Below are 72,089 nucleotides of genomic sequence, written 5' to 3'. Positions count from 1 at the left end.
CTCATCATATTCCCCTTAGATACCACCTCGTCCGAAAACATCCCTTGTGTGGATATATGATGGTCAACCCGATTTCAAACCAAAATAAAACATACTTTGCAAAACTTTCCGAATTAAACGGGAGTAGAATTTTATTTCATCATTAAATAAGTTTCCTTTACATGCAATTGGAACTGTGAAAAATTGTAGAGATTATAATTATCAGCTCACCGTGTTTTCTCGCGTTTGAAGCATTATTTTAAACAAATACATGTTCAGTAGACAGGAATATCCGCAATGGAGACTGCTACGAATGACGTGGCGGACAGAATTGAAAGAAGAATCGGTACAATACATCGTTAGGTTAAAATCAACTGTCGAGATCGCATAATATTTGTTTACTTACCGATTTGGGCTTATCTTGAAGCCATCTTCAGAATTCTTGGCCCTCTATGGCTACTGCTGGCGGATACTGGGTTTTCTCGTCATGCCACGATCGTACACAATCTACGATCGTACGTAGTGTACGATCGTGGTATCATGAGAAAACCCAGGATTCGCCAGCACCAGTTATAGGAGGCCAAAAATTCTGAATATGTCTTAACATAAGTCGAAACCGGTAAACAAACAAATGCGATCTCGAGGTTGATTTTAACCTAAACGCAGGACCAGATCGCTGCGATCGATAGACAATGTTGTCTTATTTTATGAATACATAGATGAAAAACAGAGATAGTGTTTCGTTTGATTTGTGCTTCGTTTCGTTTCTTATGTACTTCGTTTCGTTTCTTATTTGGCGCATTTCCTCCTCACATAGTTCCTTGAAGCAATTAAGTATGACTACCCTCCGAAGATGCGCCACTTCACCTATACCTTTCCAATGAGTACGTAGTTTCGCAGTCTGCCTTTGGCGGGCAGCGGCTCGGACGTCCTGTCGACGTCCGTGCCGCGTTAGCTCGCGCACTGTCTTGTGACTTAACAGGTGTATCCATGCAGCTCACTTCCTTCGAAGCACCATGACATTTTCACAACGAAAGTCGACACTGAAGTTCAGTTTTACGACCGAATACGCGACCAAAGGCATTAAATATTGAACAGCTTTTAAAAAAGGCCTTTACGTAGATTATCACGAACTAAAAGGGATTCACCTCTCCATTGTGAGCAGCGTGGTCTATGTGAAACTGGTGGACGACCCAGCTTGTTAAAGGATTCTGAAAAAGTCAAGCGATCTTCAATTCAGACATTTAGCTGGACACATTGGCCTGTGAAAGTGGAACATGCACGTCTCGGCCAGTGGACGGTCCGTGTGTGCGAGTTACCGTTTGAGGTGGTACAGGAGACGGTAATGACAGCGTTGCGACCCTATGGCACTGTGATAACCCATAAGGGGGAAAATAGGCACTCTTCTCCACGTACTCAGTCCTGAATGAGATGCGCTAGTTGCGCATAGACCTATTTCAACTTCGGTGGATACCGTGACATCGTAATTAACAACAGCCAGCCAGAGACCGAGCTGTGGGTAACAGGGACCTCAGGCAATGTGCAACGTGACATCACGCAGCTGCCGACGGGGGGAGGAAAGATGTCACCTGATTTGACAGTGGCGCTGCAATGTGTTCCTCCTGATCATCGACTGTCTACAGAAGCATCTCCTTGAGTCGACACTGAACAGCCTCTGAGGCGGCCGCAGGGCACTACTGCAGCGGGTTGGGGTTTAGTGACGGTAGATGTTGAGCGTCAGTGACAGAAGTGAGGAAAGGTTATTATTTTGTCAGGGGTGGCAGGAGAGAAAGCGACACTTTTTGGGCGGTGAATAGGTTATTTACTTGGCTCAATGGATGAGGTGTGAAACATTGGTGGTGCCGCTAACAGCCATTCATTGAGACATAAGACCCTTTAAACAAACAGTAATGTGTTTTGAGTCACTCAGGTCTTCGCGGAAGCCTTGCGGCGAGGAGTCACACTGTGCAGATTCCAATGACCGTTGATATGGCAACGGCTCGTATTGCAGTGGATCTCCAGGCGTCGTACTCTTTCCTCAGTACCGGGCCTGTGCCCTTATGCGGCGGCAGCACCGTCTTCTTCTCAAATGTTCAAATGTGTGTACTTTCCAAAGGGACCAAACTGCTAAGGTGCTCGATCCCTAGACATAAACTAATTTAAACTAACTTATGCTAAGACCAACACACACACCCATGCCCGAGAGAGGCCTCCAACGGCCGGAGGGAGGGGCCGCGCAGTCCGTGACATGGCCCCGAGACCGCGCAGCTACTCCGTGCGGTCGTCTTCTCCTCGTCGATTCGTTATTTACAAGCGGCTACAGCTGCCGCTTCCGAATATTGTCAGTTAACGTGACAAAGTCTCAGAAATGTTCACTTAATCCGTAACGAGTCTTTACATACTTCTCTGCCGGATCTCTATAACACTTAATTATTATACACAACCATAAATGACACATAATTATTATACCCTACACTACGGAGGAACGCTCTGCACTGCCACAGCAACCCATAGCACTGGTTTTGCAATGTGAAGGGGGAACGGTCCTGCAGGAGGGGTTGGCCACAGCAGATTTGGTGGTCAGAACCAACGCTTTTGGTCCTGATGGCAACGACCGCAAGGCGTTGTGGGATACAGACACTCATGTCTGAAAACAACTGGCTCCAAAGCTACGGAAAAAATGTCGGCTACCTCTATCCAATGCCTGCAGGACGATGTCAATGGATGATGAAGATCTCGACGGTGACGTCCACATAAAGCAGGAAAGAATGGTTGTCGGTTCCTCTGACGGAACTGGATCACCAGTGGATTCGGAGGAGACTTCTCACAGTGTCTCGCTTCTGGATGATGGACAGCGAATGCATACAGTATCTGACCCCATCACGGCCGTGCTTCAAGCTTCAGCCACCCTGTTGTTCGAGGGATGATCGCAGCATAAGCCTGACAGCGTGGGCTGAAGACGTCAAGGATGTGACGTCTGCTGCAGTAGTTAAAGCGGTTGCAATTACTTAACACTACGACAATTAAATGCTAGTGGACATGGAAGGTAGCCAGTTGTTGACAGAGGGGCCTTCTTTGGGTCTCCCACATCCACTCCTCCCAAAAGGCACCAACAACACCGCCTCCCAGTGTCATGCCTACCGGATTTACACCATAAGCCTCAACACTATCAGTTCCAACGTAAAGCTGGAGATGTTTCGTGACACGTTGTGGGCATCAGATCACGACGTAGCAGTCCTGCAGGAAGCGCACCTCGATCGGTTTCCGTCTGTTTGTGGATACGACATTTACCAGGTGCTTTACACGGATAATGACAGCGATGCAGCTATTCTTGTGAAGGAAGGTATTGTGTTCAAAGTTTTGACCTACCTCCGATCAGCACAGTGGTTTGCTGTCACATATCAGGATATCAGGATTGTGAATGTGTGCTCCCCCTCTGGTATGGACAAGAGAACAGACCGTTCGAGGTTTTATGTCAGGGAGGTGGCGCCCTTATTCGAGGGACGGTTGACTCTTTCCGGTCATTTCATTTTACAGAACACTGTATGTCAGCAACCACTCCATGATGAAAAAATCGGCGTTTGATGTGGTGTAAGAGGAACGCGCATCATTAGACAGATAATTTTTCACATTACCATCAACATGTTTCCATAAACGGAAATTATTGACACTTTTATGCTCAACTCACTGAATGTGAAAGACAATACTGATTCTTTCAGCAAGATAGGGCAAAATGTCATACGTCTAAGGTATGCCTGTAGCCGACTGCAGCTGGCTCATGGCAGTCGGCAGAGAATGGTTCAAAATGACTCTAAGCACTACGGGCATCTGAGGTCATCAGTCCCCTAGAACTTAGAACTAGCTAACCCTAACTAACCTAATTCATCACACATACCCATTCCCGAGGCAGGATTCGAACCTGCGACCGTAGCGGTTACGCGGTTCCAGACTGAAGCGCGTAGAACCGAGTCGGCAGAGAGCGACACCTTAGTGGCGCTGGTCACACCACACCGTAGTACTGGCGCGGGAAGGTTGCGCGTGGCATTCAAAGGCGTCGGACATGTGGGGGTGAACCCACCGGCAACATAGTCATTCTCTCAAAGTTCGCACTATGTCCTTACGAGAGTCAAATGGGTCTCACTTAGTTGTCCAGTTTGAATATTCACATAAAATAGTAATTGTACGCACACACAGTTTAGTCACGTGACACAATGTGTACAATCCATTGCTCTGTCTTGACAAAATAATACTTGTTAATTTCCTATCGGTTTACACTTCCTCCACCTGTACGTCTTTCTACAACTTCCTTAAACTGTTATACTTAAAAATGGTTTACATGGCTCTGAGCACTATGGGACTCGACTGCTGAGGTCATAAGTTCCCTGGAACTTAGAAGTACTTAAACCTAACTATGCCCGAGGCAGGATTCGAACCTGCGACCGTAGCGGTCACGCGGTTCCAGACTGTAGCGCCCAGAACCGCTCGGCCACTCCGGCCGGCTGCTATACTTTTAAAATTTAAGGCAGATGCTATCCGCCAAGAACGTTTCCTGAGTTCCTTCTCTCTTGTCTCGCAAAAACTTCCATAGGAAATGATTCTGTCCTTGCTTGTATTTTCAGTCCACATTCGATCTTTTGGATATACTTCCACAGTCCTTGAATCATTTTACATACGTGGCAGCTCAACGTGAAGCTCAACAACACGTATTACCACGAATTCTTTATACAGTTCACGACATTACTGTTCTCCAAACTGCCATATATTTTAAAGGACTGCACTTTATGTCGTTCTAGCTGAGAGCCATCCCTTATTCCTTGTCTCCAAAAATTACAGTTTGAAGTCTACTCCAAATAATTGCTCCTAAGTGATATGACATAGGTTCACTGTCCGCCCACTATCGTACTTCCAATACGCAGTTCTCACAGTCAGCTATCATGTCAGTGAATTCCTCCTCTCTTAAAATCCCTGATTATACTATAGTACTATAATATGTAAGAACTAATTTACTGTGGTTTCTACCTTTTTAAAAATTTTCAGAACAAGAACATTTTGACAAACAATTATTTTACATAACAAAGTTCACTAATAAGTAATTCACATCTCTACGAACAGAACTAGGCCAACAAATATGAAATAACTGAAACCTACGGCATGTTAAAAGATGTTTCGCCTTCAGGGCAAAGTGCCTAGCTTTTGAAACATTAGAGATGTGTTTTCAATTACCGTCGTGAAACGAAGTCCTGTCACAGATTCTTGGAGAGCGCGGACAGAATATAAGCGCGCGCAGACACAGCTGAAACTGGCATCGGAACAATTAACCGCTGTCCCCCGCAGCACTATGTCGCAATTGAGAGGTCAGGCAAATTGAATTTACAATCCTCTCTGTGATTCCGTTTCGCAAAAAATGTCCCTGCATTCACCAGGGTTACTAACGTTTGTACTTGCCATTTGTCAAGCTATGTATGTACGAACCGTGACCACAGCGGCGCTCTCGTCTGCCATTGGCTATGACACGTTAACAATGTCGCTCTATCAGGACATTTTCTCCCGCCGCTAGAGGAAAACGTGAGTTACAAAGGTATTTTCCACGTACTGTTACCTGCGCTAAACTGCAATCATTTCATAACTAACGATTCAGTTATGATTTTACGAGAAACTGCATTTTATTAGTAATTCAGTAAGTTATTCACGATGTTTTCGCGCTGAGGCAACCAACTGGGGATCTAAAGTTTCATTGAACTTAGAGAGAATGAAAATCTGGAATTTGCAAATAAAAGTATTGTGGTTTAATCTCGTAAACGTTTCACTAACTCTCAATTAATGCTGTAACTTGCGCGTATTTGGAAAAGGCTTCAGGGCACCCACACAAGGAACGCTTTGTTCAGACATTTCGGATTAGCGCCGCCAACATCTGGCAGCTGATATTCTGATATTGAACTGACTTATTCTGTTGTTCAGCTTGTACATTGGGCAAACTGTAGAGGAAACAAAAGAGAAATTTGTAAAGGCAATTAAAATTCAGGGAGAAATAAACTTCATTGTTTTCCGGTGGCGTTGTAATTCGGTCAGAGGTGGCGAAGGACTTGCAAGATCAGTTGCGTGTGCATACTGTCTTTGAAAGACGTTTTGATGTGAACCTCTATAAAAGTAAACAAGAGTAATGGAAGCAGTCGAACTAAATCATTTTATGCTGAGGGAAATCGATTTCGATATGTGACACTCAGCGTAGTAAGTGAGCTGTATTATTTCGGAGGCGAAAAAATTGTCGATGACTGCAGTACAGAGGAAAAAATGCAGACTGACAATAGCACAATAAGTATTTCAGAAAAAGAAGAATTTGTTATCAGCGAGTATAAATTTAAGTGTACGGATTTCTCTACTGAACTCGTATACGGAAGTGAAACATAGACGATAAACGGTACCGCCAGTAAGAGAGTAGAAGCTTTCGAAATGTGTGGCAGCAAATGCAGAAGATTAATTGGGTAGATCTGATATGTAGTGGAAAGGTGTTGACTCAAATCGGAGAGGGATGGAATTTAGATCACAGTTTGAGTAAAGAAGAGATCGGCTAGTAGGACACATCATGAGGTGTCCATCAACCCTTTTTTAGTAAAGGAGGGACGTGTGGAAGGATAAAATTAGTGGGAGAGAAGACTTCATTACAGAAGGCAGGTTCAAATAAATGTAGGATGCAGTAGTTACGATGGAATGAAAGGGCTTGCATATGGGTAAACTAATGTAAAAGTTTCATCTAAGCAATCTTCTGGTTAAATACCGTAAAATCACAAGACGATCTTTTAGATTTCGGGTGCTTATCCGTAGAAATTACTCTGCTTGCATGTAATGAAAATATCTTGACAAATTAAAATTTGTGTCAAACGGGGACTCAATTTAATTGGTGCATTTCATTCATCTCTTCCATTACTCCCATTGATATGTCAGCTGTGTACCGAATCCATTACTCCCATTGACATGTCACCTGTGTAGCTTGCATCTATCTTTATTGTAAGCCCCAAAAAATCTAAGTGTACAATGTCATCCTGCAAATTGTACTTGTCACAACTGTAAGGAAGCTTAGACTCCTGAATTGTGCTTGAAGTTATAAATCCTGTGTGCCCTTAGGTGTCACAGGTCGCGATGAACCAAAACATAGAAGAATGTTAAACTGAAAATTTTCACAATGAACTTAGATGGCTTCAAATCCATCTAATTAATACTCGTTTTGGTGCCACATGAGAAAAATATTATCAAAATGTGTCCAGATCTAAAAGTTGGCGGACACAGTTTTCTGCTGGTGTACAAAATGCGTCTGTAAGAAATCATTACATACCATGTATATGGGTTTACTAGTTTTATTATTAGTATTTGTGACTTTTTTATTGTTCATGTAAGAAGATCTGATAAATCTGTTCTGTAGCAGTCACTGAATGCTGTCAGTGTCTTAAACTGTCAATGAAAAGAATTTGCATGCTTTTAACACTAGTCATGATATACCCCGACTGAGTAACCTGTGGTTTCTAAAGAGCTGCAGCAGCCTTTTCAGAGTTAGCAGAGCATCAATCTGGGTGTACTTGCTATGTTGGTACTACGAACCACTGGAAACGAGGGGAAATCGCTGCTGATATTTTTTTCCCGACAGCTTGGAGCTCTGCTATATGAATTATGGACGACGGGAGGCTAATAGGTAAAATATTATGCTGGCAAAATAGTCTCCCTTTCGGATCTGTGGGTGGAGACTACTCAATTTTCAGCAGATGGGAACATGGAATGTTAGACCCCTTAACAGAGTGGGTAAGTTAGAGAATTTACAAAGGAATGAGTATCGACTGAAGCTATAGTGGAAATGAGTCGAGCTCAATGACAGAAAGAAGAAGACTTCTGGTTAGGTCATTACAGAGTTATCAATATAAAAGCAATTGGGGAAATGCAGGAATAGGTCTAATTATGTGATAACCAAAATAGGTTAGAAATCAACAGTATCCACAGTAATACCATTTTAGAAGCCAGCTAGCTCTGTCACTGATGAACCGATTGATACCCTGGAGGATGGAAAAAGAGAAATTATTTTGTTAGTTAAGCTAGACGAAAATTTAAATTTTGGTGGATGAGTGAAGCTGAGCAGTAGGAAAAAGGAAGATAAGCAAAAATAGTGGGACTAGGGCGTGAAAGAGTAAATAATCTGAAAGAATTTTGTGGAGATGGAATAAAACTAAAGTCTGCCTCTCCACAGTAATACTGTCATAGACGACAAAACAATGAAGACCAGTTGAATGGAATGGATAGGGTCTTGGAAAGAGATTAAAAGACGAATAACAAGAAAAGTAAAACAAGACTAAGAGAATGTGGTCAAATTAAATTAGGTGATGCTGAAAGAATTAGATAAGAAAATGATACACAAAAATTTTGAGATAGATTATATAATGGTAAGACAGAGATTTAGGAACCAGGTTTTAAATTGTAAGACATTTCCAGGGGCAGATGTGGACTCTGACCACAATCTATTGGTTATGAACTGTAGATCAAAACTGAAGAAACTGCAAAAAGGTGGAAATTTAAGGAGATGAGACCTGGATAAACTGACTAAACCAGAGGTTGTACAGCGTTTCAGGGAGAGCATAAGAAAACAATTAACAAGAATGGGGGAAAGAAATACAGTAGAAGAAGAATGGGTAGCTTTGTGGGATGATGTAGTGAAGGCAGCAGAGGATCAAGTAGGTAAAAAGACGAGGGCTAGTAGAAATCCTTGGGTGACAGAAGAAATATTGAATTTAATTGACGAAAGGAGGATATATAAAAATGCAGTTAATGAAGCAGGCAAAAAGGAATACAAACGTCTCAAAAATGAGATCGACAGGAAGTGCAAAATGGCTATGCAGGCATGGCTAGAGGACAAATATAAGGATGTAGAGGCTTATCTCACTAGGGGTAAGATAGATACTGTCTACAGGAAAATGAAAGAGACCCTTGGAGAAAAGAGAAAGAACCACCTGTATGAATATCGAGAGCTCAGATGGAAACCCAGTTCTAAGCAAAGAAGGGAAAGCAGAAAGGTGGAATGAGTATATAGAGGGGCTATACAAGGGCGATGTACTTCAGGGCAATGTTATATAAATGGAAGAGTATGTAGATGAAGATGAAATGGGAGATATGATATTGCAAGGGTGTATGATAGAGCACTGAAAGACCTAAGTTGAAACAAGACCCTGGGAGTAGACAACATTCCATTATAACTACTGTAACCTCCCCGCAAAAATATGAAAGTCAGTGGTAAGTAAAAATGTAAATGAGCCAAATGTTGTCTTCCCACAAAATTACGGAATGAAGATTGCTCATTAAACACACAATAATATTGTTAATTAAATAATGAACCATGAACTGAATGTAACATCTGAACAACAATAATTAAACCTGACAAATTTTATAGGCACAGCAGCGCTGACCTACGGCCCTGAGAAATCATTAAACCTGATAAATTCTTACCTCAGTAAAACTGCCTATATGTCTGCTCTTATTTTTTGGCACAGCTTCGTGCAATGCTTGCGTATATTTAATTCTGATTCTTGGAGGAAATGCATAGGAAATATTCTTTGAATTAAAAATGAATGCTTTTTCTTCAAAAGAGTGGAAAAATTCTTTAAATTGAAATGATTACTTTTCTTTAAAAGATTTACTTTATAAAAAAATTATTATTGAGGCATTTCTTGCACAAATTAATTACAATTACCATACATTATTAGCTGAGCGCAATGCTGCTTCATTACCTTGTATAACAAAATACCTCGTCCCGAACCGTGACCAGAGATGGAGGGAGAACACGCCGCCGACGCATGGCGACGCCCGCTCAGTACAACCGTCCACTCGCTACAACTACTGCCGACAGAGTGCAACTCGCAACTGCTCTTGCCGACTCGCAACACGCTACTACTGTCGTCTCGCGCGCTCTACTACTGTACAACTGAACTCTCGTGCGATCAAGCGCAGACTAGCAACGATAAATAACTCTCTGGTCAGAGATTCTGTCATGCCTCGCCATGGCTGGTAATGAATACATATGAAACGTACGCGTTTCATAACCCTCCACTGGGGGGGGGGGCAAAAATTTGGCAGCGATGGTGAGTCATTTGGACTTGCCATGATGTATGTAGGCTGTTTATGTTTTCTTATTGGCAACGTTAAGTAGCGCTCTGTGCGAAAATCACTGGCTGTGCTGTGTGCGGTCTGTGGCTAGTTTGCATTGTTGTCTGCCATTGTAGTGTTGGGCAGCTGGATGTGAACAGCGTGTGGCGTTGCGCGGTTGGAGGTGAGCCGCCGGAGGTGGTGGATGTGGGGAGAGAAATGGTGGAGTTTTGAAATTTGTAAAAATGGATGTCATGAACTGCTGTATATATTATGACTTTTGATGACTATTAAGGTAAATACATTGTTTATTCTCTATTAAAATCTTTCATTTGCTAACTATGCCTACTAGTGGTTGGTGCCTTCCATAGTTTGAATCTTTTGTTTGGCTGGCAGTAGTGGCGCTCGCTGTATTGCGGTGGTTCGAGTGATGAAGATTTTTGTGAGGTGAGTGATTTGTGAAAGGTATAGTTTAATGTTAGTCATGGCCATTCTTTTGTAGGGATTTTTGAAAGTCGGATTGCGTTGCGCTGAAGGTATTATGTGTCAGTTTAAGCACAGTCGTGTATAATTGTTGAAAGGGGACGTTTCAATGAGCAACAAATTTTTCATAATTAATTGACTTTACACTTACAGAATATATACAGATATAGTAAATATAGTGCACATGCACTGAGTACAGAACATATCAAGCAAAGACAAATGTATATATACAATGAGTACAAAACATATTGAGAAATGATAAAAGTGCACAGCCACTGAAGTTCAGTACAAAACATATTAACTGTAGTTCAGAACATATCAGCAAATCAAAAAAATGTATAGACAATGGATACAAATCATATTAACAAAATGACACAAGTGCACATGCACTGTAGTTTAGAACACATCAGCAAATCAAAAAAAAAATGTATACATAATGAGTACAAACGGCATAAAGTGCACACGCACTGTAAAATTCTCTAATATTTTTACAACAAATAAACCTAATGAGTACAAATCATATTCACAAATGACAAAAGAACACACGCACTGAGGTAGTGAACATATCAGGAAATCACAAAAATGTAATGGCAATGAATACAAAACATACTAACAAATGACACAAATGTACATGCACTGTATATACTTTTTTTACTATTTTACAAGAACTAGGATAGGAAAGGGAAGGATTGCATCATGGTTGTAGCACTTTAGGTTGCACGCAGCTGCACTGAAAGTCCATATCTTTCTACAGAAGCACAACACCAAGTGAGACAATCTGAAGTTCTTTTCCTTGAAGTATTAATCAGTGTAGCCAAAACACTGAAATGTCGTAGTAATATTCCACATTATCATTTTGGCAGTACTTTAGGTACACCAAACAGTGGGACCATTATAACATCTCCATCGCTCAAGGTGGTGGACAGCATGTCGTGTCAATACCACATTCTTGTAAAGTACACCAATGTAGAATTAGTGCAAGAACCAAATATAGTGCTCCATGAGCATGAGGATATACAGGACAAACGGATATTGCAGTAATTTGGGGTAGTTAGGCCAGAAGGTGAAGGACATTAAGTCACATACTAGTTTTCACTGAGAATTACATTAGTAGTTTGCGGCATTCATTGCCCAGTTATTGAACATTTCTGTACCATGTATGTAGTATTACAGAATAATGTTCATAGATTGGCGTTTTATAGAGAACATTGGCACTCATTGCCTAATTAAATTACATAATACACTCCTGGAAATGGAAAAAAGAACACATTGACACCGGTGTGTCAGACCCACCATACTTGCTACGGACACTGCGAGAGGGCTGTACAAGCAATGATCACACGCACGGCACAGCGGACACACCAGGAACCGCGGTGTTGGCCGTCGAATGGCGCTAGCTGCGCAGCATTTGTGCACCGCCGCCGTCAGTGTCAGCCAGTTTGCCGTGGCATACGGAGCTCCATCGCAGTCTTTAACACTGGTAGCATGCCGCGACAGCGTGGACGTGAACCGTATGTGCAGTTGACGGACTTTGAGCGAGGCCGTATAGTGGGCATGCGGGAGGCCGGGTGGACGTATCGCCGAATTGTTCAACACGTGGGGCGTGAGGTCTCCACAGTACATCGATGTTGTCGCCAGTGGTCGGCGGAAGGTGCACGTGCCCGTCGACCTGGGACCGGACCGCAGCGACGCACGGATGCACGCCAAGACCGTAGGATCCTACGCAGTTCCGTAGGGGACCGCACCGCCACTTCCCAGCAAATTAGGGACACTGTTGCTTCTGGGGTATCGGCGAGGACCATTCGCAACCGTCTCCATGAAGCTGGGCTACGGTCCCGCACACCGTTAGGCCGTCTTCCGCTCACGCCCCAACATCGTGTAGCCCGCCTCCAGTGGTGTCGCGACAGGCGTGAATGGAGGGACGAATGGAGACGTGTCGTCTTCAGCGATGAGAGTCGCTTCTGCCTTGGTGCCAATGATGGTCGTATGCGTGTTTGGCGCCGTGCAGGTGAGCGCCACAATCAGGATTGCATACGACCGAGGCACACAGGGCCAACACCCGGCATCATGGTGTGGGGAGCGATCTCCTACACTGGCCGTACACCACTGGTGATCGTCGAGGGGACACTGAATAGTGCACGGTACATCCAAACCGTCATCGAACCCATCGTTCTACCATTCCTAGACCGGCAAGGGAACTTGCTGTTCCAACAGGACAATGCACGTCCGCATGTATCCCGTGCCACCCAACGTGCTCTAGAAGGTGTAAGTCAACTACCCTGGCCAGCAAGATCTCCGGATCTGTCCCCCATTGAGCATGTTTGGGACTGGATGAAGCATCGTCTCACGCGGTCTGCACGTCCAGCACGAACGCTGGTCCAACTGAGGCGCCAGGTGGAAATGGCATGGCAAGCCGTTCCACAGGACTACATCCAGCATGTCTACGATCGTCTCCATGGGAGAATAGCAGCCTGCATTGCTGCGAAAGGTGGATATACATTGTACTAGTGCCGACATTGTGCATGCTCTGTTGCCTGTGTCTATGTGCCTGTGGTTCTGTCAGTGTGATCATGTGATGCATCTGACCCCAGGAATGTGTCAATAAAGTTTACCCTTCCTGGGACAATGAATTCACGGTGTTCTTATTTCAATTTCCAGGAGTGTAATATTCATGTGGCGTATTACAGAGAACATTGGCACTCATTCCCTAATTGCAAATCATCAGAAGATATTACATAATTATATTCATGTGGTGTTTTACAGAGAACATTGGCACTCATTACCTAATTATAAATCATCAGAAGTCATTACATAAAACAGGACGTAGTCAATAACATAGTATTACAGAATAATGTGCATAATTAATCATTGGTCATCTCAATACAGTAATCAGTGGCATTCATTTCCCAGTTACAAAGCATAAAACAGGAGGTAGTCAATAACATAGTATTACAGAATAATGTGCATAATTAATCATTGGTCATCTCAATACAGTAATCAATAGCATTCATTTCCCAGTTACATAGCATTATTATTATACTGTAACTATTACTCAAAGTCTGTGATAGCAAAACATCATTACTCATAACTCTTCTAAATTGGTAGCATTTCTTTTTTTTTTTTGTACTAGCAATGCATTGCGTTGGGTAATTACAGGGGATAGAAAAAAAATTGCTTTTGGGTTGTTGCTGTAAATGAAAATGTGTAACGTCATTCGTCATGAGTCAGCTGTAGCAAGATTATGAGATAAGTAGAGTATATGTAATCACATTCAAAAATGACATAGACTTAATGAACAACTGCTTATAGCACATTAATTTCATAAATAATTTCTCCTGCAAAAATACACAAAAATGGAATATTAAGCTGAAAGAAGAAACGCATTTTATGCTGAAAAGTAGTGAACTTCGAATTAACAGGTAGTGAAATGTGTATAAAAAATGTGTTCCATAGCTGTCCTTTCCAAAACATTCAGTCTTCATACTATGCAATATAACACATACTGTCAGAACGAACTGCAACAAATACTTAAATAACTATATAGCATAAATACATAAACGTCAACATCATCCTCATCTGTAAAGAAAAAACTTCATTATCCATATTATCATAATTCCATTATTATCATCACCTGTAAAGAAAAACTTCATTATCCATAGTAGCATATTCTTCATCATTATTCATCAGCATTCATTATCATCTGCAAAAAATCACTTCATTATTCATTATACAATTATTCCTTATTTCTATCATATTTCATCACTAAAACTAAGATGTGAAGTTCTGTCTGACAGCCTGCATCAATCGCTTCGTATTCTGAAAGAAAAAATTAGTTACGACTGCTATTCTACGACGTGTATAGTATATTCTTGTTAATGCTTGTTAATTCTGGTCCATTTACTCTTCCTCATAAGGTTTTTGCATCTTGTTTCGTCTATTCCGTAGGTGAAATTCCCATTTCTGTTTAAATTATTTCCTTTACACGTTATTTCTTTCTGAAAATGATGAACAAACATTAATATCTTGCATTAAATTCATATACCCGTTAGATAAAAACTGGTTTATAGTAACATAATTGAGCATACAGCCTAGCATGACAGAAAACGTAATATGTCAAAAACATCGACAGTGTTCAAAAGCAAAAATGTATACAGAATATCATAATGCAGCAGCAAAAAATGTAAAAATAGTCACGATGTTGAGAAATCATAGGGCAAAAATGTCAGAGTCAACTGGTATTTGCTATATCTTAACTATTTTATAATACATACAAACAAACAGGAAACAATCATACATACATAAAAAAAATGGAAAATGTGCACGGTCTGATGTGTAACGACAAGAAAAGCGACCTGCTAACCTTACCTTGCCGAGCACTTGCCAAGAAAAAATACGATAATCATCAGTAAGTAGTCACATAAATATAATTGCATAAGTGGTCAAAAAATGTGTAAGTTCATCTGGAAAAATATGCACGGTCTGACGTGTAAAGACAAGAAGAGCGACCTGCTAACCTGACCTTGCCGGGCACTTGCCAAGAAAAAATACGATAATCATCAGTAAGTAGTCACATAAATATAATTGCATAAGTGGTCAAAAAATGTGTAAGTTCATCTGGAAAAATATGCACGGTCTGACGTGTAACGACAAGAAGAGCGACCTGCTAACCTGACCTTGCCGGGCACTTGCCAAGAAAAATACAATCATCAGTAAGTATTCATGTGAGTATAATTGCATACGTGATCATAAATATTAACAAATGGCATTACAGCATGTCAAATCATAAAGTATCTTCAATCAATAAAGGGTTTAATGTTGGATAAGTCGTGGTTCCCTTTCGATTTTCTGGTTCTCAAAGTTTCGACGTGTACAACATTGGGGTGAGGAATGCTGCGAATCCGATATGGACCTGCGTATAGAAGTTCAAATTTACTGCACCTACCTTTTATTTTGTTGGATAAATAATGTGTACGTACTAATATCTTCTGTCCAACGTGAAAGTCACGGCGTATACAAACCTGTTTTTGTTGTCTTCTCCGGCGCTCTGCACGTTTGATGTTGTTCAGCGCAATGTCAATTATTTCATGGTGTCGTAGTCGACGAGATGTAGGAAAGGTTACTAATTCTTTAATTTTGTTATGTGGTTCAACATTTTTCAGTATAACAGACGGAGATAGCATAGTAGATTCGTTTGGTATGGAATTAATTACATCCTGGAATGAGTGTATGTGTGTGTCCCAATCAATATGTTTTTTATGGCAGTAAAGTCTACACAGTTTACCAATTTCTTTCATTAATCGTTCACAAGGGTTCGAAGAAGCGTGGTACCTTGATATGTAGATCGGAGAAATGTTTCTAGCTCGTAACATACGTGTCCATATAGCAGATCGAAATTGTGATCCATTGTCGGAAATTACTTTCAACACATGCCCTACATGAAATAGAAAATGTTTTACAAATGCTTTCGAAACAGTTTTAGCAGTAGCTTTGCGTAACGGAGTGAAGGTAACAAATTTTGAAGTGAGTTCAACAGCGACAAAGATGTAGCAATAACCTCTATTAGTTCTGGGAATCGGACCAAAAATGTCTACAGCGGCCATATGTCTTAATTTAACAGGTACAATGGGATATAATGGAGGAATATGTGAAGTTGTGTCTGACTTAGCTTTCTGGCAGATTTTACATGACGCTAAAACTCGTCGTATACGTTTCTCCATGTTGGCAAAATAACAGTTCTGTCTCAGTATAAGAAAACATTTTCTGGCTCCGTAATGTGCGTAACTTAAATGAGTATACCAGATTAAGTTGTTAACCAGTTCGTCAGGAATGCATAATAACCAATTGTTGCTGTCAGGATGAGAGCGGCGAAACAGAATGTCATTGCGTACAGTGTAATGGTTTCTAATGGTAACATTATTCCTATCTTGCCAAAGGTGTTTAATCTCTTTCCACACGTTGTCTTTACTTTGTTCTTGTGCTATGTCCTGTAATGACGACGAAATAAAATGTTCAAATGCAACTTGTTGAATGTACATGACCCTGAAATTTGCTTTGCAGAAGTTGGTTGCGATGTCTTGCTGATTGTTGCTGAGAGAACGAGATAGTGCGTCTGCTACAACATTTTGTGTGCCGGGAATATGAACAATTGTAAAATTAAATTCCTGTAGATAAAGTTTCCATCTACTTAGTCTGTCGTGGGTAAATTTAGCCGAAAGTAAAAATTGTATCGCTGTGTGGTCTGTGTAGACGGTGGTGTGTCTTCCATAAAGAAAGTGCCGAAATCTCGTGAAAGCCCAAACAACACATAATGTTTCCATTTCTGTGACAGAATAATTTCGTTCAGCAGGTGACAGAATGCGACTTGCAAATGCGATATTTTTAATTACTGTTGACCCATCTTCTTCAATTTCCTGGAAAATATGTGCGCCTAAAGCGTTGTTAGAACTGTCCGTAGCAATGGAAAAATTTCTGGTAAGATCTGGGTGCGATAAAAGTGGTGCATTCAACAAGGCTTCTTTCAAGTTCACAAATTCAGAATGTGCTTGCTTATCCCAGGACCAAATAGTGTTTTTTCCTGTCAGTTGACATAATCTAGGTGTGTCTAAAGCAGAGTAATGAATAAATTTACGAAAAAAGTTAATTAAGCCCAAAAAGCTGCGTAGTTGTCTTTTCGTCGGAGGAACAGTAATGTCACGTAAAGCTTGAAGTTTTTCTGGGTCAGGCGCAATGCCTTCTGCTGAAATTACATGTCCAAGAAATTTAATAGAAGTTTTGCCAAAGTGCGATTTACTGAGATTAACTGTGAGTCCTTGTGCACGAAAAGTTTGCAACAGTTGTTCAAGGATCAGATTGTGTTCAGACCAGTTAGCTTCTGCAATGAGAATGTCGTCTACGTACGTTGTGATTCCGTCTTTAAGTTCTGTCGGAAGTATTGTATTCAAACCGCGAATAAAAGCTGCTGAAGAAATAGTTAAGCCGAACGGTAATTTACAAAATTGATAACAGTCACCAAAACAGAGAAAAGTTGTGTACTTTCTGCAATTCGGATGGAGCTGAATTTGCCAAAATCCCGATTTCAGATCTAATGTAGAATAAATAGCAGTACCATGAAATTTCTGTAGTAGTTCTTCTAATGTCTGAGGTCGATCTGTTTCATTAATAATTATGTCATTGATGTGACGTGAATCAAGCACGAGGCGAAGTGAGCCATCCTTTTTCTTAACAATATGGAGCGGGTTTATGTACGGACTAACTGCTGGTTCAATAATTCCTTGGTGAAGCATATCTTGCAATTCTTTCTTAACTTGCTCTCTATGAATATACGGAATAGGATAATGTTTGGCTTTAAATGTGTCGTGCTGTTTAACCTGAAATTCATACATAAAACCGGACATACTACCAGGAACATTGTCAAAAACTGGAGCTTGCTGTAAAAGAATTTCGTGTAGTTGCATGCGTTCGTCGTCTGTATTTGCACTGCTTTGTTTGACTTTATCAGAAATCATCTGCATTACGTCGTAGTCAGCCTCGTCTGGAGTATTATAGTTATGTACGTGCGTATCCGTGAACAATGTGGAATGACAGTCTGTGTTACGTGATGCGGAAATGACCTCTGTATGATTAATTGTTTGTTCTTCCGCAGATAAAGAATACTGAAATTCTAAAGCCAATTGTATATTTTCATCCTTCAACATTAAATAGGAATTTTGAAAATCAATAACTGCGTCGTGTTGTACCAGATAATTAGTACCTAAAATAACGTCTGTTGTCAATAAAGGAACAATCCAAAAATTTGAGTGAAAAGTATGACCTGCAATACAAAATGATAAATGCGTCGTTAATTTAATATGTACTGCTTTACTCGATACTGCTCCCTTCACTTTCGTTTTGCCTAATGGTAATGTAGGATGGGCATTCTCTTTGTTACACTCGTTGAAAGTTCCTTCATTTATTACTGACACAGGTGATCCAGAATCGATTAATGCTGAAAATTTCGATGAACCAATTTTAATTTCGATGACAGGTTGTGAAATAGTTTTTTGAACAACTGGTCCTTCCCGTAAAAGAGTGTCTCGGATGTCGTCGAAAGTAATTACATTTTCATGAACAACATTCTGCATGTCAAAAGTAGTGCTGGTATTACTGAAGATGCGACCTGTACAGTATCTAGTCAGATTCTATCTGACGTGTTATTATTATCAGGAGGATTCTGTGGCATTTCCACTATTTGAACTGTTCTTTTATTTCTTCCAGACGTATTACGCTCTGGATAATACCTACTGTCGGGTTCATTCATGAGAATATGTTGTTGCTGATCATTTTGCTGCTGGTAAGACCGACTGTTATTAAACGTACGCTGAAAATTGTTCTCATTATTTTTACGTCTGTCGTAATAGTCATTCCTATACGGTGCATTGCGATAGGAATTGAAATACTGTGTTTTCTATACATAGTTGTTCCTTTGCTGCCGTGCGTTACTATTTGTTGTACCAGGGACTATACGTCCACGCGGCGAAACATTAAAGTTAGGTTGACCTTGTGCATTACATTGTTGGTTAGGTATGCTAACCGGCTGGTTTTGTTGCTGTTGTTGTGAAAAACCTCTATTGTTACTAAAATGTGATTCCTGTTTCTGCTGATAATTTTGTCGATACTGATAATCAAAATTTTGTCTGCTATTAAAGTTCTGGTGGTTATCGTTTGTAAAGCGTCTATTAGCTTTGCTATTGAAATTGCGTGGTTGATCGTAATTACTGTAATTTTGTTGGCCTTGGTTGTTATATGAAAAATTTTTGTTCACGAAAGAATAATCTGATTGCTGCACTTATAAAAGCTGCAACAGATCCCTGAATGCCGTAATATTTTCTTTTTGCTGACCCGTTAAAAGTGACACTCTTAATGATCGTGGCAATTTAGAAATACATAATTGAATGAGTGCAGATTCACTATATGGTTCACTTAAGTATTGGTTTTGTTGTACCATACGCTCAAAAAATTGCGTGACACTGGGAGAATTTGTGTTCTCATAATTTGGTAAACTAATTAGTTGATCTTTAATTCCACGCTGTGTCGTCTTCGACCAATACGCTGACAGAAAAGCATTCTGAAACTTTTCTACCGAATAGCATTGCCTCGCGATCGGTCTCATACGAGTTGCCGGTTCACCTTCCAAAAAACTGCAAATAAATTCAAGTTTATGCGTTACGGGCCAAGTCGGTGGAAAAGCAAAGCTAAATTGTTGTATCCAATCCAGTGGGTGAATCTGTGTTCTGTCATTTTTAAACACTTTAAATTTTCTCACTGACAGAAAATGTTTGTAATCAAAATTATCATCTCTGTATGACGGAACACGTTCAGGATTGTATAGGAATCTGTTTGATTGTGACTGTTCTGAATCTAACTCACGTACTCTGTGTAGATTACCTAAATTATACGCGCTGCGTGAGTCTGACAAATGTTCGCAAAGTGGCGTCTACTGTGATGTGTTATTAACTGAAATATGTTTTATCTCTGTCACCTCTTGCTGTAAACTTGACAATTTACTACGCAATGTGTTATTAGACGAATCGATCTCATTGATTGTCTGCTGTAAATTTAGGAATTCAGGTGTTTGGTTAAACAAAATCGGTGCAGTATCGTCCGATTTGCTGTCATTATTACTTTCAATAATATCAATACGACTGGCCAATTCATCACATTTTTCAGTCAGTATTTTTACCTGATCATCGTTCTTAGTGTCAGACGCATTAATCTGTTTTTGTAATTTACGTGTGGTTTCGTTCAATTTTTTAACGTCAGCTTTGACGACATCGAAATCCTGTGTTAGTTCTAATTGTTCGAGTCTGTCGGTCACTGTTTGAAAATCTACTGTGTGCGTATCTGTTTTTGATTTAAGATCGGAAATTTCATCACGCAATTCGGTGTTCAACTGTTCGATGGTATTAATTTTGTCCGATACTGTAGCAATATTGTTGTCTACGTATGTTTTTGCTTTCGCAAACAATTTACGTTTATCTTCCTGCGTCTGTGCGGTGATTGTTTCCATTACTTGTCGTTTTACTTTACTCTGATCCTGTATAAATTTACGGAAACGCGTATCACTGTTTTGTAGGTGTTGATTAAAACGTTCGTCAATTTGTGTGTTCTGTTGGTCGAATTTCGCGTCTATCTTTGCATCCATTGTGCGCGAAAGTTCTGCTGTTATTGCTTTATACTCGTCAAGTAATTGTGTTCCTTTTTCGGAGCATTCTTTAGCGACTCCACTAATTTCGTCTCTAAGTGTTTCTGTTGCAGCTGTTTGCATATCCCCTAATTCTTGCGCAACAGATCTAATTTCTTCACTACTTTTCCTAGCGCAAGTCTCAATTTCCTCACGTAATTGTTCCTTAGTATCATGACACTGCGCGGCAACGGCTCTAATCTGTTCACTAAGTTGTCTGGAATTGTTGTCTAATTTTTCATTAAGCTGTTTGTTCTGTTCACTAAGTTGTTTGTGATTGTTGTCTTGTCTTTCATCCGACTGTTTTGAATTGCTGTCTATTTTTTCATTCAACTGTTTGGAAGTGTTGTTTAGTTTTTCACTAAGTTGTTTATTATCTTCACTCAGTTGTTTAAGATTGTTCTCGTTAAGTTGTATCATTAATGCTATGATTCGATCCATGTCAAAATTCGCTGCTGTATTCTTTGTGCTGTTTAATGGCGTACCAGCAATTGTCACGTTTTCTGTAAGTATTTGGTTATTTTGTGATTCTTGAAAATGTGTGCTAATCAGATGTGCATTGTTAGTCCCTACCTCAGAATCAAATAAATCTGTCGTACTCTGATTATACTGTTTATTTTCATTAGAAAAATTTGTCTGTTCGTCACGTGAATTTTGCAAACCGGTTTTGTGTTGAGCTGGGCAGCAGTCATTGCAACAGAACGCCCCGCGTCATCAATTGTTGTTAAATTAACAGACGACACATTGAATTAGGACCAATGTTCATCACTAGGGTCAAAATCAACATTAGTGTTCGTACACCCACTGGATTTGTCAGGTCCATTATACTGCGTGTCGCAAGTACTCGGTCAAGTTGTTTAAGTCCGGTTATTTCACTCATTATACCTCGATACCTCGCGATGTACTATTAACAGTTTTTCGCGGCATTTTTCTCAAAACAAATTAATCACAAATGAAATAAGCACAATGCAAAAAGCAACAAACACAAATACAACAAAGAGCAACGAATTGCCGATGATCTGTGAAAGAGAGTCACAAAATTAGTAAAAGCGTTGCACCAAATGCTAATTATATTAAGTAAATAAGAGCAGATATCTGACTACTTATCAGAAGATTCTCAAAGAAATACGATCCTGTTCCGGATGTCGCCAAGTGTAACCTCCCCGCAAAAATATGAAAGTCAATGTTAAGTAAAAATGGAAATGAGCCAGATGTTGTCTTCCCACAAAATTACGGAATGAAGATTGCTCATTAAACCCACAATAATAATCTTAATTAAATAATGAACCATGAACTGAAAGTAACATCTGACCAGCAATAATTAAACCTGATAAATTTTATAGGCACAGCAGCGCTGACCTACGGCCCTGAGAAATCATTAAACCTGATAAATTCTTACCTCAGTAAAACTGCCTATATGTCTGCTCTTATTTTTTGGCACAGCTTAGTGCAATGCTGGCGTATATTTAATTCTGATTCTTGGAGGAAATGCATAGGAAATATTCTTTGAATTAAAAATGAATGCTTTTTCTTCAAAAGAGTGGAAAAATTCTTTAAATTGAAATGATTACTTTTCTTTAAAAGATTTACTTTATAAAAAAATTATTATTGAGGCATTTCTTGCACAAATTAATTACAATTACCATACATTTTTTGCTGAGCGCAATGCTGCTTCATTACCTTCTATAACAAAATACACTCCTGGAAATTGAAATAAGAACACCGTGAATTCATTGTCCCAGGAAGGGGAAACTTTATTGACACATTCCTGGGGTCAGATGCATCACATGATCACACTGACAGAACCACAGGCACATAGACACAGGCAACAGAGCATGCACAATGTCGGCACTAGTACAGTGTATATCCACCTTTCGCAGCAATGCAGGCTGCTATTCTCCCATGGAGACGATCGTAGAGATGCTGGATGTAGTCCTGTGGAACGGCTTGCCATGCCATTTCCACCTGGCGCCTCAGTTGGACCAGCGTTCGTGCTGGACGTGCAGACCGCGTGAGACGACGCTTCATCCAGTCCCAAACATGCTCAATGGGGGACAGATTCGGAGATCTTGCTGGCCAGGGTAGTTGACTTACACCTTCTAGAGCACGTTGGGTGGCACGGGATACATGCGGACGTGCATTGTCCTGTTGGAACAGCAAGTTCCCTTGCCGGTCTAGGAATGGTAGAACGATGGGTTCCTAAGAAATTTTGGTCTTATGTCAAAGCGGTAGGTGGATCAAAACAAAATGTCCAGACACTCTGTGACCAAAATGGTACTGAAACAGAGGATGACAGACTAAAGGCCGAAATACTAAATGTCTTTTTCCAAAGTTGTTTCACAGAGGAAGATTGCACTGTAGTTCCTTCTCTAGATTGTCGCACAGATGACAGAATGGTAGATATCGAAATAGACGACAGAGGGATAGAGAAACAATTAAAATCGCTCAAAAGAGGAAAGGCCTCTGGACCTGATGGGATACCAGTTCAATTTTACACAGAGTACGCGAAGGAACTTGCCCCCCTTCTTGCAGCGGTGTACCGTAGGTCTCTAGAAGAGCGTAGCGTTCCAAAGGATTGGAAAAGGGCACAGGTCATCCCCGTTTTCAAGAAGGGACGTCGAACAGATGTGCAGAACTATAGACCTATATCTCTAACGTCGATCAGTTGTAGAATTTTGGAACACGTATTGTGTTCGAGTATAATGACTTTTCTGGAGACTAGAAATCTACTCTGTAGGAATCAGCATGGGTTTCGAAAAAGACGGTCATGTGAAACCCAGCTCGCGCTATTCGTCCACGAGACTCAGAGGGCCATAGACACGGGTTCACAGGTAGATGCCGTGTTTCTTGACTTCCGCAAGGCGTTCGATACAGTTCCCCACAGTCGTTTATTGAACAAAGTAAGAGCATATGGACTATCAGACCAATTGTGTGATTGGATTGAGGAGTTCCTAGATAACAGGACGCAGCATGTTATTCTCAATGGAGAGAAGTCTTCCGAAGTAAGAGTAACTTCAGGTGTGCCGCAGGGGAGTGTCATAGGACCGTTGCTATTCACAATATACATAAATGACCTGGTGGATGACATCGGGAGTTCACTGAGGCTTCTTGCAGATGATGCTGTGGTGTATCGAGAGGTTGTAACAATGGAAAATTGTACTGAAATGCAGGAGGATCTGCAGCGAATTGACGCATGGTGCAGGGAATGGCAACTGAATCTCAATGTAGACAAGTGTAATGTGCTGCGAATACACAGAAAGATAGATCCTTTATCATTTAGCTACAAAATAGCAGGTCAGCAACTGGAAGCAGTTAATACCATAAATTATCTGGGAGTACGAATTAGGAGTGATTTAAAATGGAATGATCATATAATGTTGATTGTCGGTAAAGCAGATGCCAGACTGAGATTCATTGGAAGAATCCTAAGGAAATGCAATCCGAAAACAAAGGAAGTAGGTTACAGTACGCTTGTTCACCCACTGCTTGAATACTGCTCAGCAGTGTGGGATCCGTACCAGATAGGGTTGATACAAGACATAGAGAAGATCCAACGGAGAGCAGCGCGCTTCGTTACAGGATCATTTAGTAATCGCGAAAGCGTTACGGAGATGATAGATAAACTCCAGTGGAAGACTCTGCAGGAGAGACGCTCAGTAGCTCGGTACGGGCTTTTGTCAAAGTTTCCAGAACATACCTTCACCGAAGAGTCAAGCAGTATATTGCTCCCTCCTACGTATATCTCGCGAAGAGACCATGAGGATAAAATCAGAGAGATTAGAGCCCACACAGAGGCAAACCGACAATCCTTCTTTCCACGAACAATACGAGACTGGAATAGAAGGGAGAACCGATAGAGGTACTGAAGGTACCCTCCGCCACACACCGTCAGGTGGCTTGCGGAGTATGGATGTAGATGTAGATGTAGATGTAGATGACGGTTTGGATGTACCGTGCACTATTCAGTGTCCCCTCGACGATCACCAGTGGTGTACGGCCAGTGTACGAGATCGCTCCCCACACCATGATGCCGGGTGTTGGCCCTGTGTGCCTCGGTCGTATGCTGTCCTGATTGTGGCGCTCACCTGCACGGCGCCAAACACGCATACGACCATCATTGGCACCAAGGCAGAAGCGACTCTCATCGCTGAAGACGACACGTCTCCATTCGTCCCTCCATTCACGCCTGTCGCGACACCACTGGAGGCGGGCTGCACGATGTTGGGGCGTGAGCGGAAGACGGCCTAACGGTGTGCGGGACCGTAGCCCAGCTTCATGGAGACGGTTGCGAATGGTCCTCGCCGATACCCCAGGAGCAACAGTGTCCCTAATTTGCTGGGAAGTGGCGGTGCGGTACCCTACGGCACTGCGTAGGATGCTACGGTCTTGGCGTGCATCCGTGCGTCGCTGCGGTCCGGTCCCAGGTCGACGGGCACGTGCACCTTCCGCCGACCACTGGCGACAACATCGATCTACTGTGGAGACCTCACGCCCCACGTGTTGAACAATTCGGCGGTACGTCCACCCGGCCTCCCGCATGCCCACTATACGCCCTCGCTCAAATTCCGTCAACTGCACATACGGTTCACGTCCACGCTGTCGCGGCATGCTACCAGTGTTAAAGACTGCGATGGAGCTCCGTATGCCACGGCAAACTGGCTGACACTGACGGCGGCGGTGCAGAAATGCTGCGCAGCTAGCGCCATTCGACGGCCAACACCGCGGTTCCTGGTGTGTCCGCTGTGCCGTGCGTGTGATCATTGCTTGTACAGCCCTCTCGACACCGAGCGAGGTGGCGCAGTGGTTAGACACTGGACTCGCATTCGGGAGGACGACGGTTCAATCCCGCGTCCGGCCATCCTGATTTAGGTTTTCCGTGATTTCCCTAAATCACTCCAGGCAAATGCCGGGATGGTTCCTCTGAAAGGGCACGGCCGACTTCCTTCCCTAATCCGATGAGACCGATGACCACACTGTCTGGTCTCCTTCCCCAAAACCAACCAACCAACCAAACAACAGCCCTCTCGCAGTGTCCGGAGCAAGTATGGTGGGTCTGACACACCGGTGTCAATGTGTTCTTTTTTCCATTTCCAGGAGTGTACCTCGTCCCGAACCGTGAGCAGAGATGGAGGGAGAACACGCCGCCGACGCATGGCGACGCCCACTCAGTACAACCGTCCACTCGCTACAACTACTGCCGACAGAGTGCAACTCGCAACTGCTCTTGCCGACTCGCAACACGCTACTACTGTCGTCTCGCGCGCTCTACTACTGTACAACTGAACTCTCGCGCGGTCAAGCGCAGACTAGCAACGATAAATAACTCTCTGGTCAGAGATTCTGTCATGCCTCGCCATGGCTGGTAATGAATACATATGAAACGTACGCGTTTCACTACTCACAACCTTGGGAGAGCCAGTCCTGACAAAACTCTACCATCTGGTGAGCAAGATGTATGAGAAAGGCGAAATACCCTCAGCCTTCAATATATTAATTCCAATTCCAAACGAAGCAGGCGTTGACAGATGTGAAAAATACCGAACTGTCAGTTTAATAAGTCACAGCTGCAAAGTACTAACGCGAATTCTTTACAGACGACTGGAAAAACTGGTAGAAGCCGACCTCGGGGAAGATCAGTTTGTATTCCATTGAAATATGGGAACACTTGAGGCAATACTGACCTTACGACTTATTTTAGAAGCCAGATTAAGAAAAGGCAAACCTACGTTTCTAGCATTTGCAGACTTAGAGAAAGCTTTTGACAATGTTGACTGGAATACTCTCTTTCAAATTCTGAAGGTGGCAGGGGTAAAATACAGGAGCGTAAGGCTATTTACAATTTGTACAGAAACCAGATGGCAGTTATAAGAGTCGAGGGACAGAAAGGGAAGCAGTCATTGGGAAGGGAGTAACACAGGATTTTAGGCTCTCCCACATGTTGTTCAATCTGTATACTGAGCTAGCAGTAAAGGAAACAGAAGAAAAATTCTGAGTAGGTATTAAAATCCATGGAGAAGAAATAAAAACTTTGAGGTTCACCGATGACATTGTAATTCTGTCAGAGACAGCAAAGGACTTGGAAGAGCAGTTGAACCTAATGGACAGTGTCTTGAAAGGAGGATATAAGACGAACATCAACAAAAGCAAAACGAGGATAATGGAATGTAGTCGAATTAAGTCGGGTGATGCTAAGGGAATTAGTTTAGGAAATGAGACACTAAAGTAGTAAAGGAGTTTGCTATTTGGGGAGCAAAATAACTGATGATGGGCGAAGGAGAGAGGAGATAAAATGTAGACTGGCAATGGCAAGGAAAGAGTTTCTGAAGAAGAGAAATTTGTTAATATCGAGTATAGATTTAAGTGTCAGGAAGTCGTTTCTGAAAGTATTTGTGTGGAGTGTAGCCATGTATGGAAGTGAAACATGGACGATAAATAGTTTAGACAAGAAGAGAGTAGAAACTTTCGAAATGTGGTGCTACAGAAGAATGCTGAAGATTGGATGGGTAGATCACATAACAAATGTGGAGGTACTGGATAGGATTGGGGAGAAGAGGAGTTTGTGGCACAACTTGACTAGAAGAAGGGATCGGTTGGTAGGACATGTTCTGAGGCATCAAGGAATCACTAATTTAGTATTGGAGGGAAGCGTGGAGGATAAAAATCGTAGAGGGAGACCAAGAGATGAATACAGTAAGCAGATTCAGGAGGATGTAGGCTGCAGTACGTACTGGGAGATGAAGAAACTTGCACAGAATAGAGTAGCATGGAGAGCTGCATCAAACCAGTCTCAGGACTGAAGACCACAACAACAACACAAAAATTATTGTATGAATATTGCTGTTACGGCAGCAAAACAACTGACAATGGTCTAAGTACTGGGAATACAAAATGTAGACTGACAGTAGTAAGAAAAGTATTTCTGACCAAAAGGACTTTATTTTAATGAATATGAATTTAATTGTTAGGTGGTGATTTCTGAAGGTATTCGTCTGGAGTGTAGGCTTGCACAGAAGTGACATATATATAATAAGTTGCTGTATCGGTGATCGTTGCAACAGCGATCAGCCTCGGGCACGCGTGCAGCCTACACAGCTTTTGCCCACCTTAGGCGTCGCGGACTCGCCGTATCGCAGTAACGGATAGACAGCAGGCGGCGGTACCAGCGCTAGCAGACGCTGCGACTTCCAAGCCAACTACTCACATCCTCCACACAAGTGACCAGAAAATAGTGCCGAACTATTCCACCCCCGTCCTCTATAGAGGTCGGCGCCAGAGCTGCAAGGTCAGTCCTTCCGGTTTCGAGAGTCTCTCCTGGCCTCTGGGCAAGTGCTACTCACCCCATCGATTTAGGGCGCACTCGAAGATCGTCATAGAGACCTACGCCGCTGTATTAATCTTTTATCCTTGCCCCCTTGGCGCAATCAGACTGTATCCAGGACTGACTTTTCTGCTCATATCCTGGTGTTATCCAGGACAGTTTATTCAGGCGTAGAATATTTTCCATACAAGTATTTTTATTCTATGAAGATCTTAATTGTGTTACTTTGTCAGACTGTGGAATCACCATACCCTCTAGTCTTATTACTGTGAGAAACATTAATTGTGATTTTGCTATTATCATCAAAGAAGCGTTATTTTCTTGTGTCAATAAGCTTCAGTAAATTTTGATTACTATTTTCCCTGTGTCTGTGTGAGTGACACACAATCACCTGGCAGCTCATTCGTCCATAGTCTCCAGACTCCGATCAGCAACTCGGGCATTCCAGCAGTTTGACAAGAGCGTAGGACTTTGGAGGAACCACACTGCACGGCTGGAGGAGTATTTCATTGCCCATGAAATAGTAGGGATCGATCAACTGTGCGTTTATATCCACGCCTCTCTCGGACCAGAGATTTTACGACTTCTCAAGCTGTTAAACCCTGAAGCAGAGCCACATTCGTGCCCCTATGAACAACTTAAGCACAGTTTTATAGAAAACTTTGATGCCGCCATAAGGTACAATTTTTTAAGTTGTCACAAGCAAGCCTGTCAAACATATAAAGAATGACTGGAGGTTCTGACTGCAGGGCCTGTCCAGAGACTACCGTTTCCAGTGCAGTAACCCCATCTGCAAACAGTCGTACGCTGCATCTTTGCTGTCACCTGAAATCTTCACGCCATTTTTAGTTATGGACATAATGGCGTTTTCAATCATCACCCTAACCGGGATTTTAAACAGTATCATCCAATCAAATATTTGATATTTATTAAAAGAAATGTTCCATTTCTCTAAGTAATCAAATGCTTTAGTGTAGAAAGCCATTCTCTCTTCCACAAATTTCGAATTAAATTAATTATTTATTGGTTAGGGTTAGTATTCTTTAATTTGCATGCCAATAAAACTGACAGTCTTCTTTTCTTCTTCGGATATGAGCTGGACAAGTGAATTTCATCGTTGTGAGAAACTTCTACTGCCTCAAGACAGCGAGTGCAGGCGATCACATCGGTAGAAAACCTGACGTCACACGTCTGATACAAATCGCTGTCTAGTGGAGGACACTCACTTCGGACAGCGCCGTGTTTCGTTGACATTTCCACTTACATCGCGCACCATTGTACCTGACTGTCGGTTGGTACTCTATGTGTGATTAAGTGAAGAGCAGAAATGGAAAACCTTCTAAGTGCTATTTTTTTCTTGCACAAGACGTGTTTACTATGCTACTGTTGCCTCAGTACCTTGTAGCATGTCCGTAAGCTTGTTGCAAAAGGCAAGTCATAAATAAAATGTTTCAAATGTTTATCACTAGATGGTGTGTGTGCAAAAAAATGCTTCCCTCGGGAGTTGCAAGTACTGTGCATCATACTCTTTCTTCTTCGAGATATACACAGCACTGTTGAGTCAGTTCTGTGAAATTCTGATACATACAACCGACTTCTTAGATTTTAACCCAAGAACACTAAAGGGGGAAAATATTAAATTGCTACTAAACCATCGTAAAGTTTTTCTACTCCACATTTTATTCAAAATAACTCATAATTTAGAGGTTATGCGTGAGTCAGTAACAATTATTAAGGTAGGTTACATTCCAAATTAAGCACACAAAGTATCCTATTATATACCCTACTGCAAACGTAAATTTTACAAAGGTTTAGTACTCTAACGTTAAAGACGCTGCTGAAACATTGTTGGCAATGCAGACGTGTAAGATCTCCAGCTGTGGTATGATCAGTGTGTCTTACTCAACCATCTGAAATCTTTTTTTTTGCTTGAGCCTTTGTCCTGCAGTTGGCGGAGGATCGGCACTGCTACAATCGGATTTGGCATGGTTAAATCGAAGGGGTTGCCGGATACCCTTCTTGCCGTCACCCCGTACCACCTAGGATAGAATCAGTGTACCCCAGATGTCTGCACCTAGTGTAAGTCATGAAATAGCGCGAACGTGTTTCAAATGTCTGCGTGTCGTGCGAGTTGGGACGTGGGGACCAGCCTGGTATTCACCTAGTGGGATGCGGAAAACCACCTAAAAACACAGCCGGGCTGGCTGGCGCACCGGCCAACATCGTTAATCCGCCAGGCGGAATCGATCTGAGGCTGGCGCGTCTACCCGAGTCCAGGAAGCAATGCATTAGCGTTCTCGGCTAACCTGGCGGGTCACTCAGCCATCTGAAATAGCTATTAAAAATTTCTGCTCTGAAAGAGAAGAATGGTAAAATTTCAGTATTCAAAAGAGGAAAGACCAAGGCAACTGTGTACTATGAAAAACACCACCTGAACGACCAACCATGTTTATCAGTTGGTGATGTTACTATTTCTTTCTCAAAACCACAAGCAGTTTTATAGAAAAAACTGCAACATCTATACTCGAAAATGAAATTGTGTAAGAAACAAGGGTCACTACTGAGGGTTTTTTTCATGAATGTAACTTTGCTATTATCTTCTCAAAAATCTGAAAGAAATGAGAAATGGGTTTTGTTGCCTACTGTTCTACTAGTTAAAATATTACTGTTGTATTTCAGTACGTGTACTATCACACATAAAACATATTAGTGGCACTTAGAGCAAAAAACCTTCTTACTGGCGCTTAGAACCAGTTAATTTCTTGGCATGGGACTTAGAACGTCCTTAATAAATTATTTACTTCGTAATTTTATTTCACAATTTTTTTACAGTTGATAGCATAATTTTGTGTTACCAGAATACCTCCACAATTTTTTTGATGCAAGTAAGATGTGCACAAAAATAGACCTTTTTTCTTGTAAGAAATGTGAGATTTGGCACTTAGAATGTTATTCAAGTCCACTCCTCATTTATTCGAACTGTTATTCTTGGTGGCTGATTGGACTCTGTGGGTGACTGTGGACTATCTTGGTAGGTACTGGACTGGCCATCTAGAGCGTTCACGACGTGAAGACAGGCACTGATTTTTGCCAACTGTCAGTGTATATTTTGTTGTTTAATGGATAGTAAAGAAATTACTTTTATGAAGTCGCCTTCATGTGTTACAAAAGTGATGCACTAGCTTCAGAAACTGTTCAGATTTAGGGTGTGACGTCCGAAAATGTCTACAGGCATGTGCTGACATGGTTTCAGGAAAGGTCACGCTTCTGCTTCCTACCTTTCTATTCCAACTGAGCCCGGAATTTGTTTCAATAGTTGTCGACATCCACGAGACGCTAACCATTCTTTTCTTTCCAGTTTTAACAGCCGATACCATTAATGTTTCGTTGTATTATGCAGTAGAAGATTTTTTTCTCGGAAGTTCAGAAATCCTCTCTACCTTTGATGCTTTGTAACATTATTAACTTCACCTAGAGCATCGGTTTGAGAATATTACAGTCGCACATTCGGGAGATAAACGCATCGAGAACACTTAGCAGATTACTGAGAAACATATTCTTGGAGAGTAAATGCGAATGCCAAATGTGCCAAGTTTTAACAACTGTGGATGGGATTGTTAAATTCCAGATCCAGTCTTCTATTGAAAATAAAACGAGTTATGAAGTGTCATTATTTTAATTGTCTTAAAATCATTCGGTAGCAGCGACGGCACTTCGTCTCGCATATCTTTAAAAGTGGTTCTGCTTCTTCTTCATCATGGCTAATGTGAACAAAACCAATAGCAGTTGACTAATAAATAGCTGAAGAAAGAAGGAATTAATGTGACGTTCTGAAAGAGTAGGACCACAGGAATTCGCAAAGACGAAGACACACACAGAATCAGCGTATCTGGAAAACCATAAGAAAAAGTAGAAACTGAACGTATTTAGCCTTCATTAATAGTTCGTGAAGGAAGATAGAAGGCGGAAATATTAAACAAGGCTATGTCGTAAGGGATCCAGAAAGATGTACTTAAAATCTACTTGTACCCCGATTTTAAATTATGGGTGTCAATCTTTGAAAGTGAATGAGGAAATATTAAGATTCTGTTAGGGAGAAAAGTGAAATCCGAACAGTGGAGGAGCAAATCAGAAACAACGATTTTCGATAATAGACTTCTGTCTAAAGCAACTGGACAAACAATCAAGGGCAGTAGTTTAGGTGCTGAAAGACCACTAATGAGATTAATGAAGGAAGAGCTAGTGGAAGGTAAGAAAGGGCGAGAACGACCAAAAGAATGTTTTGATAGCTGGAGTTTAACACGAACCAAAGGAGCAAAGAATGTAGGTGAGAGCGGACAGGGAAGTCCTTCATTTGAGCTTCAGAGTGAGTTAGAGGAGGATATCCTTTAAGACACTAATAGATGACAAAGCGAGAAGGCTCATACACCATCAATAAGCTTTTAGACAGCATCCATTGCCTTCGGAAGGGAATAGTGACGCGTTAGCTGAAAAGAAGGGAGATAAGAGAGCAATAAAATTGCTCCGGAGAGGTTCACGAGCATCTGCCAGTGAATTCGTATAAAAAGGCGGGGCAGTCACAAACCGTAATAAAATTTAACAGCCCATTCAACCCAACGTGGTCTGCAGACAGAGGCAACGTAATGGTGAAATACGCTGGATGACGAACAAAAAGAAAATAGGCCCTTTCAGCTTTCTTCAATCAAATATGTGGAATGTCTCCATTAATGATAATGTACTGCGGAGTCCTCCACGACAATATTGTGTATATACAGGCCATGTCCTAATTTAGAAACGTCAGAATTATATGTATTTCTTCATAAATATGTTGTATGAGATTTACAGGTAAATGGGTTTCCAGCTACAAAAATATAATAATTCCCTTTTGTATCAGCAAGCAGAACTTACAATTTATCAGCAAACCGTTCCCGAGAGAACTATTCCGTTTAGACGCTACACCATAACTTACTTTTAGTGACACCTTCTTATCTCGGAGTAGCTTTATTTAGAAATACCTTTCGGGGAAATGTTATGAGGAACAAAACTAAATTATTATCATATCAATCAAAGTCTTCGTTCTAATTCCATTTAGGAGCCGTTCCGCACATAATAATAGGGCCTCCGTCTGTGCTCTTTTACTATATTTAATATCTGCCTTGGGAATCACCATATGTCATTAAATACTGCATTGACAACAGATAAATAAACGAATCGGGAAAATTCCAGTCATAAATTTTAGCTACAACAGACCTTGTCAAAATGTTACTAACGTAGAAAAAGCTTTATCTAATATGTTTAGAAGAAAAATTCAAAAAAAAGTTTCTTAAAAATCAGATACTAAGTTCATTTCACTGCAGTATCAAGGAGTACTTACAATGACGGAGAAACGTAATGTGTCACAATGCAAATTGTAAATGATTTGACGATTTACTTAACCGAAATCTCCCACCTTCCCTGCTTATAAGAGTTCTATCACCAAAATTGACAGAACATTGCAATATACTGTACTATTATTTCTAAAAATGGCAGTACGGCAAAGTAATTGTCAGTAATGTCAAAGCTTACCTACAGCGATAAAATGGAGTGACTAAATGTATATAATAAAACTGCTGTTGTTGCGGCCTTTAGTCCGAAGAGCCGCGCGGGATTAGCCAACCGGTCTAAGGCGCTGCAGTTATGGACTGTGCGGCTAATTCCGGCGGAGGTTCGAGTCCTCCCTCGGGCATGGGTGTGTGTGTTCGTCCTTAGGATAATTTAGTTTAAGTAGCGTGTAAACATAGGGACTGATGACCTTAGCTGTTAAGTCCCATAAGATTTCACACACAGTTGATTTTTTTTTTTTTAGTCCGAAGACTTGTTTGAGGCAGGTCTCGTTGATAATCTATCGTGTGCAAGCTTCTTCATCTTTGAATACCTACTGTACCTTACATCAATTTGAATCTACTTACTAAATTTAAGCTTTGGTGCACAACGTAACTTTTACACCTCTCTCTCCACCATCGCCCCATTACCAGAATAACAATTCCTTGGAGCCTTAGGGTACGTCCTATCAACTTATCACTTCTTTTAGTGAAGTTGTGCCACAAACTACTTTTCTCTGCAGTGCGATTCAATAACTCTCCGTTGGTCATCCTATCTACCCCCAACATTCCATTTTACCAACAGAACCCAAAAGCTACCGTTCTCTTCTTTCTTGAAATATTATGAATTTCTGTCTGTCGGGAGTGCGAGAATAGAATGTGTTGTTCTGTCGGTCTACTTTCATCATCCCAATCCTGGAGCGATAACGTTCGTCTCTCAAAAACATTCTGCAAACGTGACGTCTATTAGAAGTTCCACGCAATATCGACAACCGCAGGAATAATGCTGTCAACTTTGTCACAAGGAAGAATATGAAAGCTACATCTCCTCGATTCATTCGCAGCAATTTAAGCTGTCCTATTAGGTTCCTGCCTAACCATACACTTGTATATCGCCAAATATTTATTTCATCCTTAGTTCTCTAATCAGTCAAAATGGAAATAACATTGCATATTGCAGAGCATATTTCTATTGCTTTTGTAAGGATGTCCCAGAATGTGTTAACAACGTTAAGGTAAAAACGTAAGGTTATGTTGCGGAGACAATTTACAGTCATTCATGGACTTGATAATCCCAAACAAATCACCTGGCCACAATTTTTCGCTGCTGCTTTGAGCAACGTTATGGATAAATCGAGCGAATGATTTGGTCATCCAGATCGCCTAACATTAATCTCATATAACATTTATAGGATATAACCGAGAGATCACTTCGTGCACATAATCCTGCACCAGCAACACTTTTGCAATTATGGACAGCTATAGGGGCAGCATTGGTCAATATTCCTGCAGGGGACTTCCGGCGTGTTGTTGAATCCGTGACACATAAAACCGCTGCGCTGTGTCGGCAAAAGGAGGTCCGATACGATATTAGGAAGTATCCCATGACCTTTGTCATCTCAGCGTGTATTCCCAGTGAATCCGCAATGATTAATTAAAATGACGATCCTGGCTGAAATGTACAGCACCTGACTGCGTCAATGTTAGCTTCGTGATGATGATGATGATGATGTTTGGTTTGTGGGGCGCTCAACAGCGCGGTTATCAGCGCCCGTACAATTTCCCAACCTTTGCTCAGTCCAATTTCGCTACTTTCCTGGATGATGATGAAATGATGAGGACAACACAAACACCCAGTCATCTCGAGGCAGGTGAAAATCCCTGACCCCGCCGGGAATCGAACCCGGGACCCCGTGCTCGGGAAGCGAGAACGCTACCGCGAGACCACAAGCGGCGGACGTTAGCTTCGTCCCTGTACGCGAAGTGGGCAGTTATATTTATATAAGTGCTTCTAGATTTTCCAAAAAAAAATGTTATGTCACGTTCGCTGTTATTTCTGTCACAATAAAACTGTTCTGTATGTTGAATATCGTTTCAAACCTCACACTGAAATACACTCCTGGAAATGGAAAAAGGAACACATTGACACAGGTGTGTCAGACCCACCATACTTGCTCCGGACACTGCGAGAGGGCTGTACAAGCAATGATCACACGCACGGCACAGCGGACACACCAGGAACCGCGGTGTTGGCCGTCGAATGGCGCTAGCTGCGCAGCATTTGTGCACCGCCGCCGTCAGTGTCAGCCAGTTTGCCGTGGCATACGGAGCTCCATCGCAGTCTTTAACACTGGTAGCATGCCGCGACAGCGTGGACGTGAACCGTATGTGCAGTTGACGGACTTTGAGCGAGGCCGTATAGTGGGCATGCGGGAGGCCGGGTGGACGTACCGCCGAATTGCTCAACACGTGGGGCGTGAGGTCTCCACAGTACATCGATGTTGTCGCCAAGGGTCGGCGGAAGGTGCACGTGCCCGTCGACCTGGGACCGGACCGCAGCGACGCACGGATGCACGCCAAGACCGTAGCATCCTACGCAGTGCCGTAGGGTACCGCACCGCCACTTCCCAGCAAATTAGGGACACTGTTGCTCCTGGGGTATCGGCGAGGACCATTCGCAACCGTCTCCATGAAGCTGGGCTACGGTCCCGCACACCGTTAGGCCGTCTTCCGCTCACGCCCCAACATCGTGCAGCCCGCCTCCAGTGGTGTCGCGACAGGCGTGAATGGAGGGACGAATGGAGACGTGTCGCCTTCAGCGATGAGAGTCGCTTCTGCCTTGGTGCCAATGATGGTCGTATGCGTGTTTGGCGCCGTGCAGGTGAGCGCCACATTCAGGACTGCATACGACCGAGGCACACAGGGCCAACACCCGGCATCATGGTGTGGGGAGTGATCTCCTACACTGGCCGTACACCACTGGTGATCGTCGAGGGGACGCTGAATAGTGCACCGTCATCGAACCCATCGTTCTACCATTCCTAGGCCGGCAAGGGAACTTGCTGTTCCAACAGGACAATGCACGTCCGCATGTATCCCGTGCCACCCAACGTGCTCTAGAAGGTGTAAGTCAACTACCCTGGCCAGCAAGATCTCCGGATCTGTCCCCCATTGAGCATGTTTGGGACTGGATGAAGCGTCGTCTCACGCGGTCTGCACGTCCAGCACGATCGCTGGTCCAATTGAGGCGCCAGGTGGAAATGGCATGGCAAGCCGTTCCACAGGACTACATCCAGCATCTCTACGATCGTCTCCATGGGAGAATAGCAGCCTGCATTGCTGCGAAAGGTGGATATACACTGTACTAGTGCCGACATTGTGCATGCTCTGTTGCCTGTGTCTATGTGCCTGTGGTTCTGTCAGTGTGATCATGTGATGTATCTGACCCCAGGAATGTGTCAATAAAGTTTCCCCTTCCTGGGACAATGAATTCACGGTGTTCTTATTTCAATTTCCAGGAGTGTACTTTCACTCCTGTAACACTGAACTACAAATCACAGCCAAAACAATTGCTGTAACGTATTTCTGGTAATACGTTCTGAAAAACACGTATTGCATGCAATTCGCCGTCGTTTTTCCTAATTGTCACTACAGTTCAAATTAACAGTCAGTATCAGCAGCAAAAAATAATTTTGGCCTGGCGCAAAATAGAACAATTCACGCAGTCGATTAAGTATACGAAGGCAAGACTGACGGTAATTAACTCACTATCTTTTTCTTTTTTTTCCAGCAGTGGTCGCTTCCCTACACTATATGGCTACCAGAGTATTGTCGCTCTACTGTCGTCGCTCACGTAGTCTAGGCTGGGTAATTTTATCTTCCCCAGCACTACCGCTGGATCCTGCGTGGCTTTGTATTATTATCTTTCTAGAACATACTTTGACATATATTAACACAATACACATCCCCACACTTGTGACTCCGCAAGGTCCCACGGCAATATGTACAGTGACCAGAAACAGCTGCAGGGTAGATTGTGCTGAGACGTGTTAAGAAAATTAAGAAAAAAATTCGACACGTTGCACCGTTTCCAATTTAACTAGCACTGAAGATAGCCAATCAGGTCGCTGTGTGTGCAGGTTCAAGTAGCCTGCCACATGCAGTTAGTGTCAGTTGACCTCATAGCGTAGATGACAGCATACGAGACTGCTCTGCCTTTGATTCGTGTTACATCCTTGATACAGCCGCATGTCCAATTTTTGAATCGCTCTCTTGTTCGGTTTTAGGAAACCAAGAAATAGCACGTTTGGCGACACAGTCTGTAGCGGACCACCGGTTTTTGTGTGGGTGCTGACGTGATTGGCTAACTTCAATGCTAATAAATTCGCCAACTGAGCAACGGTTAGAATTTTTTATCAACAATTATTTGTCAGCACAAAGTAACCTGCAAGACCCTTGCAAGCCTTTCAGACTGTTTCTGACCACCTTGTATATCATACGTCATTATCATACGTTGCTGATCGTCCTAGGCAAACAGTTATGATGTTAAACTACACACATCAAAAATAGTTTAGCATCACATCCGTTCCGGGAGTTTCGGAGCCTTTACAGAAAATTGGAATAGAGATCAACATAAACATCATTTCTGTCCTTTTTATTGCTCATGAAAACCACACATTGCATGTTGTACCACCATACAGCGAGACCTTCAGAGGTAGAGATCCAGCCTGTTGTACACACCGGAACCTCTAACATTCAGAAGCACGTCCTCTTGCATTGATGCATGCCTGTATTCGTCGTGGCATGCTATCCACAAGTTGATCAAGACACTGTTGCTGCAGATTGTCCCACTCCTCTACGGCGATTCGGCGTAGATCCCGCAGGGTGGTTGGTGGGTCACGTCGTCCACAAACAGCCCTTTTCAATCTATCCCAGGCATGTTCGATAGGGTTGATGTCTGGATAACATGCTGGCTACTCTAGTCCAGCGATGTCGTTATGCTAAAGGAAGCCATTCACAAGATGTGTACCATGCTTGTCGTCCCTGAAGACGAATGCCTCGCCAATATGCTGCCGATGAAGTTGTACTATCGGTCGGAGGATGGCATCCATGTTGCATACAGCCGTTACGGCGCCTTCCGTGACCACCAGCGGCGTACGTCGGCCCCACATAATGCCACCCCAAAACAGCTGAGAACCTCCACCTAGCTGCACTCGCTGGACAGTGTGTCTAAGGCGTTCAGTCTGACCGGGTTGCCTCCAAACAACTCTCCGACGACTCTCTGTTTGAAGGCATATGTGACGCTCATCGGTGAAGAGAACGCGATTCCAAACCAGAGCGGTCCATTCGGCATGTTGTTGGGTCCACCAGTACCGCGCTGCATGGTGTTGTGGTTTTAAAGACAGACCTCGCCATGGACGTTTCAAGTGAAGTCGTTCATCGCGCAGCCTATTGCGCACAGTTTGAGTGGTAACATATCGTCTTGCGGTTGCATGAAAAGCATTATTAAACATGGTGGCGTTGCTGTCAGGATTCCTACGAGCCATAATCCATAGGTAGCGGTCATCCACTGCAGTAGTAGCCCTTGGGCGGTCTGAGCGAGGCATCTCATCGATAGTTCCTGTCTCTCTGTATCTTCTCCATGTCCGAACAACACCGCTTTGGTTCACTCCGAGACGCCTGGACACTTACCTTGTTTAGAGCCCTTCCTGGCACAAAGTAACAATGCAGACGTGATCGAACCGCGTTACTGAACGTCTGGGCATGGTTGAACGACAGTCAATACGAGCCGTGTACCTCCTTCCTGGTGGAATGACTGGAACTGATCTGCTGTCGGACCCCACCCGTATAATAGGCACTGCTCATGCATGGTTTTTTTACATCTTTGGGCGGGTTTAGTGACGTCTGTGAACAGTCAAAGAGACTGTGTCTGTGATACAATATCCACAGTCAAAGTCTGTCTTCAGGAGTTCCGGGAACTGGGGTAATGCAAAACATTTCTTGATGTGTGTATATTTCACTTAAGCAGAAAATTACACAGGAGAGAAATCCTTTATGAAAAGATTTATTAAAACTGAAATTTCTACATTAACCAAGATCTTGTTTTTACGTAGTGATTACAGAAAGTAACTAACACATGTTGTCTCCATGCTAAGACCACTGCGCAACAAGAGTGGCGCATTTCCTAAAGAGAGATCATGTTCCGGATTTTCCGCAGACACCGTTCTGCGGCAGTACAAAATGGTCCAAATGGCTCTGAGCACTATGGGACTCAACTGCTGTGGTCATAAGTCCCCTAGAACTTAGAACTACTTAAACCTAACTAACCTAAGGACAGCACACAACATCCAGCCATCACGAGGCAGAGAAAATCCCTGACCCCGCCGGGAATCGAACCCGGGAACCCGGGCGTGGAAAGCGAGAACGCTACCGCACGACCACGAGATGCGGGCTGCGGCAGTACAGATAACATGTTCATCACACGTCCGATTAAAATGGCGCACAACAGGAAACGTTCTCGAAAGCTGAAGTAGGCTCGACAGTACGATTTTCGTAAGCAAATCATTTAGATTTAACAAAAATTCACCGCGAAATTGTAATGGTGTATGACCCAAATGCGATGTCGCGTCCGCCGGTAGTGAACTGGTGTCAACAACTTGACCAAGACCTCACAGACGTTGGGAGTAGTGATCGGGAACTCCAGATCTTGCACGGTGCTATTTCCATCTTTTCGGCAAGCAGAAACATCTCGGGAAAGAGTTTTTCACGAGATGAAGATTTTCATGCCCAAGGAGAGGCTTGTTTTATTAACAGCGACTTGGTGACCATCTTGAATAACAGTGACATATGTCTGTGTCACTTCCAAGTGTAATGCAGCATTCAAGGAAAGGTATTTCGTATGACATAACAATGTGTACAAATAATCAGGTAGATATATTGTCTCGCTATCTTCTCTCCACCTGGCCACGGTCGCTGTGTGTCTCTCCAAATAACAAAACTCCTACAATCGGTTTCAGATCCCTTCAGCATCGGGAGATCTAGTTCGACTACGTTCAATAACCTTTAGTTTACTTTCACTTTGCAACCTCTTTTCAATACTTTCCCTTCCATTTACATGATATTACCAATCCCTATCCGCCTCTGACAGAATTTCAATGACACCAGCAAAGCTCAAAGATTTAATTTCTTGACAAAACAAACACTGTTTTTTCTTTGTTAAATTTTATTGAGAATACTGTAAAACTTCGGTTTCGGGTTATAAACTCATTTTCATGTACATTACTGGTTACAAAGATGAAAAAGCAAAGATAGACATAGTGATAAGCCATACAAACATCTCAAATTTTTAATCTTTCGATCTTAGGCTTAATGTAAAATTACTTCAATGACCGTTTTTTAACAAATTACAAAAAGGAAAAAACAGTGTTTCTTTAGCTAATTTGCAATGTTTCGCCAAGAACCCACAGTTGATTCAATTAAAATGTTATAATTTCTGATTTCTGAATAAATTTACTTTTGAAATTTCTTCCTGTTTTTCTTCACAGTTTGCTCAGTGTGTGGAGTAAAGAACTCTGTTTCATTTACTTTTCGATTGCTCCCTTCCTTTCAAGTCCCTCGTATCGTTTAACTACACAATGGTTTCTGTTTAAGTTGTAGATAACTTTTTCCTCCCTGTTGTAATGACGTCGGCAGTGTTGTGAAGCGCCTAACCTGTTGGAGGAGCGACGATCAGGAGCAGATTTCTCAGGGTGGCTGTCCCAGCACTTGTAAGCAGCAGGAGCAAATACAGTGCAACAGTCTGTTAGGAATTAGAACATTAATTTCTTCTGTACAGTACACAATGATGGAAATATAATACTCACGTCCAGCAGGCGAGGAGGAGGGGGGGAGGGGGGGAGGGGGATGGAGGGCGTCGACACACTGTCATAAGTGGCAATACATCGGAATTGTTGCTGGACTGTACGGTGGGTGGTGCATAATATGACGGACGTTGATTAATGCACCAATCCACAGTGGTAGAGCCACAGTTCTTCTCTAGACTATACAGCAGTAACTCAGTCACAGCTGTCGCTCACTCAATGCCATTCACCTTCTGGACGGGCAGTACTTACATGCGTCGGGACCAGGCATGCAGATGTGCAGATGTCCAGCGCGTCAGATAGTGCCCCTCTCGTAATGCTGCAGGTGCAACCTGTATTTCGTAACAACTCTGACTGCCGATTGGGTGTTCATGTAACCATATAGATTATGGCAGTGACGGAAAAGTACTGTGATCTACTTTCTTCAGGCAACACTGTTACAACGCTGTTATACCGTGTTTTAACCCGACTGCCTTCAGAATTTCAAAGAACGTATTTCAGTCATCATTATCAAAAGCTTCCTTGGAATCTACTGGTCCTATAAACGGAAGCTTTCATTTTTTCATCCTAATTTCTAAAATAAATCGTAGGTTCCATTATTTCTCCTGTGATTCCACTTTTCTCCAGAACCTAAACTGATCTTCCTCGAGGTTGGCTTCTACTTGTGTACCTATTCTGTAAATAATTCGTCTAAGTATTTTACAACTTTTTCTCTGAGTCTCTAGTCCTCTGACTCGTTTGATGCTGCCTGTCACAAATTCCTGTCCTTTGCCACCTCTTCATTTCACGATGTCAAATTAAACAGCTTTCAGCCGTCTGGTTCCCAAACTTATCTTATGTGGCTACCACTTTCAGTGTTTTATTACACCATCTCCAGGTCCCTGGCCGACGTGTAGGAATATGCTACCTACCTTCTGAAGATGGGGTAATAAAACCATAAAACTGGTAGCCAAATAAAGTAAGTTTGGAAACTAGACGGCTGAAAGGTATTTAATTTACATCCTGTATCTAACAGCCGAGTCCTGTAACCATCTCTAAAAAGATGGATATACAGAGTCTTCATCTCAGCGTTGCGCTTGTAGCGCCCCTTTAAACCATTGTATCTCGACAACGAATGAAGATTTGCTAAACACAAAAAAAGAAGTTTTGATATTTCCATTTATCTACGTTCGTGCTGAGTTGTAACCTCGTGAAATTTTTAAGTCTAGCAGTGAAGCGCTTCAGAAAACTCCCAGAAAACGTGTCTTTTGCACGAAAAATCAAACGTAGGAGCATTTTTTTTTCAACCTGTTAAAGCCTATTTTAGACCACGGTCCGATACACGGGTGGACCGAATATGAACCACCACTAATTCTCTAGTCCAAAGTCATTTGAGAATGAGTGTTTTTGCACGTAAAATCCGAATGGGTGTGACGGTTTTTGCATGTAAAATCCGAACGGTGCGTTTATAAATGGTGCCGATAACTGAGCATTAATATCAGTCCAATTAAAATCTTTCACAAAAGGAATTAATCGATTCGCACGATTTGCCTGGGTGCCAGCTGCGGTTCGTCGTTCAAACCTTCCTTAATATACTGCAGCTGAAATAGGGTCCGAGAATAAGAACCCAATTCCCCTTCTCCCCCCCCCCTCTCCCATATAACTGGTTTAAGTCTCTAAATGCGATACGAACCAGAGAATTTGTTTTTATTTCTTTTAAAAAAGGAGTACTTGGTAAGAAAGGTTGGTTGGTTGGTTTGGGGAAGGAGACCAGACAGCGTGGTCATCGGTCTCATCGGATTAGGGAAATATGGGGAAGGAAGTCGGCCGTGCCCTTTCAGAGGAACCATTCCGGCCTTTGCCTGGAGTGATTTAGGGAAATCACGGAAAACCTAAATCAGGATACCCGGACGCGGGATTGAACCGTCGTCCTTCCGAATGCGAGTCCAGTGTCTAACCACTGCGCCACCTCGCTCGGTGGTAAGAAAGACTTGTACACGTTTGGAAGTATAAGCCGATATAAAATGACACTGTATTCCATTGTTTAAAGTTGCATGTGTAGACAAGAAAAAACAAAAACGCTGTATCATTTTTTAGACTGAAATATGATAGGAACGGTCCAAAATATGATACAAAATGGTTCATATGGCTCTGACCACTATGGGACTTAACGTCTGAGGTCATCAGTCCCCTAGAACTTAGAACTACTTAAACCTGACTAACCGAAGGGCATCACACACATCCATGCCCGAGGCAGGATTCGAACCTGCGACCGTAGCGGTCGCGCGGTTCCAGATTGTAGCGCCTAGAACCGCTATGCCACTCCGGCTGGCAAAAATATGATACACATGTCATATTCTGAAGTAGGCTGAGATTGGAAGGTTAAGGTGTTAAAAATGAGACAGAGAATCCAAAAAAATTGAACTGGGAGTTTTTTGTGACGGTATTCATTGACAACTTAATGCATGAAACTTTTGTTTTACTTCCCGCATTGAAATTTAGCTAAGATATTATCTCCTTCAACTACCGATTTTGGATCAGTCATTACAGTACGATCCGATGTGAATTCCTTAAAGACATCGACATCATCCAGACTGTCGTCGTTCTTCAATGAGAATCAACTCAGTTTTCTTTCTCTTTTGTGTACTTGCCACAGGTTCGGCGTCTTTAGTTTTGCCGAGCACGCCACTCCACTTTCACCACTAACTACTTGTACCACCGATATCGATCCTGGTCGTATGTCAGGGCTGGGGTATTTGGTCGGGGAGCGTAGATGGATGGGTCTGGTGGGCCGTTGTACGGGAGGCCACGTGGCTGGCGAGTTGGTTTTTGCGGCACTGCTGCTGCCCGGGCGTGGAGCTCGTGAAGCCACGAGTTGTTAAAGTTCGTCGCGGCCAAAATTTTCCGGCTGGATGAAATATTGACAGCGGTCAATTGCGGGAAGGGCAGCTGAAGCCGCGTGCAACGTCGTCAGCAAGCACCGGGCCAGCTCTGTAGGCTTAAACATTACAACACATGGATGTCACCTGCTGAGCTTGGAGACAATAACACCGCTGCTTGGAATCCTGGAAGTTAAGCGTCCTTTGGACAAGAGTGGAGTTAGGTGTTGATATTCTCTGGGTACTTGTCATCGTAAGCTCACATTTGTGTTAATGTTGAACTAGACTCGTCATGTTCGTTAAGCTACCGAGTTTTGATTTTATCCATACTGGATGAGAGGACGTGGTTGTGAGTGTCAATGTTAAAAGAAATATATCCGTTCAACCACTTGTTTATAGTGTAAAACACTAAGATTGACGCGTTTCGGAAGTCAAGCTTCCATCATCAGAATAATAAAAAGTAAAGAACCTGTTAAAACTCGCTAAAATGGAGCGTGAGCTCACTCGCGTTTCACTGTCGTGTTTGGCTACGTGGTGTGTGGTATCAACGAAGACGCACGGGCGGTTTACGACGGTAGAGGAGAGAGCCATGTCGTTAGATGTTGAACACCATAAGCGACACCATTTTAGAGTTTTTTATATTTAGACCACTATGTGGAGATGCACCTTGGAAGACACGGCTGCAACAAGGGAAGTAGCCACGATGTTTTAAACCTGGTGCATGTTCCATTTTAGCGAGTTTTAACAGGTTCTTTTACTTTTTATTATTCTGATGATGGAAGTTTGACTTCCGAAACGCGTCAGTCTTAGTGTTTTACACTATAAACAAGCGGTTGAGCCGATATATTTTTTAACATTAAGCTACCGAGTGATTGTGTGGATGCTTACCAGTCAAAAATTGTTCAAATGGCTGTGAGCACTATGGGACTTAACTTCTGAGGTCATCAGTCCCCTAGAACTTAGAACTACTTAAACCTAACTAACCTAAGCACATCACACACATCCATGCCCGAGGCAGGATTCGAATCTGCGACCGTAGCGGTCGCGCAGCTCCTGACTGTGGCGCCTAGAACCGCTCGGCCAGTCCAGCCGTCAGTCACCAGTCACAATGATAATAATACGTTTGTTCCTGACCATATTCATTGCAAGTGTATGAACACTCTGTGTTGTAAATTGAGTTGATATAATTGGTACTGCAATTTAATCTGTATCGAAGGCAATGCAGTGTTAAAAGAGAGTGTGCCCTGATATTTAGGTCTGCAGGTGGTTTTAGTTCACGTCGTCAGATTTCATGTAGTATCAAGCAGAGTGAAGCTTGTGAATTTGATATGTAGCCACCTCGGCAACAAGTAAATACTTCGTGCACCTTAGATATTACCTTTGGTAGTTTTATTTGGGCAGCTTACTGTTTCCTTTCTGATGCATGTTGGCAGGGTAGTTCTGGTAGCTGACGGCGCGTTCCTGTACCCTGCTGCGGTGACACTTCCGTCGTCGCACAACGTCTAGGTTTTCTCGCAGCCAGGCGGCTCTATCAGCCGCCTCGTGTCGGCTCAAGTTAAGTAGATTTGATCGTTTTTGTACGTGCCACGGTGGAGTGTCACTCAATTAATTCCAGAACCTTTGATCTATTTAAATATCGAGAGGTGAGCAAGCACACAAACTCTAAGGTGTGTTCTGCAAGTCCAAAGTTCCTTGTGACTGTATTTTCCCTTTAACAATTTGTTTAAATATTGCGTGCTCTGTTTCATACTTCTGGAGGATGTTAAGTTTCAAAGGCCTTCAATTATGAGTATAAACTATTGTTTTGTTATCCGCAGTCATTAGCTAACTCCATTCACTGTCAAACTTGCGTGGTTGCTGCCAGTTTGATGTGTTAGCTGGTGGCTGTAATTTGTCACCTTTCTTGCACTTTTAAGGATTGTATATTTATTTAAGAGTCATTATTAACGTTTCTGCTGGTGTGTAATACAATCCTGGAAATGGAAAAAAGAACACATTGACACCGGTGTGTCAGACCCACCATACTTGCTCCGGACACTGCGAGAGGGCTGTACAAGCAATGATCACACGCACGGCACAGCGGACACACCAGGAACCGCGGTGTTGGCCGTCGAATGGCGCTAGCTGCGCAACATTTGTGCACCGCCGCCGTCAGTGTCAGCCAGTTTGCCGTGGCATACGGAGCTCCATCGCAGACTTTAACACTGGTAGCATGCCGCGACAGCGTGGACGTGAACCGTATGTGCAGTTGACGGACTTTGAGCGAGGGCGTATAGTGGGCATGCGGGAGGCCGGGTGGACGTACCGCCGAATTGCTCAACACGTGGGGCGTGAGGTCTCCACAGTACATCGATGTTGTCGCCAGTGGTCGGCGGAAGGTGCACGTGCCCGTCGGCCTGGGACCGGACCGCAGCGACGCACGGATGCACGCCAAGACCGTAGGATCCTACGCAGTGCCGTAGGGGACCGCACCGCCACTTCCCAGCAAATTAGGGACACTGTTGCTCCTGGGGTATCGGCGTGTCAATAAAGTTTCCCCTTCCTGGGACAATGAATTCACGGTGTTCTTATTTCAATTTCCAGGAGTGTAGTTCGATCAGTAACTATAGCAATGGGAAATGGCAAATAGAAAAGCGACATAAAAGTATGATATAGCCTCTCGAATTGATTTTATTTACGACATAACGGCTTTTGTAGGCCATGCTGAATCGTAAAAAGGAATTTCTGCTGTGTTTCCAGGAAAATTATTGCTGGGAAACCAAAAGTGTCGAATATCTGGACTCCTTTGCACATTCGTTATGTGCTTTTCTCGAGGCCTCTGCCTTTGAGCTTAATACATGCACTCTTCACAAACTTCATCAGAGATTATACAGGGTGTCACGAAATTTTAACCATGGATAGCTTATGCCAGGCTCAAATGTAATGCTCTAGAGAAAAGTACACAACAAAGACGCACAGAACTGAAGATATTTCAACGTCATGCATCCTTTAGATAAACACTGGAACTACTATCAGATGAACGAACGAAGCCTCCAAAATACATTGTAAATAAAGAATTAAATTTACTTACCAGTTGTGTTGTGTTTTTATTTATATTTAGAGAGAGACCCGATTTAAGTTGATTTTAAGGACGAAAAAAAGTCCAGAATAGAAAGAAAAGGGTAAAGTTTCGAGACGCCAACAAGATCGAGAAAGGAAAAAAAATTGAAATATGAAATTATATATTTTGTGTTGGCTGCAACGTTGGCTTATAAATATAACGTATAAGTAGATAGTAAAAATCTAAAAACCGTGACACAGGCTACATATGCAAGACCTGCAGCCGAATAGATTACCTCAATGTTTACTGGAAGACTTTAACGGAGATAAATCGCGCACGTAAGGCTAACTTCGCGATTCAACTCTGTAACATCAGATATTTGCATAATCCACCACACTGGGAGATGAAGAGGACGGGCAAATTTCTATTACTTCATTTGACTCCTGGCGGAGCTCCCATTTATCTCCAGCTGCTGCCCGTATTTGTCCGCCCATCGCTCGGACTTGTGTGTGTTTGGGAAAGGGAGGCGGACGAATTACAATTGGGTGGGTGTAGTACAGAGAGAAGAACGGGTGGAAGTAGCGGGACAGGGGTGGAGAGAGGGAGAGGGGGTGGTGCAGGAAGTTGCGGCCAGTGAGAATGGAGTGTCTGATCCAGTGCAATCAGTCACAGTAATGGCGTGGCGTCCCCTAAGGGAGCGATTCGGCGCTCCGACTGGTCACCGCTCTAACAGAATAAATCATTCATTCGGTCCCAATATCCCTGAAAGCGCTCGCTCACTGGTGGTGGACAGTTTCGCACAAGAGCTTCCTTGATGCCTGATTTACTTTCGTAGGAAAGAGCTGATGACGAAAAACGGCACGTAGTGAATAGCTACTCACCTCTAGGCGGCACTTTGTTCATTTGCAATGAAACGAATTGCCTTTCACGTGCTGAAATGGAGGCTTTCCCATACAGGTTTTTCCTTTTATTAAAAAAAAAACTTTTGTGTGCATTTTGAAAAGTGACAGTTATTCAAAATACAAATACTACTCAATTATAAAGAAAAATGTGGGGCAACGGGGTTAGTATGGGGACACGGGACGAATAGACCACTTGGTTTTTTTCTAGTTTGCCGTTAGACAGCAGACATATGCAGTATTCGGGATAAAGCGTAGACATCATTCCAAAGTTACCAGAACGTGAGTGATACAGCTATTCAATGAGTTTTTCTATTTCGACATAACACTCATTAAGGAGTGGGACTGAATGGAATTTAAAATGTTTATTTGACACCACAAAAGGTCGTCATGAAACAGCCACTACCAGGTGCAGAAGTATGAAACCGGAATTTGGTTGCAATAATTACTCGTCTGTTGTCTGAAAATGATAAACAATATTTTATTCAAAATAATCTCCATTATTATTTATACATTTCTCCCACCTCTCCGGCAGGCTATGAATACCATGTCAAAGAAACAGTTCTTCTTTTGAAGCGAACCAGTCAGCGAAACATTTTCGAACATTTTTATACGAACTAAAGCGTTGTTCAGCGAGAGTATGTCCCAGTTATGCAAATAGGTGATAATCGGAAGGAGCCAAGTCTGAAGAATAAGCCGCATGCCGTCGTATTTCCCAACTGAACGCCTCCATCGTTTCCCTGAACTGTGTGTGACGTGGCGTCTTCATGGTGTAATATGACGTTGTGTTAAATTTTTCATATTCCGAACGTTTTTCAAATAATGCTCGATTTAAATCGATCATTTGCTATTGCTAGCAATCAGTGTTAACATTTCACCAGGTTTTAGCACCTAGTAATAGATGACAACCTTCTGATACCACCAAACACAGAGCATTGTATACTTTCCGAAACTATATGAACTTGCTGTGGGTATCGACAGTTGCCTGTATCGCCCATGGTATACGATACTTAGAATTCTCAAACTACATCCATTTTTCATCACCGATCACTCTTCCATCGAGAAGCGACTTTCTTTTGTATCTGGCGAGCAGCATTTCACAAGTGGTCTTTCGAACAGCTGGCTGTCTTTCATTCAGTTTATGCGGAACCCATTTTCCACTTTTTGCACCTTTCCCATAACTTTCAAGCGAAGAGAAACCGCTTTTTGCGTAACATTCAATTGTCCTTCAAGTTCCTGTTGAGACTAAGTATTATCTTCGTCCAATAAGGCTGCAAGTCGTTGTTTTCGAACTTTTTCAGTGGTTTCCCACGCTCGTCGTTTCTCAGGTCAAAATCACCACTTTTGAACTTTTTTAACCGCTCGGAACGCTGTGTCTTCCCGAAACATGTTCGACGAAAGCTTCGACATGCATTCGATGCGATTCTGCAGAACTTATCTTCAAATGGTAACAGAAAACCACATCTGTCCACAAATCGAAGTTCGTCGACACAAAACTTGACATGTTCACGAGTTAGAAACCGATACCAATGTATGGAACTTGGGTTACTGCATGTTAATATTCGTCGTCAGCCGTTACAGGAAGTAGATGGCGTTGCAGACGCGATCTCACGGGTCTACACTGACAGCTATCACTATCTATAGAGAAATTTCGGTTTCATACTTCTGCTTCTGGATTGAGAGTAAATCAAAGAAAGACCCAAGTATCGGGAAGTAGCAAAAATGACAACAGCGAGAAACTTAACATCAGCTTTGATGGTCACGTAGTAGATGAAGTTAAGCAGTTCTGCCACCTAGGCAGTAAAATAACTAATGACGGACCGATCAAAGAGAACATCAAAAGCAGGCTACAGACTAACAATGGCAAGAAGAGCATTCCTGGTCAAGAGAAGTCTACTAGAATCAAACATAGACCTCAATTTGAGGAAGAAATTTCTGAGAATGTAGGCCTTGAGTACAGCGTTGTATGGTAGTTAAACATGGACTGTGGGAAAACCGGGACAGAATAGAATCGAAGCATTTGAGATGTGATGCTTTAGACGAATGTTGAAAATTAGGTGTACTGATAAGGTAAGGAATGATAAGATTCTACGCAGAATAGAAGAGGAAAGGAATATGTGTAAAACACTGATAGGGGAGAAGGAACAGGATGGTAGGACATCTGTTAACGCATGACGGAATGATGTCCATGGTATTCGAGGGAGCTGTAGAGGGCAAAAACTGTAGAGAAAGACAGATATTGGAATACATACAGCAAATAACTGAGTATGTACGTTGCAAGTGCTACTATGAGATGAAGAGGTTGGCACAGGAAAGGAATTGGTGGCGGGCCGCATCATACCACTTAGAAGATTGATGACGCAAAAGAAAAACTTCTACACGTGGAAAAACAATGTAATTTTTAAAGGTTACAGAAATAGTTTCGACGCACTGAGTGGTCATTTTACAATGTAATCAAAAACCTGAAAAACTGCAACAATAATAGCAACCACACTTTCTTCAAATATTACGAAATATATACTAAAGCCGGTAAACTTTGGCAAAGGCAAAAATAACGGTTCACCAAATGTCATGACTGTTTTTGGTTGATCGGTCATTTCACACCTTCATGCAGTGTAGATGAGAACTGCACCGGGGTGGAAGATGTTATATACTCTTGCATTACGTCCTGCAGTGATGCAACGATCATTTTGCAAACAAACGATCACACGTCATCAACCAAAAACTGTCTTGACGTCTAGTGACCCGGTTGGGCTGCTTTTGCTTCAGTTTGCTGGTTTTAGCGTATCTTTCGTCATATTTGAAAGAAGGGTTGTTGCAATCATTAATGCAGTTTTTTAGGTTTATGATTACTTTTGAAAATGACGACTCAGTGGGTCGAAACTAGTTATGTAAACTTTTAAAAATTTCATTGTTTTAGTGACTGTGTCTTGACTATCGTTTGTGATGTCAAATAAATATTCAATTAGTGTCAAATAAATTTTATTTGCTTTTGAGTGCCAGTGAACAGTGTAAATTACAGCGTGAGTTTCTACTCTCAAAGTTAAGAAGTGGAAGTGTCATACTAGTAGTAGTATTTAAGTAATCTAATGTATTAGGTTGATGCATAGGTTCGTAGCGATTTGCCATAAGCCTAATAAACACAACACATACACATGACGGTGCCTTTAGACATCAGTAATATATTCTCCTTCACTATTTACAACAGTCTGCCAACGTTGGCGTAATCTTTCGATTCCGCGACTGTAGCAGTCACGTGGTTTTAGAGGCGAGTCATGTTCGGAGAGCATTTTCATCCGTAAAGCAAGTTCTTTCAGGGTTGTTCGATAGAGAACGGAAAACGTGAAAATCTGTGGGCGGAATAACAGTTGTATAAAGTGGATGCGGAATGAATTGGCAACCCAGTTCCCGTATACATTTTTTTTTTGGTCAGTCTAGCAGAATGCGAGGAGCGTTATCCTGCCTCAACTCGAGCAGTCTTTCTGGTCGTCGTTAATGGATTAAATCCGGCAGCAGTGATGGTTACACATCGGGTAGTACACAATAAAGTCGTCGTTCCACCTGACGCACAATATTGCAAGATCTTTTGTCGATGAGCACAGGTATTTGTACGTGGAGTTGCTGTTTTTTTTGCGCTCAACCATTCCTTTATTTACCTAATGTTAGCAGAAAGACCACCATTTCTCGTCATGACAAACGATACAGGATAGGAATGGTAGGTGCTGTGCACGAGCCAATTGATTACGAGAAAGCAGAGGTACACATATGTCCACCCGATGATTTTTGTGTTTTTGGCTTTGTTTTTCCCTTACTTTCAGTCTTCACAACAACACAGCTGTTCTTGACATGATTTCTGTGAAAGACCTATACTATTAATTCCCATAATAAACTTTGCGATTCTTTTGTACGTTTCTATTTTAATTTTTTTATTATATTGTGCTTTTGATATATAAACAGATTACATTTATTAGTGAACCACTAAAACACCTTTTATATTTAAAAACTATTTATATACTGAAACGTCCCCTTATAACAATTATACACGACTGTGCTTAACCTGACACACAATATTATTTAGCGCAACGCAATCTGACTATCAAAGATCCCTGCAAAAGAATGGCCCTGAGGAACATTAAACTAAAATCTTCATTACTCGAACTACTGCAATACAGCGAGCGCCACTACTGCCAGCTAAATAAAAGATTCAAACTACTGAAGGCACTAACTACTGATAGGGATAGTTAGCTAATGAAAGATTTTAATAGAGAACAAACACTGTATTTACCTTAATACTCATAATATATATAGCAGTTCATGATAAATTACAAAACTCCGCCATCTCTCTCCCCACATCCACCACTGCTGGCGGCTCACCTCCAACTGTGCAACGCTACGCGCTGTTCACATCCAGCTGCCGCTGCCTAACACTACAATGGCAGACAACAATGCAAACTAGCACACAGAGCGCTACGTAACGTTGCCAATAAGAAAACATAAACAGCCTACTTACATAGCCCCCACGCTCCCCACAAAAAATTTTACAAATTTTGTTGGGCAGTGGCCAATACAGATTTAAAAATTTTTTTCATAATTACAGTAAGAAAGATATCAAATGCACACACTTATTAATACAATGTTGGTCAAAAGCTAAAATTTTCTCACAGTCGATAAAGACAGTCCTGATCATCATAATAGTAATTACAGTTTTTTTTTCACAAAGTCTCATTAGTAAAAAAAATTGCACACAGAAGTAGTGGATTTCCATGCAGTCTTGAAGAAGTAGTGGTGTCCTTCCAACGGAAAGACAGTGCTGACTCTTGACATGCTGACAGGTAATGGGCCACAATGGAGCAAACCCACAGCAGAGTCATTCGAAGTTCTGACGAATATTGGTAGGTAGGTCATCACAGAGCAGACCCACTGGAGTCCTTGTAGAAATAATGGTATTGGTGAGTCAGCAAATGTGTAGACCCACTGCAGTCCTTGTAGAGATGGCCAGCAGCCATCTGTTGTGACTGTGCAGGTGCACAATCACCATCGAAGAGTCTTGCGGACAATATAGCAAGTCCATGAACCACCACTTGTGCACTCACAAAGTTTTTTGGAATTGTCCTTAGAACCAGCAATGCTGTTATCCAGTCCCTTGCTGAATTAGTAACACACGTGCAAACACTAACAGTCCCAACTTCTCACATAGTGTCCATATAGTATGACCAACAGAAACGTGTGCAGTGAAATGTAACTTACAAGTTAATAATATGATGAACTGGTGTCAATTACTATTTTATGATGTAAGAATACAATTACAAAGGTACAAAATACATCATTAAAAACATAACAATACAGATAACATTTGTAGTAATATAGGCTCTACAAAACAATAGAAATAAACATATACATCAGTGTTACAGGAATTATGACATAAGTAAATACATAAAAGATCAGAAGAATGTTAGAAACATCACCTTCACATGTGAGCAACCAAACAGTATAAATAATGTCTAAACATCTTTACAAAGTAAATAACAGAGTATTAGAAAAATTCTACAACATAGCTCTCATCAGCTAAACACATAAAGACAGGAAAAACACAAATACACAAGGATACACAAACATATAGAGGGATGACACAAAAGTAAAGGACAGGGTTTGTTTTACTGCAGTATTTTGCATGGAGATCTCCCTTCGTTCATCATTATTCCCAAAAAGTCCTATCTAAGCCTGCTTTCTGTGTTCTGTTCACATCCTCTGTCAAAAATAGTTTTTCTCCACTGTACAGTATCCATTTTTTTTTGCCAGACTATTTTCCGATAGCTTCTCAATGCATTTCTTATAAATTCATCATAGTTAGTTTCTTATATAGTCTACCCCCTCTTAAGCTAACTTAAATCTACTGAGCTCAGATGCTAAACTAAGGGACGAGGCAATGCAGCAGCATACAACAAATCAACACAAACAGCAATGACAAAAAATGCCAATTTGCAAAGCAAGCAGCAGTAAATCTAAATTAACAGATAAAATGCAAAATTACAACTAATATGAGCCAATGTGCAGCAACAAGAAAAGCTTAACAGAGTAATACAAAGTTAAATTCAATAAGACTATGCCTGGCAAACAGCAGCAACTTATACCTAAACATCACATAGCTCAAGCAGAAAAAATATTACAGTAAAAACAACAATGCAGACAAGGGAAATGTCTATTCACATCTTATTGTCTATGTAATTAAAGTGGTGCACCACAACAACTTATTGTAAAAAAATATTACCATGTACTTGAAAAGAAAATTATGTGTTACTGTTACTAGTTCCTTCTTATTGTTCTTTCCTTTCCAAATGCTCCTTTTTTTAAAGAATGTGGATCATAAAATAATTATTTAATAGATCTGTTGACAGAAAGAGTTCACATTAGCAAATGCATCTAAGTTTATTTTATAAAACTAATGCTGCAACACAGCTGGAAACCAGATATTAAATGAAATAAGCAATTACGCAAACCAAATCATAAAAATATCATTCAATAGTCATGTGACATTTCATAAGTCAGTAGCTCTCAACTCTCGTAGAAAGACACTTGTCATAATCAGGTGTGCAGATGTATGAATATTTCCCATCAATTCATAAGCATTTCAGTAATTAGCACAAAGTACGAGTAATCATATGTTTTCAAGTAATGAGCATGTAATATTTGCGATGTATTCTACAAAGGAATGTCAGTAGCGAGGTTAATGGAAGTGATGAGGGTGTCGCATTTGCAATATTTTCTCTAAAGGAATGTCAATGGCGAGGATAAAGGCCTGCCTTTTTTCTTCTTTTTTCTACCTGTGCTTCCGGAAATGCACACCCTAATGGCTTGTTCTCCAGGTGTTTGACACAGCTGTGTGCCCACGACGCATTACGTGCAGGTGGTCACTTAACTTTCTTACGGAAATATTTATGACACCAGTTTCCGCTACAGTGACAGTCTCATATGAAAATTTCACAGGTCGAAAATTTACGTCACAAGTGTGTAGAAACAAAATCCTATGAATATAACAGTGTCCAAAAAAATTTTCGCCGGCATTGTGATACATTCACACATTTACACACTTTTCATAACTCTTAAAGTACGATTCTTGGTTCCCAACATCCTTTTTCACAAGTCAAGCGTCGCTAACTTCTATTCATTATTCATATACATATAAACACGTAATCACATTCCTCATATATGGTAGCATCATCTTATTGACATAAACATACCTCAACAGCATAATACACATTGTCGTCGTAAAAATAACATCATAACACCTTAGTCAAATCTCAAAATCGTCGTAGCTTCCTCCAATAATTTCAAAACCTAAAGAAATTCTCTGCTCATTTCAGTAGTGTCATCTACCTCAAACGTACTTTAAAAATCATGATCTCATACCAAATACATCATTCAAATCTCTCATAGTATCACAATGGTTCCGAAAAAATATGAACAGTTCACAAAGTACAGACAAAATACAATTTCGTAAGTGTGAAGTTACCCAACTGTGTAATTGCGTAAACATCTGTCACTGACGTAGTAAAAAAGTTTATCTCTCAGTTAAATGATCAGATAGCTGTGTAATTTATGTGTTAGAGAAATATGGTACCGATGTGTACAGTTGTATAAGCAAATACCATATTAGCTAGGGCTCCTTGTGCTTGCCAAACACATGGTACACAAAGTAAGCGTGTACCCCCCTGAGGATTAATCTCAGGTGTTACAGATTACAAGAATGGAATGAAATGTATTACAGAAAACCTTTGTATCATTGTATTTCAAATATCTTTGAAAATAAATGTTTTTAGTACAAAATTAATCACTCAAATACGTGTCCTGTAGCGCTAAATATGCGTCTTGCTGTAAGATAATCTCTGTGGAAGTGTTGTAGTTATCGTCCTCCGAAAGCTAAGTTCAGCAGAAGCCAATGTACTTACCTCATGATAAACAAAAGTGAAATGCTTTTCGTATAGATTTCTTAGTTATTACGCCTATTGTTGTGATGAAGAAAGTACTGTGCTGTAACGTATTGTTGTGCTACAGAAAAGGCTGTCTCCTTGTAGCTATACCACAAAAGTCACCACTAAAACATGTCTCACTTTATAGAAGAATTCAGAAAAAACTGTGCAGATATAAAACAGAAACACCACAAAAGCAACATTGTAAATTGTCACTCATTAGTAGCGTCGTGATAAAATCGTGTAGCTGTCACATTAACTAACCACTGTGTCATCTGTTCGCAATAAAAATGCATTCGTAATTTCTGTTTGAATAAGTTCTCTTGGTTCTTGACTGGATATTTAACTTTAAACATTGTTGCATGGTAACAGTTTCTAAAGCATACTAGTAACGTGAAGTGAAACGTTTTATGGCAAAGACAAAGTTAAAAAGCAGATTAACTTTCAATAAACGGTTTTACATGTGAAATGTGGTGTAGTCCTTTACTCTTCCTAGTATGCAGAGTTTCAACTTTAACGCAATTATCATGCGGTATTCGTCCGTGAAGAATACTGGAATTTTGCTCAAGGTTAGCGTCAATGTTATTTTTCCCTGAGCCAGCGGGCGCAGGTGGCTGCCTGTGGTGCGAGTCATTGTCTGTTTCTTTGTTGGCGCACGCCGTTACTGGGATTAGGAGGCCTAACTTCCACAACTCCGCCTTGCCCAGAGGGCCCAGCTCTGTTTAAAGCTCGCCAGTTCTGATGGAATTCAGGTCTGTCGTTATGTCGGTAGTTGACATAGTTTCTTGTTTGTCGGTCATGTGGTGGAGAATTTCTCCCAGAATCGTAATTGCGTGGTGGACCGTTGCGTCTGAAGTTATTCTGTCTCCCTTGATTATAATTATTTTGGATCCCATATTGTCTGTTTCTATGGTTGTCTCTGTCACATTCATTACTATGGAAAAGCGATCTTTCTCTGTAGCTATTATTCTGCCAGTGGTTGTCATACTGGTGGTGTCTGTTTTGATCACGATTTACGTTATAAGAATAGCCTTGTCGTGTCCAGTTATTGTTTCTGTCGTCACGGAATTGTGACGTATGTGTTCTGTAGTGATTGTTTTCCTGTTTTCGCATCCCGCGACTGTCTGTGTCAATTTCTAATTCTTGTAACAGTCCCTGAAAAGCTTCAATGTCGTCTTTGCAACGTCCTGCTAAAATAATATGTCGTAAATGTTCAGGCAGTTTGATTAAACAAATGCGGATGAGTTCTGAGGGGCTGTATGGGTTTGACAGGTATTGATTCTTGTGCAACATGTCTTCAAAATATTTGACAAGACTGGAAAATTCAGATTGTTCGAAACGTTTCATCATTATGATGCTATGTTTTACTCGGTCTTGTGTAGCTTGAGACCAATATGCTGAGAGGAAGGCATGGTAAAATTCTCCTTCACTGTGGAGATCGTGAATGACCGATCGCATTCTTACAGCTGGTTCATTCTCTAAGTAGCCACACATAAATTCTAACCTGTGCTCCAATGATCAGTTGGGAGGAAAACAATGAGAGAATTGATGGAGCCACGCTTGTGGATGAATGTCATTGGCAGAATTCTTAAATGTTTTGAATTTACGTGTAGTAATGAACAGCTTGTAGTCAAAGTCATCGTGTCGGCGAGTAGCATATCGGTCATTGTTATGTCGTGTCAGCGGTTCCATCTCAAAATTCGGTCCACCTTGCCAATTCCTTTCATAATTACCGAAATGCCCTGTGTTATTATTTTGTGGCTTTTCCGTATTTCTAAGTTCCTCTTCCCATGTTGGAGCGCGAGTGTCCTCTGAAATACGTAATTCTTGTATCACCTGCGTCAACTGATCTTGTACTTCCTGGATTTCTCTTTTGTACTGTGTATTGATTTGATTTTGATTTTGTTTGAATTTTCTTATTTGTTCATACTCTTCTGTGTCAGTGAAGGCTACAGGTCTTGTGTCATTCAGATCATCATCTACCTTTGTAGATAAGTTAGTGACCTGATCCGAAAGTTCGGCTACTTTCTCCGATAGTGAACACATTTCCTCAGTGTGTATTTCTGAACCAAGTTTCAGAGTGTCCATTTGTGTTGAAATCGAATCTACTGTGTCCTTTAAGTTTTCTTGGGTTTTTGAAAGTTGCGTAACCGAATCGGTAGATGCAACTGAGTCAATTTTAGCTTGCAAGGTCTCATGATTTTCATGAACAATAGTTTGCAGTTCTTTTATGGCTGCTTCGTGATTCTGTAATGCATTTTCATGCCGAGAAAAAATAGGTTGAAAATGCTCACAAATTTGTGTTTTTACGTCGTTACAGACTTTTTGACATTTCGATTCAATGTTATGTAACTCAGTAGTTAAATCTTCACGTGTTTGTTCAAGTGTGGTGTCTAACTTTTTAAGATTTTGTTCCACTGTGCCTAACTTTTGAAGATTTTGTCCCATTGTGTCTAACTGTTGCTGTGTTTGTCTCTGATTTTGTTCCATTTGTTGCAATAGTTGTAATAACAATGCATTAGTGTCTGGAATCTGTTCCTCTACTCTTTTCGGCAGTGCATTTGCACCGGCAACATTCACATTTTGACAAGGTGAAAATGTGTCTTGACTTATGTGAGAAAATGGTGAGGACGCAAAACCTGAATCTACAGTATTTGTAAAATTGTGTCCTGTCATTTCGGATTCCTGAGGCGAGCTGTTGCCGACCGATCGATCGATAATGCTTCCCTGTTCACAACCTGTTTCACTGTCTACACCATTATTTGCCGCCCGCTCCATTTCCCTATGCACAATTACCAAATTACTACTAAGAACGCTGTTAATTCACTACACAGTGGTGCTGATAAGCTACTCTTGTCGTCACTATTATTTTTCAGTTTGCTTTGGAGCCTAGTGTTACGTTTTTCACACGCCATTATTGTCACAATATTTCACACGATAACACAGAAAAGCACAATTTGAAGTGCAAAAATAAGAGAACACATTAACATAGCACTGAACATAATATCTAGTTAATTGCAAGCGTAGCTGCGAAATACTTGGTGCAAATCGACATGCATTCCACAACTGTTTTACAGTACAACAATGAAAGACTGCAACTACAAAGGAGATTCTCTCTACAATTACGCGCTAGCAATAAACAAAAGCTACACTAAATACACAAACTACAAGAAAAAAAATCAGAAGATTCCAGTGAGGTATCCTCGGTTAAGGGTCGACATATGAAACGTCCCCTTATAACAATTATACACGACTGTGCTTAACCTGACACACAATATTATTTAGCGCAACGCAATCTGACCATCAAAGACCCCTGCAAAAGAATGGCCCTGAGTAACATTAAACTATACCTTTCAGAAATCACTTACCTCACAAAAAATCTTCATTACTCGAACTACTGCAATACAGCGAGCGCCACTACTGCCAGCTAAATAAAAGATTCAAACTACTGAAGGCACTAACTACTGATAGGGATAGTTAGCAAATGAAAGATTTTAATAGAGAACAAACACTGTATTTACCTTAATACTCATAATATATATAGCAGTTCATGATAAATTACAAAACTCCGCCATCTCTCTCCTCACATCCACCACTGCTGGCGGATCACCTCCAACTGCGCAACGCTACGCGCTGTTCACATCCAGCTGCCGCTGCCTAACACTACAATGGCAGACAACAATGCAAACTAGCACACAGAGCGCTACGTAACGTTGCCAATAAGAAAACAAACAGCCTACTTACAATACAAACAAATATTTAAATAAAGATTCCACGAAGCTATACCTCAAGTCAGAATAACAACAAAACCTTTATTCCAGTTTGAACTAATATGGCCCATATTAGGCGCCATTCCCCTGTAAATGATGGGAGAGTTAGAACAGGCCACATCAAATACATCCAGAACGAGTAACGAGTACTTTATGTATGAAGGAAAAGTGGCTAATATTTTGACCCATCAGAAAATATTTAGTGTTTATAAACTGCCGACTTGTGCCAATAACAACAGCAACATTGATTTTTAATGGAATTATATACTTTTCATCTAAGAACTGGAAACAGCTTTCGAAGACGACTTCAATGTTATATTGTGGTAAGTGAAGAACCAGTAACAACGAAACAGTGCCGCAAAATGTTTCCTCCCTGATGAGAAACATCTTCTCGTCTGTACCAAGAACAAGCAGACAAGTAACTCGGAGACGGTTCGTGTGTTTACCGACCAGCTTGAAGTCGGTGTCCAGAATTAAAGCAACAAACTGTTATTTCTCTGTCATGTGTCTCATTCACTATGTAATCATACAAACTGTCAGCGGATGTCCGTACGATCACATTCTGCACGGAACATGACATTCAGGGCAACGGACAACCATGCCAACGATGACACCGGGGCACCTAGCAAGCGAGATAGTTCTTGCCGGGTGCTCCCCATACGCACAGTCGCTATTACTGACGGTGCAGCATGGCACAGAGAAGACACCTACCAGATTCTCTGCAGTGGAGACCCTAGGAAGAATGGATGGAGGAAAGGCCCGGTGGCTTAATGTGAACCGTTCTGTTGTTTCTCGGGTGGGGCGACAGTTTATAGAGACCGAGACCGTATCCTGAAGACTACGACAGAGCTGACCATGTGCGACACCAGAAAAAGAGTACCGCTATTTGTCTGTAAAGGCAAGACGGTACCCCCTCAGTACGGAGCGGCTACTGGCATCTGACCGCGAAGCATTCACTGTGTAACAATAATAACCTATAATAATTTTTTTCTTTATGAATTTAGAAAAATATTTCTTTCTGAATTTATGTAAAGTAATATAAGTAATGTTTTGAATTTCTTTTTCTTTTAGTGTCATGTTAAAGAAACTGTAAACAACTTTTGAAATGAATGTTATTATTTATGTCAGATTTCAAGCAATTTGATAACCAAAGGGAAATGTATTTAATGTTAAAACTATTATAAGATGTGAAAATTGTAATTTATACACTTGGTCCATACGTAGGTAATGCATTAGGATATGTGTAGTAGAAAACCTGTGGTGAATACCCTACCTGTAGGGGAGCGGGAAAAGGTGGATGCAGGCGAGCGCGGGAAAACGCACACTGGCGCGGTTCGGCACAACGGGCTCAGTAAAACAGTCGGAGTTGGGTATCGGTTGGAGGAACATGTACCGTACTGAGGAGGCTATCCAGGAAAAGTGGATTTCATTGAGCCTCGGATGGGCCGATTCCGACGACTACTTGGCATGGCTATATCCTTAGGCACAAAATTGGAAAGGTTACAACGCTAAGAAGAAGGAAAGTGCCGATACTGTGAGAGCCTTAGCCGTGCTTGTATGTGTGCTGTGCTGCCCGCTATCTCGCTGCCCGCCACCCGCCGCACCGACGTACACAGGTCAAACATTTATTTCATCTTTAGAAGTGTATCTGTGTGGACCAGTGTCGAAACTGTTTTGACTGTTCAATAATAACGTGACTTTTACCAGAATTGCCTTAGCCGTTACTTATCCTTATCACTGACCTAGATAGGGTCCTTACCACATATTGTGCAACCCGAGTATCCCGAAATGAAAGTTTACAGTTAGTAGTTAATTATCTGCAGATCAATCTATGCTATAAAGAAGTTTAAAATTAGGTGTGTTAAAGCAAATGTTAGTAAAGAACAACAGTGTGATTAAATTGAAAGATAAAGTTTGAATTGAGCTCGCAATGTTATTTAATTAATTTGAGACAGAAAGAATGACAATTAATTAATTCAAAAATAAGACAAAAGAGTAGTTATCCACAGATTGATAATTTTGAGTATTAATTTACCTTCAGGACTTACTAGTTTCAGTATAACGACCATAACAGTTTCAGGGCCCCCCCCCCTTATCTTGACCATTCTTGCACATTTTGAAGTGTACTGATCAGATTTGAACAGCAAAGTTAAGTTCTATATTAAACCTAAGTGTATTAGTGTTTTTCCAATTTTAATAGTGGCATTGTATGTATGCTTTCAAAATTGCTAATTCTAGGGTAATCTATGCCCGATTTCAGTCTGATCAATATACAAAACGCAGTTCGTAGTAATCATTGCTGTGTGGTGTTGTGTATTTGTAGCTCGTCCAATTTAGTACAAAAAGAAGAAAAACTTTAGTTCAGTAGATTCTTTCTGGTTCTAAATTTTGCCATAAAACACAACATTACTACGTGTCATTATGCTTGTACATGCACCCACTTGTACAGGGAAAAACTCACTCAATGCCTAATTAGGCTGGCGACCGAATTATTAATCATTGGTAGTATCTACTGTGTGTACTTTTTGTCCATGCGAACGCGTAATTTTACTTTACATTTGCTTGACGCATCACTGTAGTTACTGACTGGATATAAGTCCGAATTGCTTCCATTAGGTACACGCGGTCAAATTATGTACTAAAATCCTTGTTTACAAGGTGAAGCCCGTGAACTTATTACAGTACAGGCTTTATAGAGCTAACGCACGTCCGACAGGGCGGTAGTGTTACAAGTGGCTTCCCGGTGACAGGACATCCAGTTGTTGTCGGTTACAAATTAATGTAAATACCGAACAGTGGATGTTCAGTGGCACGAATAGTAATAAAGTTCAGTAAAGTAAACTGCAGTGTGAGCCAAGTATAATAGTGTGGTACAGTTGGCATTCGATATGGACGGGAACGTAGACAGGGTAGATGTGCCGAGCGAAATGGAGAATGCGGCTGGCAGTAGCCGGAGTTTACGCGGCCAGATAACAGATGGCGTTAGCGGAAGACAATTGGCGTACATACAATACCATGAACACGTCAATGAAAAGATTGAAATGTCGAGATCGTCTCGAACACAGCAAGAGACAAAACAGGAAGCAGAGGGTGACTTTGTAGATGATAGTGGGTACGTGAACGAATCCACTGACATATTTGATTCAACACAGATAAAGAAAGAACCAAAAGAAATTTCTGAAGTAGAATCGGAACACACCGATTTCGTAGGACAAAACAGTGTAAAAATTTTAAGCATGAACGACTTATTTGAACAATTAACCAAACAAATTGCAACACAGAATGAGCAACTTCAAAAACAAGTCGGCAATCAGGTTAATCAGCTAAAAACACACGTTGACGAGCAGTTCAAAACACAGAATGAGCAGCTAAAAACACACGTTGATCAAATTAAAGCACAGGTCAAAGATCAAGGAATTAAAATCAGTAAACAAATAGAACAAGTAGAACAAAAAGTGGGTAATTTAAGTTCTGTGGTAAATACTCTGAAATTTGAAATCGATACTATTAACAAAAATATGGATACTATGCAGGAGGAAATTGGTAACATTAACAGTAGATTCGATGTTGAAATTCTCAACATCCAAGAGAAAGTAGAACCTCTGGTTGTAACTAAGGTAGACGAAAAAGTTTTCGGTCTTAAAACTGAGATCGTAAACGAATGTCAGCACGGAATATCACAGTTGAAAAAGGTAGTTTCGGACACTGGAAGAGATTTAGGTGAAATAGTAACCGGATGTATTCAAAATTGTGAACAAAATACTACGGAAGTTCAAGGCAGAATTTTCGATCTGGAGAGCAAAATAAAAGATAGGCCTGGTGTTGTCTGTAATGGCACACCAATTACGAAGCTATTAGAAGGCGAGGAACGTTTCGGTCCAGCCAAGAAACATAACGGTTGGCATCCGTTAGATTTTATCAAAAATTGCGAGAGAGTATTTCCTGAGCACTTGTCTGATCAGGAAAAGATAAATGTAGTAATTAGCGCCTTAGCAGGTGACGCTAAGCGCTGGGGAATAAATTTAAATAGCGAACGAATGACGTTCGAAGAATTTAGGCAAAGATTTACAGAAGAATATTGGTCTGAACAAAAGCAGGACCATTTATGGCGCGAGTTTATCATAGCCAAACAGCATGATAACAGGGGCAGGAATTCTTTGAAAGATTTCTGCGAGTATTGGTACAGGAAATTGACGCATTTAAGAGGTAGAAGATCAGATTCGGAAATTATCTGGGAACTATATAAAAAGCTTCCAGAAGATTCTAAGAGGTATGTAGGAAGCAACCATCGTAGCTTCCAAGCATTTCTAGAAAGAGTCGAAGATGAAGACCATTGGCGCGAAAGTTGTGCCAATTATCAAAATTTTGGCAACCGTAATAACCGAAACAATGACGAAAGAAATGACGGCGATATATTTCGCGTCAATATAATACAGAGAGGAAGAGGTAGAGGAAGAGGCAGAGGAAATTATCCAGGTCGCGGTAGGGGGTACACCGCGCAAAATAATAACGATGCGGGAAACTAATTTCCGCGAACGTTGCGGGCCAAACGGAAGCGGACAATACATACCGGCCCCGATTTAAGGAAAAATACCGGACCGACCGTAATGTAATGAGACAGGCTAGAGACAGGCGTGAAGCGACGCAACGTGTTGTGGCGAGACAAGCGTCAGGTGCGAGCCAGCATGAGTCATATCGGCCGCACAGAAAGCTCCAGGTTAACAGGCGAGTGGAGCATCGGAGGGCAACGGCCCAGCCTAGCGGAACATCTGTTCAGAGAGAAGCCGCTAGCAATACGGCAGCAGTAGGTGCGAACGTAGCCGTAAGAGATAATGAAAATTTTACGAGTGATAATTCCGTGGCAAAGGAAACAATAAATGAGACTGTGAGTACACAGAGAGGTGCGATTAGCAGTGTTTGCGATGAGGTAAAGGGCGATAATGAATTAGCAGAAGTAACTGATTGGCGTGTGCAGATCGACGATCTGTACAAGGGCCTAAAGCAATGTCAGTGGGAGGATTTTAAGAAGGAGTATGAGGCGAAGAAATTAGTTAATAGAAAAGGAAATGATAGGGGCGTCAATAAAGTGATGTGGAACAAATTTGAAGAGGGGAGAATAAATAGCGCCGCGCAAAGTACGCGTGCTGCCGATAAGAGGAAGGTTAATGATAGGAAGGATTTGGAGGATGAAATCCTCAGCATTGACGAAGAAATAACTTCTGCTAACAATCCGCCAATAGTACAAGCTGCTACCGAGAGGCACCGTGGAGAAGGGCCAGATGATTACCTGAAAGTAATTAAAGTCCACGAGGATTACACTGAATACGAAGTCACAGTAGATGTAAATAAAGCTGATGATGAGGCCGTTTTGCCAAAAGAGGAGATTGAATTAAAATCCAAGCCTGACGACAATACCGAGGAAGAACTTAGTGCCTGTCTCAGAAAAGCTTTTATGTTAGAACCTGAAAGCGATCCGGAATGGTCGGATTCCGATGATAGTTCAGATGATGAAACATACGCAAATACAGACAAAATTGAATATACTGACTTTCCCTGTTGTGCAAAAGTAGCGTACTTAGATGAATCTGACGTTGAGGAAGAGAGTAGTGGTGACTCTAGTGAAGATGAATTTTCAGGTGTAAAAGAAAGTGAATATACTTTTACTGAGAGAGGGTATGAGAAAATTAGTGAAAATAAAGGGGATGCAGTTAAGTACGATATTGTACCTAACGATGACGAAGTGTCAAAACAAAATCCAGACGTTGAAACAGAACAAAGAAAGAAAGAGCCACCCGACGACTCTGTGTTTATTTTGCGAAGAGTTCAAGTAAGCAAAGACTTTGAACTCCAGAGGCCTAAAAAGCCACCAGACTTAAGTGACTGTTTCATGAAATATAAAAGACTGCCTTGTTAAGGAAGAGACTAGGGGGCAGGATGTTGTATTTGTATATATTATAAATATTATGCATAACTTTATTGTTACTGTAACTCAGTGTTATCTGAAATTGAATTATTGTTTTGTTGAATTAGAGCCTGGGGCAGATTCACATCAGATTTTGAGAATGTCATGAACACTTTACATCATGAAACTACAGGATTCCCACCAGAAGAAATTTTGTTAGGCAAAAGTAGTAAAAGTTTAATTGAAGAAAAATTAGAGTTTCCACCTTGTACAAGTTTGGGATTGAATCAAAAGAAAGAATTGGTAATGAAAAGGGCAAAGCAAAAATCCGAATCTAGATCTAGAAGACACGATAAAAATCTAAATGTTTCAAAATTTAAAATTGGAGATTATGTTCTTTTAAAAACCCACGAAAAATCTAGTGAACGAAACCATGAAATTTCAAAATTTAAATATATCTGTAATGGACCATATATAATACAGAATATTCCACATGAGAATGCTTACTACCTAATCTACCCAAAATCCAAAAGACCTTTAGGTGTAAGAAATATTGTGGACCTGAAACTGTATGTTCCCAGGAACGAGTAATTGCGCTGTATCTTATGCTGAAACCAAGTTATTTCATATGTAACTAATCTTTTTAAATGTCTGTATACCTTTGAAAGTGTGCTAATGTAGTTATGTGAGTTTCAGATTACCCATTGTACTGTAACTGTAAAAATGTATGGAGGAAAGGACTGAAAAGAAAGGATAAATGTTATCTGCCAGATAAAAGATGGAACTGTCTAAAATGAAAATGGGCAGTGTATGAACCAGAATATGAAGGACTGCCAAATACCAATGAGGGCAGATAAATAGTCGATGGAAAATTGTAAATGTGATCCAGGAGATGTGAGAATATGAAGTGAAAAGGACTGCACAAATCCGCATAATAGGCAGCAAATATGTGTAGATAATTTTCTGAAAATTTTGTGTGTGTGTTTTGTTTAGTAAGTTAAGAAATGGACTGCTATTCAAAGCAAGCAGCGACAAATTATTTTATAGTGTATACGAAATATGCATTTGTTTTTGTAGTTAAGTGTTTGTATTCCAGAATTTTAAATTATTTCTTTGAGAAATCTAGAAAAAATGATTAAATTGCTATTTTAGTAATGTTATGGTGGGAAGTTGGACTGTGCAAAAAGGCACTTAAGTAAATAACGAGATATTGATCTTGGTATGTTAAAATAGCGTAAAGCTATATACAGTGAGTGGAAGAGAATATGTGGTGTAAATCTTCTTGGACATTGACGTAAGGATTCAGAACCAGTGTATAATTGTTAAATTTAGTGTTCCCATAAAATTTAGACTTAAGAAAATTTTCTGGAAACAGGGGCATGTGTAACAATAATAACCTATAATAAATTTTTTCTTTATGAATTTAGAAAAATATTTCTTTCTGAATTTATGTAAAGTAATATAAGTAAAGTTTTGAATTTCTTTTTCTTTTAGTGTCATGTTAAAGAAACTGTAAACAACTTTTGAAATGAATGTTATTATTTATGTCAGATTTCAAGCAATTTGATAACCAAAGGGAAATGTATTTAATGTTAAAACTATTATAAGATGTGAAAATTGTAATTTATACACTTGGTCCATACGTAGGTAATGCATTAGGATATGTGTAGTAGAAAACCTGTGGTGAATACCCTACCTGTAGGGGAGCGGGAAAAGGTGGATGCAGGCGAGCGCGGGAAAACGCACACTGGCGCGGTTCGGCACAACGGGCTCAGTAAAACAGTCGGAGTTGGGTATCGGTCGGAGGAACATGTACCGTACTGAGGAGGCTATCCAGGAAAAGTGGATTTCATTGAGCCTCGGATGGGCCGATTCCGACGACTACTTGGCATGGCTATATCCTTAGGCACAAAATTGGAAAGGTTACAACGCTAAGAAGAAGGAAAGTGCCGATACTGTGAGAGCCTTAGCCGTGCTTGTATGTGTGCTGTGCTGCCCGCTATCTCGCTGCCCGCCACTCGCCGCACCGATGTACACAGGTCAAACATTTATTTCATCTTTAGAAGTGTATCTGTGTGGACCAGTGTCGAAACTGTTTTGACTGTTCAATAATAACGTGACTTTTACCAGAATTGCCTTAGCCGTTACTTATCCTTATCACTGACCTAGATAGGGTCCTTACCACATATTGTGCAACCCGAGTATCCCGAAATGAAAGTTTACAGTTAGTAGTTAATTATCTGCAGACCAATCTATGCTATAAAGAAGTTTAAAGTTAGGTGTGTTAAAGCAAATGTTGTAAAGAACAACAGTGTGATTAAATTGAAAGATAAAGTTTGAATTGAGCTCGCAATGTTATTTAATTAATTTGAGACAGAAAGAATGACAATTAATTAATTCAAAAATAAGACAAAAGAGTAGTTATCCAAAGATTGATAATTTTGAGTATTAATTTACCTTCAGGACTTACTAGTTTCAGTATAACGACCATAACAGTTTCAGGCTCCCCCCCCCCCCCCCTTATCTTGTCCATTCTTGCACATTTTGAAGTGTACTGATCAGATTTGAACAGCAAAGTTAAGTTCTATATTAAACCTAAGTGTATTAGTGTTTTTCCAATTTTAATAGTGACATTGTATGTATGCTTTCAAAATTGCTAATTCTAGGGTAATCTATGCCCGATTTCAGTCTGATCAATATACAAAACGCAGTTCGTAGTAATCATTGCTGTGTGGTGTTGTGTATTTGTAGCTCGTCCAATTTAGTACAAAAAGAAGAAAAACTTTAGTTCAGTAGATTCTTTCTGGTTCTAAATTTTGCCATAAAACACAACATTACTACGTGTCATTATGCTTGTACATGCACCCACTTGTACAGGGAAAAACTCACTCAATGCCTAATTAGGCTGGCGACCGAATTATTAATCATTGGTAGTATCTACTGTGTGTACTTTTTGTCCATGCGAACGCGTAATTTTACTTTACATTTGCTTGACGCATCACTGTAGTTACTGACTGGATATAAGTCCGAATTGCTTCCATTAGGTACACGCGGTCAAATTATGTACTAATATCCTTGTTTACAAGGTGAAGCCCGTGAACTTATTGCAGTACAGGCTTTATAGAGCTAACGCACGTCCGACAGGGCGGTAGTGTTACAACTGGACGCATTGTTTAGAGGCAAACGGTGTACAGAATGCTTCGGCTGAATGGCCTTTGTTGTCGGAGACCTGCTCTATGTGTATCTCTGACGCGTCCTCACAAAAGGAAACGTTTAGAATGTCTTCTGTACGACCGAACAGTAGGTGAAATGATCTTTACGCAGATGAGTCTCGATTTCGTCCGTAGACTGATTCTTGACGGCTTCTCATCTGTAAGGAACGTGGAACACGATTTCGGGATCTAAACTTAATGGAATGAAACCATTACCGAGAAGCATCCCTAATCGTGTGGGCAGGGATTACGTTGACCACTCTAACACGTAATGTGACGATATCTTGGGACCTTATTTGCGGTTGTTGCGAGATGCTGTGAGCCCAGACTTCGTATTGACGCACGATAATGCTCGACCTCGTAGAGTACAGCTGCTTGATGTTCTGCTGGTCTTCCGGTCCAGACTCTATACCAGTTACGTTCCTTTCAGAGTAAGCTGATACAATAGCTCCATATTTAATACTCTTATACAACCGTTCGCTCTACGAAAGATCTGTACCCAAAGACTGGAATGTTGCTCAGGGCACATCAATATTCAAGAAATGTACTAGGAGTAACCACTAAATTACAGCCCCATATCATTAACGACGATATGCAGCAGGATTTTGGAACATATATTGTGTTCGAACATTACGAATTACCTCGATGGAAACTCTATTGACACACAGTCAACAGGAATTTAAAAAAAACATTGCTCTGGTGAAACACAACTAGCTCTTTACTCACACGAAGTGCTGAGTGCTACTGACAAGGAATTTCAAATTGATTCCGTATTTCTAGGTTTCCAGAAGGCTTATTAGACTGTACCACAAAAGCGGCTTGTAGTGACATTGCGTGTATATGGAATACCGTCTCAGTAGTGTGACTGGCTTCGTGATTTCCTGTCAGAGAGGTCACACTTCGTAGTGACTGACGGAAAGTCATCTAGTAAAACAGAAGTGTTTTCGCGTCCCCCAAGATAGTGGTATAGGCTCTTGGCTGTTACCTGTCTATATAAACGGGACGCTGTCATTTATCGACTAGTAAAGTCATTAGAAGATCAAAACAGATTGCAAAACGATTTAGCAAAGATATCTGTGTGGTGCAAAAATTGGCAATTAACTCCAAATAACGAAAAGTGTGAGGTCATCCACATGAGTGCTAAAAGGAATCCGTTAAACTCCGGTTACACGATAAATCAATCCAATCTAAAGGCCACAAATTCAACTAAATACCTAGGAATTACACTGACGAAGATTTTTAATTGGAAGGACTCTTAGAGAATGTTGTGGGGGAGGCTAACCAAAGACTGCGTTTTATTGCCAGGACATCTAGAAAATGTAGGAAGTCTACGAAAGAGACTGCCTACTCTACACTTGTCCGTCTTTCAGAATACTGCTGCGTGGTATGGGATCCTTACCAATTGGGACTGACGGAGTGCTTCGAGGAAGTTCAAAAAAGGTAGCACATGTGGTGCTGTCGCGAAATATGGGAGTGGGGGAGGGGGGGGGGGGGTTCGCTGAAATATAAAGAATTTGGGATAGATGTCATTAAAACAAAGGCGTTTTTCGTTGCGGCAGAATCTTCTCGCGACATTTGAATCACTAACTTTCTCCTCCCACTGCAAAAATATTTTGTTGACGCCAACCTACATAGGGAGCAGCGTCATCATAATGAAATAAGAGGAATCAGAGCTCGCATGGGAAAGTATAGGCGTCCGTTTTTTTCCGGGTACTGTACGAGATTGGAATAATAGAGAATTATTGTAAAGGTGGTTCGATGAACCATCTGTCAGGCACTTAAATGTGGTTTCCAGAGTATCCATGTAGATGTAGATGTAGAGGTACTACACGCATGGTGAAGCCAACTCACTTTTCCGATTTGAATCCGACAGAGCATGTCTGGGATCCAGGGAGGCGGTTGCCCCACGTCAGCTTCCACCAACCACTCCCCAAGATTTGAGAGCAGCTCTGCAGGGAGAATGGGCGTTATTTCCTCAACATGAGATTGATGGCATCATTCGCAACATGCCCCGTTGTTGTCTCACCTGCATTGCTGCCATAGGTGGTAACACACCATACGGAGCACAATAGCCAGTTGTCGGAACCTGTGTGCAAATCCGCCCATCAGGAGAAAACGAATAGCGTTTTTGTCTGACTTTAAGCATTTTGCTGTTGTTTACCTTACGTATTCTTTACATTTTTTCTATTGTACTATTGTCTATTCATAGTGTTCTGTGGCAAAATAAGTGCAACCTTGTAAAATTTCCGTTTGTTGCTTTAATTTTGGACACAAATGTGTATCAGTATGTGCTCTGCTGTAGTATCGATCAAACGACCTGCTCAAGGAACCTCTCACAATTCCACGATGTACACGAAAGTCGAAAAAGTGGATGTGGTGTTCGATGATGGTGAACGTCACCACACTGTTAGATCATCAATGTTTACGCTGAAAGGTATCCTGATAGCTCTGAGTCTTCATGATCACTCTCTGCAAACATAGCAAAATGATTTCAACAAACTAGGAAGGTGAAAAAATATTTCAATGGAAAACAACACAACTTGCTGAGATAAATGAAAGTAACATTTGAGAAGCAGTAAGACAAAATCCATTGTCGCTGCTAGGCAGTCCAAGAACGCGGGTGGGGTCAGCAAAGGAGTGTTCCGAAAACTCTACTTTTCAGTGGTTTTCATGTCTTCCACATTTCGCACCACCAGCAGCTTCATGGAGATGACTTTCAAGATCAGGGACGTTTATCTAAACATGCCTATAAAACGATAGATTTTGTGCAACATTTAGTTTAGAGATGAAGCCTAAGTTACAAACCTGTAGCAAATCAATTTTTGTAATATGCACTACTGGTTAGTCGAAAAACCACGCTGCTTGAGTACTGCAACATACAGCATATAAATAAATAGTTTTACAATTACGCCATTTACTAGTCATCGCGCATTATGAAAAAGAAATCACCAGATCCTTGTGTCTGAGAAAAGTTGACGTCCACAAAGGGCTAAGCGAAACAGGACAGTAGAATTTTCAGAAGATCAACGCCTAGTTCAGAATGCAATAACCGGCATCTAATTAGAACGCGAGCTATTTCGGACTTTTCTACACAACGTAGTCCACGG

Source organism: Schistocerca cancellata, chromosome 7 (assembly GCF_023864275.1).
Source record: "Schistocerca cancellata isolate TAMUIC-IGC-003103 chromosome 7, iqSchCanc2.1, whole genome shotgun sequence".
NCBI classification, from domain to species: domain Eukaryota; kingdom Metazoa; phylum Arthropoda; class Insecta; order Orthoptera; family Acrididae; genus Schistocerca; species Schistocerca cancellata.
Note: the sequence above shows the minus strand (reverse complement) of the source record.